The sequence below is a fragment of the Ranitomeya variabilis genome, chromosome 4, assembly GCF_051348905.1.
Source record: "Ranitomeya variabilis isolate aRanVar5 chromosome 4, aRanVar5.hap1, whole genome shotgun sequence".
NCBI classification, from domain to species: domain Eukaryota; kingdom Metazoa; phylum Chordata; class Amphibia; order Anura; family Dendrobatidae; genus Ranitomeya; species Ranitomeya variabilis.
The window spans coordinates 27,402,920-27,465,497 of NC_135235.1; the positions used below are offsets into that span (position 1 = coordinate 27,402,920).

Below are 62,578 nucleotides of genomic sequence, written 5' to 3' on the forward strand. Positions count from 1 at the left end.
CAGTCCCTATGCGGTGGAAGGGAACTGGACTTGGGCTCATTGAATACATCCTGGAAATCTGACAAAAACTCAGGAATTTCAGAAGAGGGGGAGGAGGCAATTGACATCAAAGGAACGTCACCATGAACATCCTGACTACCCCAACTAGTCACAGACAAAGATTTCCAATCTAATACCGGATTATGCACCTGTAACCATGGGAAACCCAGCACAATAGCATTATGCAAATTATGCAACACCCGAAAACGACAATCTTCCTGATGGGCTGGCGCCATGCACATGGTCAGCTGTGTCCAAAACTGAGGTTTATTTTTAGCCAACGGTGTAGCATCAATGCCCCTCAAAGAAATAGGACTCTGCAAAGGCTGCAAGGGGAAACCACAACGTCTGGCAAATTCTAAGTCCATTAAGTTTAGAGCGGCGCCTGAATCCACAAATGCCATGACAGAAAATGACGATAATGAGCAGATCAGGGTCACAGATAACAGAAATTTAGGTTGTACAGTACTGATGGTAACAGAACTAGCGATTCTCTTGGTACGCTTAGGGTATGTTTCCACGTTCAGTTTTGCTTCAGGCTTTGGTCAGGATTTTATGCAGGTAAAATCCTGACCAAAACTGCACCTGAGGTCACTGGCAGGTCACCTGTGGTGTACCTGCGTGTTTTGCTCATAGTAGCAACATGCTGCGTTTTGAAAAAACGCACCACGCATGCGTTTTCACGGCAAAAACGCATGCGTTTTTTAACGCATAGTGGAGTCTGGATTTCATAAAATCCCCTCCACTATGCTGTAACATCTGGATGCTGCGTTTTTGACGCTGCGGAAAAACGCAGCGTCAAAAACGCAGCGTTTCCTGAACGTGGAAACATACCCTTAGGGCAATCAGAAATAACATGAGCAGAATCGCCGCAGTAAAAACACAACCTATTCTGACATCTGAATCCTTGTCGTTCAGCTCTAGACACAATCCTATCACACTGCATAGGCTCAGGACTCCGCTCGGAAGACAATGCCATAGTGTGCGCAACTCTGCGCTCGCACAAGCGCCGATCAATCTGAATGGCCAGAGACATAGAATCACTCAGACCAGCAGGCGTGGGGAACCCCACCATAACATCTTTAACGGATTCAGAAAGACCCTTTCTGAAGATTGCCGCCAAGGCATCCTCATTCCATTTAGTCAGTACAGACCATTTTCTAAACTTCTGGCAATATGATTCTGCCGCTTCTTGACCCTGAGACAGGGTCAACAAGGTCTTCTCAGCATGATCCACTGAATTAGGTTCGTCATACAATAACCCAAGCGCCTGAAAAAAGGTGTCTACATTAAGCAACGCCGGATTCCCAGGTTCCAGGGCAAATGCCCAATCCCGGGGGTCACCACGCAGCAGAGATATAACAATTTTAACCTGCTGGATGGGATCACCAGAGGAACGGGGTTTCAGAGCAAAAAACAGTTTACAGTTATTTTTAAAGCTCAGAAATTTGGACCTATCCCCAAAAAACAAATCAGGAGTTGGAATTCTAGGCTCTAAAACCGGAGTCTGAACGATATAGTCTGAAATACCCTGTACTCTAGCAGGAAGTTGATCCACACGAGAAGCCAATCCCTGAACATCCATACCAGCGCCGAACTCCTGAGCCACCCAGAGGTAAAGAGGGAAGAAAAAAAAAAACACAACAGACTACAGAAAAAAAATGGCTCAGCACTTTCCTTCCCTTCTTCTGAGATGCGGTTAACTCATTGTTGGCCAGTTGTACTGTTATAATCTGGTGGCCTAAGAGCAGCATGAGACATACTCTGGAGAAGGTGGTACCTGTACTGACCGCAGACCCTGAACTTAACACCGCAACTAGAAGTAGCCTTGGAATGTACCTAGCACTCCGTGGACATCTCGACACAGCCGGAGGACTAATTACCCCTAGAGATAGAAAAGGGAAAACTATCTTACCTCAGAGAAAATTCCCAAAGGATAGGCAGCCCCCCACAAATATTGACTGTGAGAGGAGAGGGAAAAAACATACACAGACTGAAATCAGAATTTAGCAAAGGAGGCCACTTCTAGCTAAATAGAAAGGATAGGACAGAGTACTATGATAGGACAGAGTACTATGCGGTCAGTATTAAAACACTAGAAAATATCCACCACAGAAAATACAAAAACTCCACAGCTAACTAAAGATATGGAGGGTATATCTGCATCTCCAGAGATACGAGCTTGGCTAAACAAATCCTTATACAGACCAAGCTGGACAGGACAAAACATGGAAAAGAACTAAACAATAAGGCCACAGCATGTGGACAGCAAAAAATCAAGGCCAGAACTTATCTTTGTTGAAAAGAACTGCAAAGCAGGAGAGACCAGGCAGAGATGTGAATCCTCCAGGAACAATGGACAACTGGCACTGACCAAAGGGTGAAGCAAGACTAAATAGCCCAGTCAGATTTGCAAAAAGTGAACACACCTGATAAATGCTGCGATTCAGAGACAGCAGCGCTACCACTTACAACCAACGGAGGGAGCCCAAGAGCAGAATTCACAACAGGTTAGGGCTAGGGTTTGGATTAGGGTTTCAGTTATAATTGGGGGGTTTCCACTGTTTAGGCACATCAGGGGCTCGCCAAACGTGACATGGCGTCCGATCTTAATTCGAGCCAATTCTGCGTTGAAAAAGTAAAACAGTGCTCCTTCCCTTCCTTGCTCTCCTGTATGCCCAAACAGGGGTTTACCTCAACATATGGGGTTTCAGATTACTCAGGACACATTGGACAACTTTTGGGGTCCAATTTCTCCTGTTACCTTTGGGAAAAAACAAAGCTGGGGGCTAAAAAATAATTTTTGTGGAAAAAAAAAGTTTTATTTTCACGGCTCTGCGTTATAAACTGTAGTGAAACACCTGGGGGTTCAAAGTTCTCACAACACATCTAGATAAGTTCCTTGGGGGGTCTAGTTTCCAATATGTGGTCACTTGTGGGGGTTTCTACTGTTTAGTTACATCAGGGGCTCTGCAAATGCAATGTGACGCCTGCAGACCAATCCATCTAAGTCTGCATTCCAAATGGCGCTCCTTCCCTTCCGAGCTCTGCCATGCACCCAAACGGTGGTTCCCCCCACATATTGGGTATCAGCGTACTCAGGACAAATTGGACAACAACGTTTGGGGTTCAATTTCAACTGTTACCCTTGGAAAAATACAAAACTGGGGGCTAAAAAATAATTTTTGTGGAAAAAAATATTTTTTATTTTCACGGCTCTGCGTTATAAACTGTAGTGAAACACTTGGGGGTTCAGAGTTCTCACAATACATCTAGATAAGTTCCTTGGGGGGTCTAGTTTCCAATATGGGGTCACTTGTGGGGGGTTTCTACTGTTTAGGTACATTAGGGGCTCTGCAAATGCAATGTGATGCCTGCAGACCATTCCATCTAAGTCTGCATTCCAAATGGCTCTCCTTCCCTTCCAAGCTCTCCCATGTGCCCAAACGGTGGTTCCCCCCACATATGGGGTATCAGCGTACTCAGGAAAAATTGTACAACGACTTTTGGGGTCCAATTTCTTCTCTTACCCTTGGGAAAATAAAAAGTTGGGGGCGAAAAGATAATTTTTGTGAAAAAATATGATTTTTTATTTTTACGGCACTGCATTATAAACTTCTGTGAATCACTTAATGGGTCAAAGTGCTCACCACACATCTAGATAAGTTCCTTAGGGGGTCTACTTTCCAAAGTGGTGTCAGTTGTGGGGGGTTTCAATGTTTAGGCACATCAGTGGCTCTCCAAACACAACATGGCGTCCAATCACAATTCCTGTCAATTTTGCATTGAAAAGTCAAACGGCGCTCCTTTCCTTCTGAGCTCTCCCTTGCGCCCAAACAGTGGTTTACCCCCACATATGGGGTATCAGCGTACTCAGGACAAATTGTACAAATACTTCTGTGGTCCAATTTCTTCTCTTACCCTTGGGAAAATAAAAAATTGGGGGCGAAAAGATCATTTTTGTGAAAAAATATGATTTTTTATTTTTACGGCTCTGCATTATAAACTTCTGTGAAGCACTTGGTTGGTCAAAGTGCTCACCACACATCTAGATTTGTTCCTTAGGGGGTCTACTTGGGGGGGGGGGTTTCAATGTTTAGGCACATCATGGGCTCTCCAAACGCAACATGGCGTTCCATCTCAATTCCAGTCAATTTTGCATTGAAAAGTCAAATGGCGCTCCTTCCCATCCGAGCTCTGCCATGCGCCCAAACAGTGGTTTACCCCACATTTGGGGTATCGTCGTACTCAGGACAAATTGTACAACAACTTTTGGGGTCTATTTTCTCCTGTTACCCTTGGTAAAATAAAACAAATTGGAGCTGAATAAATTTTTGGTGAAAAGTTAAATGTTCATTTTTTTTTAAACATTCCAAAAATACCTGTGAAACACCTGAAGGGTTAATAAACTTCTTGAATGCGGTTTTGAGCACCTTGATGGGTGCAGTTTTTAGAATGGTGTCACACTTGGTTATTTTTTATCATATAGACCCCTCAAAATGACTTCAAATGTGATGTGGTCCCTAAAAAAATGGTGTTGTAAATTGCTTGTCAACTTTTAACCCTTATAACTCCCTAACAAAAAAAAATTGGTTCCAGAATTGTGCTGATGTAAAGTAGACATGTGGGAAATGTTATTTATTAAGTATTTTGTGTGACAGATCTCTGTGATTTAAGGGCATAAAAATTCATATTTGGAAAATTGCAAAATTTTCTAAATTTTTGCCAAGTTTCCATTTTTTTCACAAATAAACGCAGGAAATATCAAATTTTTTTTACCACTATCATGAAGCCCAATATGTCTCGAGAAAACAGTCAGAATCACCGGGATCCGTTGAAGCATTACAGAGTTATAACCTCATAAAGGGACAGTGGTCAGAATTTTAAAAATTGGCCCGGGCATTAACGTGCAAACCACCCTTGGGGGTAAAGGTGTTAACCCCCTGAATGTGATCACAGCATTGCGGGAGCCGACAGAAGGATGACAGCCCCTCTGCCTTTGGATTTGTGACCCGATGTCATCATGACGACATCCAGGTCACCAGAGCTAGAAAGGTTGCTTGGTTATGCGCAGTGCATGATCAGCAACTTTCTCTGTCAGTGTAGAGCTGACAGTGTGCATGATATGGGGATGCTCAAACCATCACTGATTGTGGAAACTTCACAGTAGACCTCAAGTAGCTTGGATTGTCTGTCTCTCCATTCTTCCTCCCGACTCTGGGACCTTGATTTCCAAGGTCTAGTGTGAAGTATCCACAATAAATTATGGTTTGGGGAGCCATGTCATCTGCTGGTGTAGGTCAACTGTGTTTTATCAAGACAAAAGTCATAGCTGCCATCTACCAGGAAATTTTAGAGCACTTCATGATTCTCTCTGCCGACAAGCTTTTTGGAGATGGAAATTTCAATCTCCAGCAGGACTTGGCACCTGTCCACACTTCCAAAAGTACCAATACCTTTTTTAAAAGCAACAGTATCTCTTGGCTTGATTGGCAACAAACTCGCCTGACCTTAACCCTATAGACAATCTATGGGGTATTGTAAAGAAGAAGATGTGAGACACCAGACCCAACAATGCAGATGAGCTGAAGGCTGCTATCAAAGCAACCTGGGCTTCCATAACCCCTCAGCAGCGCCACAGGCTGATCGTCTCCATGCTACACCGCATTGATGGAAAAGGAGCCCTGACCAAGTATTGAGTGCATTTACTGAACATACATTTCAGTAGGCCAACATTTCGGATTTTAATCTCATTTTTCAAGCTAGTGTTATAAAGTATTCTAATTTACTGAGATAATGACTTTTGGGTTTTCATTGGCTGTAAGCCATAATCATCAACATTAACAGAAATAAACACTTGAAATACATTACATACATTTGTAATGACTCTAAAGTGTAAAAAATAAACTGTAAAAATGGAAAATCACAAGGTGGTGAAGGGGTTAAGGTCGTACAGAGGCATAGCATTACAATTGTATGTGTGAAAGGAAAAACCTCAGGAAAGCCATGGGCAGAGTGCCCCATGACTTGGTTTGTAGGGCAAGCAGGGGTTAAAATGAATATCGTTAGAAGAGCAGGCTCAGAGGGGTCAAATTTTATAGTTGGACAGTAATGGGGAGATGTTTACAGTTGACCATGGTTTATCTATCTCAGAAGGGCTAGCAATCGGCACAAGGTACCAAGAGCAAAGGTCCCGCCCTACCGCCCTTTAATTTAGTGGTTCAAGTAAGGTAAAAATGTCAAAGAATGTTGGACGATGTTATCATTGGGTCATTTCGGCGAGCGGTGGTGAGGGGATTCTTGGAGTTGGTGGCAAAATTGTGGTGGGAGGTTGTACATCAGGAGGATGGTAACCTCCCCTTTATGTTTGGATTTGGGTTAATTGCCTGGCAGATTTTGGGGCTCTATAGGCTGGGGTCCATGAGAGTCGGTGTTATGGAAAATGTTTTCCAGAAACAAAGGTGCCCCCGAGCCTGTCGTCGCGGCTGGGGGTAATGCTGGATGGTTAATTATTATTTACTGGTTTCCGCCAGGTTTTGGAACTCCAAGAACCTTCTTACAAAAAAGTTATTTCTTTGAATATTTGTTAATAAAAGGCCAATTTGGCCAATTTATCCAAAGAAATAAGGTGTACCAGTGTTCATTTGGGGGGAAGAGATTTTCCGTGGGAGCTGGGTGGTTAAAGCGTGGGGTTGATACAGAAGGGAGTTAGTTGGAAGGAAGCATCTACAATACCACAGTCATGTTCTAGCACAAAAATACAAAGTGTAACATGAGAATATGTACCATTGACCACACACCATCTACTCCAGAGTTCTGCTAACCACGAAAATAGCATCTGATCCATTTATTCAGTGACACCTTCACCAAATAGAGTTTCATTATGTTTATATTTATGCAGAGATGACGAAGTTCTGTTAAAAGTGTCACAGGAAAAAAAACACATTTTTAGCCGTGTTATCTTTAGGTGACAACTGAGACATTTCTTCCACTTTATACTTCCTTTCTCTCTAAGTCCTCAGCGATCAATGTTCTGACCCACTATAAATATTACCTTAAAGGGAACCTGTCAGCAGTTTTGGCCATATAAGATGCGGCCACTCCCTTTCAGGGCTTATCTACAGCAATCCGACCTGCAAGAGAAGAAAAATTTAGTGCTGTATATTAATACTTTCATGTTTTCTATATACAGATATATCTTGAAAAAGGCCATGATGCGCCGAAACGTCAATTGATTCATATCTGAATTCATTTGGGTCTGATAACTAAGTTTTGCTTTATCACTAATAAATTTCTATTTTTGAGTGCTGAAGTTTCCTACTCATTTAGAACAATTCACTTCAGAGCACCAATAACACGGTGAGCACTCCATTGCCTATTTTTTAGACTGAAAATTAACCAAGCAAGACAACAATGAAAAGAAAAATAGGTTGAAGGGGACCTTTGGACCTTTCGTGGAGTAGAAAGTTAAGTAGGGTGAAGAGGGATGAAAAGGTGGAGTAGGAGGAAAGAGGCGAAGGAAGGAAACAAAAATAAATTGACAGTAAGACAAAAAAGGAAGGACTAAAGCAATAGTAATAAATTGCAAGTAGAGTAGACATAAAGGGGTGATACAAAACTAACATTTATTTTAACACTAAAAGTTTGTCTTTTTAATTTTGTAGTTTAATATATTTTTAATATACTTTAATTAAAAGTTCCCTACCTTTCCCTCTCTATGCTACCTAACGGCTTTATTTTCTTACCTACTTCCTATCCTATTTGATGACACTATGTTTGAGAACCGCCCGTGCATGCTGGGATACTCAAATGAGTTGTCATCAGGGGCAGAGGCTGCGGTCACTACTGGGAGCAAAGTTAGGAACATGTCGGAGGTGTATATCAGCACTCTTCCTAACTCTTGCTGCAGCTGTAGCTAAATTGTCTTGCAAACCAGTCCAGATGTTATGGATGTCCTTAGAGATGTCGTTTCTAGCAGGAAATAGGATTTAGATGGAATAGACAGGGGAAGTCGATGCAGTCAGAGTTCAAACATGTGTCTGTAGTACACAGTTGCCTTAAAAGGTCTATGAAGATCATGTCATGGAGACACCCTTGGCCTCTTGTAAAACCCATTGTGGAGCACAGCAAAGTGCAGCAGCTATAGGGGGAGGAGGCGGAACCCGATTAAGTCAAGACTGGAGCGTAACAGCTAGTTTGTGATTCAACAACTCTCAGCATATCCTTAACTATAGTATTGTTACCTTTGGACACTTTGGGATCATCAGATTCACATAGTACAATATTTTATATCATGTTTTAATGTAAACAATGGGTTTATTAGGGTAAAAATAATTTTGTGTTACACTGCAGACAGTTCCACAAGCGAAGTAGGAAACCTGTTATTAATATGGTTGAAGCCATGCATAGTGACGTGTAGTGATGATTTTTCTATAACGCAATATAGAATTGTTTTATGGTCATTTCTAGTTTCAGGCTTTCATATTTGAAGTTAAGAGATTATGTTTCATTTCTTCAGAAAAAGAGAAGCTGTTGCGGCTGGAAACATTTGTGGTATTCAGGATGTTTACTTTTATGCTTACACTGACCACCACAATTCTGTGGAGATTAGCTTCATGTCAGACACTGCAGTAATAGGAAAAAACACTGCTACCATGAGTGACCTTAATAATCTAACCTTGAATTGATATCAACAAGGAAAAAACACCATTTGAATAAATGTTGCAATTATACATTATAAACAGTAAATATTAATCACGAAGAGGAAGTACAAAAGTACTCCCATGGCTGTGATCCAAATTATATTACAAAGTCCTCAATGTTCTAATGGAAACTGCCAACAAGCTGCTGTTGACTGAGAACTGGCTTTTATTGACTTTTTCACCTTTAGGCTCGCTCACACTTGCATATAGAAAATCTGATTGCACTTGGACCTTAATGAGGCAATGTTCATCTGCAAATTTTTCCTCAGCTGCAATCGGGATGAGGAAAAAAAATCGCAATGCTGTGTATGGCCATGCATATGTCACTATGTGATGGCTTGAAGTAAGGGAGAGGGGTATGAAAGTGTCCCTAGAACTGGAACCCTAACTATCCCTGTCCCAGGGGTACTCTTGATGGTAGAGAAACCTCGGTCTCCAACCTTCATGCCCCTATTAAACCCTAATCTGTACCCTTCCCCACCCCATGAGGCATGGAATAGAAATGTAAGGAAAACCAGACACAAAGACAGACATGGATAACTGAAGCCACTATCACCCAAAGACAGTCACCAAAAATATGGAGGTTAGGGAAAGGCAGGAAAAACAAACCAAATAGGAATAAGGAGAAGGCGATAAACACCCAAGCTGCTACTGCACACAGATCATTACTACTACTCCAAACTACACAGATCAACTCTTTCTTGGAAGAAGATTCTTTCAGCCGCAGGAAAAAACTCCCAGAGCCAGTATATACAGTTGTGTGAAAAAGTATTTGCCCTTGTCTTGATTTCCTATTCTTTTGCATGTTTATCTCACTTAAATGTTTCAGATCACCAAACAAATTAAAATATTAGACAAAGAGAACTCAAGTAAACACAAAATGCAGTTTTTAAATGGAGGTCTTTTTATTAAGGGACAAAAGAAATCCAAACCTACAGGGCACTGTGTAAAAAATTGATTGCCCCATAAACCTAATAACTGGTTGGGCAACCTTAACAGCAACAACTGGCAGTGGGTCTTTTACAATGCTCTGAAGGAATTTTGGCCCACTCATCTTTGCAGAATTGTTGAAATTCAGCCACATTGGAAGGAGTCCGAGCATGAACTGCTTTTTAAGGTTATGTCACAGCATCTCAATCGGATTAAGGTCAGTTCTTTGACTAGGTAACTCTAAAGTCTTAATTTTGTTTTTCTTAAGTCAGTCAGAGGTGGACTTGATGGTGTGTTTTGCATCATTGGCCTGCTGCACAATCACAAGTGCGCTTCAGCTTGTGGTCACGAAAAAATGGATGGACATTCTCCTTTAGGATTTCTTGGTAGACAGCAGAATTATTGGTTCCATTTACTACTGTAAATCTTCCAGGTCCTAAAGCATCAAAGCAGCCACAGACCATCACACTACCACAACCATATTTTACTGTTGGCTTGATGTTTCTTTTCTAAAATGCTCTGTTACTTCTACATCAGATGTAATGGGGCATACAGTGGTTATGGAAAGTATTCATACCCCTTTATATTTTTCACTTTTTGCTTCATTGCAGCCATTTGGTAAATTCAAAAAAGGTTGGATGGTGAACGTTGGTCAGCCATTTTCAGGTCTCTCCAGAGATGCTCAATTGGGTTTAGGTCAGGGCTCTGGCTGGGCTAGTCAAGAATGGTCACAGAGTTGTTCTGAAGCCATCACATTTCTGTTGTCAAGAGTCTGTTATGATCTTCAATACCTTAAGTGAGCTTAGCTAAGAGCTTAAAAGAGTTACAGGAGGAAATTAATATTTTACCAGTGATTTGCTATATTAAAAAATAATAACTGAAGATATATTCACCCATGGGCACTTACTGGGATACAGCGCAGGCTGCTCTGTTGCCTTCATTTACACTGGAAGGAAATCCACAACGTTCAAAGTGGCATCAGGACCCATGGCACCTTTGTTTGGCCACCATGGTCATCTGTCTTCAGCAGCATTTTCTCGCTGATGATGTGATGATATGCTATTGAAGTCACTTCACCATGACCGGTTGCAGTGGTCCTGCTCTAACTTTGAATGGTGATGACTTCCTTCCATTGTAAACAGAGATCACGAAGCAGCCTGTGCTGGATCCCAATATGTAACATAGTAACATAGTTAGCAAGGCCAAAAAAAGACATTTGTCCATCCAGTTCAGCCTATATTCCATCAGAATAAATCCCTAGATCTATGTCCTTCTAAAGAACCTAATAACTGTAAGATATAACATTGTTACGCTCCAGGAATTCATCCAGGCCTCTTGAACCTCCTCCTCAGGCAAGGAATTCCAGATTCTCACTGCCCTAACAGTAAAGAATCCTCTTCTATGTTGGTGGAAAAACCTTCTCTCCTCCAGACGAAGAGAATGCCCCCTTGTCACCGTCACCTTCCTTGGTATAAACAGATCCTCTGAGAGATGTTTGTATTGTCCCCTTATATACTTATACATGGTTATTAGAGGAGGAGGGGTTTGTCTTTAAGAACTGTAAATGTGGACTAATAAGCATCAAGATACAATACAGATGTGAAGTTTGGTTATAGAATTACTTTGTTCACTCAACTGGCCAGGAAACATGATGTTCACTCAACTGGCCAGGAAACATGATGAAACCTCACAATTGGGGTTTAGTTAAATGCATCTTCAATGCCATAATATGATGTGTTCTAACCAAGCTAGCAACGGTGAGATTCAAGACAAATCCTGTGGACATGTCATAAATGTCGAAGATGATAACAACCTTTTACAAATTCATTCACAAAGGTTTCTGAGGGGTTACTTTGAGAGGTTGATGCCACTTTGCACTAGCTTAGGTCAATCTTTGCAGCCTTCTTTAGACATATTGTTCCGTATTTTCTATTGCAGTCATCCTGATAATAACCGGATTTAGTCATTAATGTGCAGCGTTCTGGTGACTGCACCTTGAACTTGAACCTGAATAGAAAGAAAATACATGAATAAAAATTAAAGTTGTCCATCGCCTCTCACGAGTTTATTAGATAAGGAAACAGGAGGGCACCGCACATCAATTCAAACAGGAGAGTTCACCATGGGCTTGAAAAAGGACATAACAATACCAAGAAAAGATCATGCCCATACAAATGGGACCACCTCACAGTATATAAAAAATTCAATGCTTTATTGGTAGAAAATAACACACAGCACAAAGAACATTTAAAAACATTAAAATTGCAAAGAAGATACGAAGATACCTATACAGAAACCATGCCCTATTATAGGGGCAATGATAGCTTACACCAATAGGTAGTAGCCACCTTTTGCTTTGATGATGGCTTTGCACACTCTTGGCATTCTCTTGATGAGCTTTAAGAGGTAGTCACCGGAAATAGTCTTCCAACAATCTTGAAGGAGTTCCTAGAGATGTTGAGCACGTGTTGGCCCTTTTGCCTTCACTCTGCGGTCCAGCTCACCCCAAACCATCTCAATTGGGTTCAGGTCTGGTGACTGTGGAGGCTAGGTCATCTGGTGTAGCACCCCATCACTCTCCTTCTTGGTCAAATAGCCCTTACACAGCCAGGAGGTGTGTTTGAGGTCATTGTCCTGTTGAAAAATAAATGATGGTCCAACTAAACGCAAACCGGATGGAATAGCATGCCTCTGCAAGATGCTGTGGTAGCCATGCTAGTTCAGTATGCCTTCAGTTTTGAATAACTCCCCAACACTGTCACCAGCAAAGCACCCCCACACCATCACACCTCCTCCTCCATGCTTCACGGTAGGAACCAGGCATGTAGCGTCCATCCATTCACCTTTTTTGAGTCACACAAAGACACGGTGGCTGGAAACAAAGATCTCAAATTTGGATTCATCAGACCAAAACACAGATTTCCACTGGTCTAATGTCCATTCCTTGTGTTCTTTAGCCCAAACAAGTCTCTTCTGCTTGTTGCCTGTCCTTAGCAGTGGTTTCCTAGCAGCTATTTTACCATGAAGGCCTGCTGCACAAAGTCTCCTCTTAACAGTTGTTGTAGAGATGTGTCTGCTGCTAGAACTCTGTGTGGCATTGACCTGGTCTCTAATCTGAGCTGCTGTTAATCTGCAATTTCTGAGGCTGGTGACTCAGATAAACTTATCCTCAGAAGCAGAGGTGACTCTTGGTCTTCCTTTCCTGGGGCGGTCCTCATGTGAGCCAGTTTCTTTGTAGCGCTTGAGGGTTTTTTCAACTGCACTTGGGGACACTTTCAAAGTTTTCCCAATTTTTCAGACTGACTGACCTTCATTTCTTAAAGTAATGATGGCCACTCATTTTTCTTTACTTAGCTGCTTTTTTCTTGCCATAATACAAATTCTAACAGTCTATTCAGTAGGACAGCTGTGTATCCACCAGACTTCTGCTCAACACAACTGATGGTCCCAAACACATTTATAAGGCAAGAAATCCCACTTATTAAACCTGACAGGGCCCACCTGTGAAGTGAAGACCATTCCCGGTGACTACCTCTTGAAGCTCATCAAGAGAATGCCAAGAGTGTGCAGTCATCAAAGCAAAAAGTGACTACTTTGAAGAATCTAGAATATAAGACATAATTTCAGTTGTTTCACACTTTTTTGTTAAGTATATAATTCCACATGTGTTAATTCATAGTTTTGATGCCTTCAGTGTGAATTTACAATTTTCATAATCATGAAAATACAGAAAAATCTTTAAATGAAAAGGTGTGTCCAAACTTTTGGTCTGTACTGTATATTTTGAGGATAGTTTGCACTTTTATAAATTAAGCTTTTACTTTCTTACTTCCGTACAGACCTTGGAGCAATGATCCCTTGATTGTTCACAATATGCTTTAAGATACACAGTATTGCAATCCAACTGCCTTCCATAGAATTTTCAAGTTTTATTTAATAAAACTAAATAAAATTAATTAAACCCACCAGTTTTAGCATGTTAAACTAGCCATAACATGGAATAGTGGCTGCGAAGCTGAATAATACTTAAAAAAATCCTCATCTCTTTTTCAAAGATATTAGCTTGTAAAATGGGTTATAATTTAGTATAAGAGATTCTTCTCTCGGGGCATGTATTGTGACCAATCATAAGCAGGTGTCATGCAGGGGAAAGAGGAACATGCTCCCACTAGGTCAGAAGATCATGTTTCTTCCTGTGAGATGTGACTCGCAACCCTGATCACAGTCCTGATTTGTGTATTTACTTTGGAGTATAGAGCAGAGTTGAGTGCCATTACACCTTGTGTGGGATACAGCTGAGCTGACAGTGCTGTGAGAGGAGAGCTGAAGCTGCAGATGTAATTATAATTACATTCAGCTCATCTGTTCTCAAACTCCCCCCACCCTGACTGCCATGTGATGAATCACACTCAGTTCTGCTGTGTACCTCTCCCCCACACTGACTGTGTTGAGAGGAAAGCTGAAGGTATAATCCCATTCAGTTCTGTGGTGTACCTCCCTGCACACTGACTGCAATGACGTAAAAACTGAAAGTGTTTGTAATCACACTGAGCTATGCACTATACTACAGAGTAACTGTAGAGATAAGGGCTATCTGTCATTACATGTTTCACAGGAGAAGGCATGTTCTTTTGATCTTCTAGAAGTGCGTTCTTCTTTCTTCTGCATGATGCCTTCTGCTTGTCATTAATTTCATGGAGGAAAAAATTGGGAAAATGTACACGTTACCAGAGACAGATCTTTGGTAATGCCCATTGGGCTTATCATAAATTATAACCAAAACTCTACAAGTTAATATCTCCACAATTGAAAGCATCCTATTATATAATCGCAAGTTGGGACTTCCGGCTGATGTCCCCGAATCTCATAAGGCACCGCAGCAGTGTCACTTGCGCCTGAGCAAGTGACATTCACGTCATCGCCATTCCTGCGCATGCACAGTAACAGCCACAACTGCGTGCTCTACCTGCGCATGTGCAGTAACGATGCATGCGATAGCATCGGGCCTATTTCTAGTAAATTAGATAATAAAAACTATATTTTATTCAGCTCTGCAGCCACTATTCCATGATGAGGCCAGACTGGTGAAAGATCCTCTTTAATCCACTGACGCTCAATGACCACATTGCCAAGTATCTATGTGTTGTCAGGGAGAGCCACCCCTGTCAAACAATGTAGGTGCTGCAATTGGTATTGATAGTGGCATCTATGAGTTGGGTTAAGAGGTTTCTTTGGCGTCATTGGGGTACATGAAGTTATTATATGAAGTTTCCAAGAGTGTGTTTTGTGACTTATGTATGTTATATTGAGAGAGACACTTACAAGCTGCTGTTATAATATTCTTCATCTACCCATCTCCATACATCTCCATCGCGGTGAAGTCCTATCCAATATGTGTCATTTACTTGCTGTTGCAGCGTTCTCTCTATGAACCCCTGTAACAAATATAGAACATTCTTTATAGTGTACACATGCATTACACAGCGCACACCTATAAATATATACGGTATACACCACACACATACACAGAAATACAGACACATCTTAATACTGTATATGCTTCCCTTGTAATGTCTAAACTGAAACCAGAAACTAAGACTAGCAAAACCAGAGGTCCCAGTGCTGCACAAATTACACACACAGAAGACAAAGCAAAGCACCTAGCCAGAACTCAAGCAGATTAACCTGTTGTCCAGCAAGGACTGGGAGGCAGGTGCTGGTTAATAAAGAGCGATACAAACACCTGACCAAAAACAACCCAGCACCAGGGAAAAAGACCAGCAGCCAGAACACCACAAGAAAATGGCAGATAGTCAGAAACTAAACAGATTCTAACAGTACTTCCCCTTTAACGAGGATCCCCCGCATCCTCTAGGCCGGGCCTTATCTGGAATTCTTCTGTGAAAAGCCCTAATTAACCTTGAGGCTGAGACATCCACAGCTTTCACCCAGGAATTGTCCTCGGGACCGAAACCCTTCCAGGACACAAGATACTGTAACCCTCCTCTGTGCAACCTGGAATCAAGAATGCGTGAAATCAGGGCCGGCTCCAGGTTTTTGAGGGCCCCGGGCGACAGAGTCTCAGTGGGCCCCCCCCCCCTTTAACACATACCATGATTTATGATGCACAGATACGACAGAGAAATATAGGTATAGTACAATGCCAGATTTCACTTCTTACATGAGTGATAGCTATTGTAAATTCTGCAGTGTATATATACAGGAGGAGTGGTACTGTGCAGTGTATATATACAGGAGGAGTGGTACTGTGCAGTGTATATATACAGGAGGAGTGGTACTGTGCGGTGTATATATACAGGGGAGAGGTACTGTGCAGTGTATATATGCGGCGCGCCCCCACACCGCCGCAGGGCCGAGGGGTACCCGGAGCCGGGCCTCTGGGTCTCAGTCTCGGGGTTGTCACGGTGGCTAGACCCGGTCCGTGGCCCTGTCTGTCAGTGGGGGACGTCCGGTGCAATAAGTGGTGTTGTAGCGGTGCAGGTCGCGGTAAATAATGAGGACACCAGTTTGCAGTCTCTTTACCTCTTTACTGAAGATGTTGGAGACCTCAGTCCAGAGCGCTGTTAACTGGGTTTTCAGAGACCGGCCGGTCCAACGACACATCAGGAGTTCTCCTCACAGGTGGGAATCAGTATCTACCTTCTAGCGCTGGGTGTTGTAGTTCTTCCCTGCTGAGCTCCCGGGATAGTCCTCACAACTGTTTCTTTCTGTCTCTACTGTTCTTTCTCCGTCCTCCAGGTGATATGGTAGGACGCACCCGTATGACGGGGTAGGCCTGGAGTTCTTCCGGGACTCTAGAGTCGCCCCTCTCCCACAGCTGCCTCCGTTGTCTGCTTAGGTGTTAAGTGAGACAGCCAACCTGTAATTAGCTGTCCTGCCGTGGTTTGCAATGTACTTAAAGTCTCTTACTTGCTCGGCGTTCCGGCCACCGATTGTTTGCGCCTCAGAAGGATGTTGCCTCGGTCTAACAGCAAGACCCCTTCTGGTATTTCTCCTTTTTCTGTATTCCCGTTGTTTACTGGTTAGTTCTGCTCTGAGGAGTCTGCCAGGATCCCATCCCTGACAGGTCCTCTCACTAGCTCTTCCCAGCTACTTCTCTCTGTCTTCCTGTCCAACCCCCAGTTTTACCAGAGTTGTGAGGAGTGGCCTACTAGATAGGACCACCCCCCCTGGTGGCCGGAGTGTGAAGTGTGGTGTGAGTGTACCTGATCAGAGAAACTCCCTAGTGCAATCAGACGCACCATAGCTCCCCGTAGTGGCGGAGCCACAGCACTGCAACAACCAGGACTCTGGGGTGCTGCACTCCCCCCCGGTTAAATCCAGTACTCCGGGACTGGGAAAACAAGAACAATAATACATGTTAACAGAAAACACACAAATTTTTGAAATAGCATAACAATTGAACATAACAGAGCTTCCCTTTACGGGAGGTGAGGATTCTTGAACGTTGCAAAAGTTTGGTCATGCACAGTTTATGACTCTCAGTTCAGTGGTTGAAACAGCGGGGACCCCGGGTAAACAAAGGGGCCCCCCTTGTGGAAGTTTTTGAGCAATTCACCGTCCATTACTCTAGTGTCCATTTAAAAACCTGTAACAAAAGGATATGCATACAAACATTTTCAATTACATAGCAGCCCTTATCAATACCTCCAAGGTTTGAAGCGGAGAGGAGTTTGATTTTGAGTGCTGCGTGTGGACCTTCGCAGCGCAGGGGTTGCTATTGGCCTAACAGGGCCCGCTATGCTTGCTACCGTTGGTGTAGTGCGCTGTCTTCTAACTACACTTCTAGTGAGTCTGGGTAGCACTGGCAGGTTAGGGCTCTCAGAGCTGCAATTATCAACAGTGGGTACAGCAGATTCACTGATAGCAGAGGGAGGATTTGCCGGTTCAATGGTTGGCATGGCATCTTCAGGCAAGGCTTGTTGAGGTAGTGGAGCCAGATGATCTGGTACCACCATTGTTTCTGGCGGGTCCGGCTGTTCAAACATTACAACAGGTACCGCAACGGCTTGGTTTATCAGCGTCCAGGACTGGGGAAAGTCGCCAAGGACAGTATGGAACATTTTCTCCTTTTCCACCGGCGGGGAGATCTCTGGGGCCGTGCCCCTCTCTTTCAATTTATCGGGGCAGACCTTAAGGTGATCCCTGGATACCGCTGTCGAGGTCTCCCCTTTGTCCTTGCTGATGAGACAGACCTTAGTGTTGTCGAAGTCGGATGGCAAGATGGTATACGGTTCCGCTTCCCATTGGTCATCGAGCTTGTGTAACCTCCTCTTCCGTTTAAGCACTTGCTCACCAGGTGACAGGGGAATCGCAGGAGCGCGTTGGTTGTAGTCCCTTTCTTGCTTCTGCCTAGCCTGGGCGAGACTTCTCTCCACACACTCTTGCACTTCGCGGTACCTTCGCTGCCTTTCTGCATCCCAATCCGCATCCGGCGAGGTATCTTCAGGTACTAGGACCCCCATGTCCAGATCAACGGGTAAGCGACTAGACCTTCCTCGCATCAGGTACGCTGGAGTACAGTTGGTGGAACTTACTGGGATGTGGTTGTACATATCCACCAAGTCAGGCAACTTTGTCGGCCACAGATTCCGTTCTTCCACAGGCAAGGTCTTCAATAAATCGATTACTACCTGGTTCATCTTCTCGCACATCCCGTTGGTTTGAGGGTGGTACGGTGTAGTTCTGATCTTCTTACACCCGTACAACTGGCAGAATTCTTGGAATACTTCTGCTTCAAAGGCAGGCCCCTGGTCGGTCAGTACCTTCTCTGGGTAGCCATGGGGTCTACAAAAGTGCTGCTGGAAGGCCCTGGCGGCAGTCCTGGCCGTTAGATCTTTAACAGGCACAACCACCAGAAACCTGGAGTAGTGGTCCACGATGGTAAGGGCGTAGATATAGCCCGACCGGCTAGGTGTCAGCTTCACATGATCCAGCGCGACCAGTTCAAGCGGCCGTTTGGTGATGATAGGCCGCAGGGGGGCCCGTTGGCTGTCACGGTCCTTTCTGCGCAGACTACATGGACCACACTCCCGACACCACTTCTCAATGGTTCTCTTCATGCCAATCCAATAGAACCTCCCTCGGAGTAGCTTCTCTAGCTTCTTCCATCCGAAGTGTCCGGCTCCATCATGGTAGGCTCCCAGAACCATGGGCGCATCTCGCCTTGGCACCACTATCTGCCACACCAATTCATGAGTACGTGGGTCGATGCTCCTCCTGCACAGCTTGCCATCATGGATAAACAGCTTGCTTCTCCCCTTCCACAGCTGTTGGGTTTCTTGTGGATCATCTGGGCCAGGGTGCAACCCAGCCTGCGTCAAGAGCTCCTTCACCTGACGGACCGCGGGGTCACTATCCTGGGTTTCTGCCCATCCGTGGTGGGGCAGGGGATTCAGCGTGGCATCCGGTTGGTTCTTGTGCCTGTTCTTCACATGGTGAGAGCTCTGAGTGGCTTTGGGGCGATGGAAGGCAGGCAGCTCTACCTCTTCAAGTGCCTCCGGGTCTTCTCCCACTTCTGGTAAATTGGGCATTCGGGACAGAGCATCGGCATTGGCATTCTGGTGCCCTGCCCGATATTTGATGGTGAAATCATAGTTGGACAGCCGGGCCATCCACCGCTGTTCCAAGGCCCCGAGTTTGGCAGTATCCAGATGCGTTAGCGGATTGTTGTCCGTGAAGACGGTGAATTTCGCGGAGGCCAGGTAGTGCTTAAACCTCTCCGTCACTGCCCAGACAAGGGCAAGGAATTCCAGTTTGAAGGAACTGTAGTTGTCAGGGTTCCTTTCCGTGGGACGGAGTTTCCTGCTGGCGTAAGCGATCACTCTTTCCTTGCCGTTCTGGACTTGAGACAGCACGGCTCCCAGTCCCACATTACTGGCATCTGTGTACAGCACAAACGGTTGGTCGTATTCGGGGTAAGCCAGTACCTCTTCTCCCGTCAGCGCCGACTTCAAGCAGGTGAAGGATTCCTCCAGCTCTTCGTTCCAATCGAAGGGGGTTTTCCTCCCCTTGGTCTTCTTTGGTTGGCCCACCAGCAGATTTTGCAAGGGTGCGGCCTTCTTAGTGAAATCCTTAATGAATCTCCGGTAGTAACCTACCAACCCGAGGAACTGCCGGACTTCGTGGAGGTCACTAGGCTTTGGCCAGTCCTGGATCACTGTGACCTTGTCGGGGTCTGGGGCCACTCCTTCAGCGCTCACCACATGGCCCAGGTACTGCACTTTAGGTTTCAGCAGATGACACTTGGACGGTTTCACTTTTAGGCCGAATTTGGACAAGGCTTCAAACACCTCGGCCAGGTGCTTCAGATGGTCTTCGTAGGTTTTAGAGAAGACTATGACGTCATCCAGATATAGCAGCACGGTTTCAAAGTTCAGGTGTCCCAGGCAGCTCTCCATCATCCTCTGGAACGTTCCGGGAGCATTGCACAATCCGAAGGGCATGTAGTTGAACTCACAGAGGCCCATTGGCGTCGTGAAGGCCGTCTTCTCTTTGTCCGCCTCCGCGACAGGAACCTGCCAGTACCCACTGGTGAGATCTAAGGTAGAGAAATAGTTAGCAGATTTTAAAGCAGCCAGAGACTCCTCTATCCTGGGCAGTGGGTATGCGTCCTTATGTGTAATGCGATTCAACTGTCTGTAATCAACACACATCCTCATTGTACCATCTTTCTTTTTAACAAGGACTAACGGAGCCGCCCAGGGGCTACAGCTGTCTCTCACCACCCCAGCCTCCTTCATTTCCCGCAACATGTCCTTGGCACACTGGTAATGAGCTGGGGGTACAGGGCGATATCTCTCTTTTATGGGTCGATGATCTCCCGTGGGGATGTGATGTTGGATCCCTTTCACCTGCCCAAAATCTGAGGGGTGTTTGCTGAATACCTGCTCGTACTCGTGCACCACCCTGTAAGCCCCCTGTATTTGATGAGATGGGGTAGAGTCAGTGCCCACATGCAATTCCCGACACCAATCTTTCGAGTGCTCAGCAGAACCTTTGTTCTCCGCCGCGTTTGACGGGACCAAGGGTTCAGGTGTCTGTATTACACTATTATTGACAGTGAACAGTTTGGCGAGCGTGGTATACTTGGTTAGGTGGACCTCTTCCTCCCCACAATTGAGGACACGTACGGGCACTCTCCCCTGTCGGACGTCTACCACCCCCCGGGCTGTCAGAACAGTAGGCCTATTGTCTGAATATACAGGTTCTACCAAGGCCTGGTAGTCCTTACCCCTGAGGCCTATGGCTGCTCGACACCATATTAACATTTCACTCTTGGGAGGTATCGCGATGGGGTTTGAATCACTTACAGTGACACGACCAATCTCACCACCAGTCAGCTCTACCTGCTGTCTTTGCATCAGAGCTCTGATTTCCTTCTGCAGGGCACGTTGCTCACTGTGGCCAGCGTTTTCTGCCACCTGTTGCAACAAAACAATCACTTCTGCAAGACAATTTTCTATAACATTAGTACCAAGAGTCATCATGGGATTACATTCTCGACGATCAATATCTACAATCACAATCCCTTGGGCTTTCAATTCCACCCGCCCCACTTTGATGGTGACCTCCTTATACCCCACTTGTGGCAACGGCTGACCATTACTGGCGATTATGGTGAAATCATCATCAGGGCCACGAGTAATATCAGCGTCCTCCCAATACCGTTTGTAGAGCACGTAAGGTATAGTCGTCACCTGAGAACCGGTGTCCAGCAAAGCATTCAAGGGGATTCCATCAATCACTACAGGGAGAACTGGTCGTCCTCCAATATACTTGGTTCTCCAATGCTGCGGGCCTGACCGTCCTACTCCTGGGGGTTGGCCCTTTGCCCCAGGGGTTGCTCGTTTAAAGAACAGTACCTTGCAAGATGGCCCACCTGGTGACAGCGGCGGCAGATGGGTCGTCCATCCTGGTGGAAGCGATCGTCGGGCCGGCTCCTGGTCGGCGGAGTCCTCCTCTGTCGCATCCAAGGGACATCCTCCGGGCTGGAAGCCAACTGGATCTTCTCTTTGGGGGCCTCCTGTAGGGACTGCACCGTCCGGGCCAGGGCAGCAACGCTCTTGGTTAGTTCTTGCATCTGGAGACGAAGTCCTGCAGGGGAGTCGTCCTCGAAGCTCTGGGCGTCGGCCTCCGCGGCAACTGGGGTATCCGATGCCACCTCCTGGTGGTAGGTGAGAGCGGGGCGCCTGGGTGGTACTGCGCGGCTGGGCTGTCACTCCTGCAATGCCTGGATAGCTTTATCTTTAAACTGCGCAAAAGTCAAGTCTGGATTTTGCATGGCCAGGAAGTGCAATTGGCCCCGCTGGTGACTGCACAGGAGCCCCTCAATGAACCGCTCCTTCAGGATTTTATCTTCATCCTGCATGCTGCCGGGGTCACTCTGCTTAATGGCCCGCATCGCTTCCTGGAGATTAAGGGCATAGTCCCGCAAGCTATCCTGTGACTTTTGTTTGCATCCATAGAAAGTCAGTTTAATCTCTGTAGCAGTGCGAGTATCAAAGGTGGCTTTAAGCTTGGCAAAAATCTGTTGTGCAGTTCCTTTATCCTCAGCGGGCCAGGATTTCAATTCTCTCAGAGCCGCCCCAAATAGTTGGCCGGTTATCATATGGACCTTCTGGGGCTCGGTTAGGGGATAGAACTCGAGCAGGCTGCAGAGCCCTTCTTTAAAGTCAGTGAACGTATGTGCCTCCCCAGAGTATCGTGGGAGCCAGGCCGCTCCGGGCAGGTAGGGCATGGAGAAGGGCATTATGGCTTTTGCATTAGCGGCAGTGTCCGACTGGCTGATGGGGGCAACGGGTTCTGCGGCAGCCAGTGGTGGTATTAGGGCCGCGGCTTCGCCCGCTGCGGGGACCGGAGCTGCCCCTGCGTCCGCGGCTGCGACCGCCACCTCCTCTCCTCCCGACTCGGACATGGCCGTCCCTTCCTCCCACTAACCTGCTGGAGGTCGGAGTTCCTCTTCCGGGATTGGCGCCTCACCGCGCTTTACGTTCCGCGCTTCTTTTGGCTGATCCCGCCCACGTAGCTGAGGCTCCTCCCTCCGCGCGCGGCAATGGCGAATTTTGGCGGCAAATGGCACAGCACAGTCTTTTCAATAAAGTACAGTCCAAGCACAATAATCACAGTTCCAAGGCACACATGACCTGATTCTTCAGGCTTAAGTAGATCCTGTTCGTGACGCCAAGTCTGCAGCGCGCCCCCACACCGCCGCAGGGCCGAGGGGTACCCGGAGCCGGGCCTCTGGGTCTCAGTCTCGGGGTTGTCACGGTGGCTAGACCCGGTCCGTGGCCCTGTCTGTCAGTGGGGGACGTCCGGTGCAATAAGTGGTGTTGTAGCGGTGCAGGTCGCGGTAAATAATGAGGACACCAGTTTGCAGTCTCTTTACCTCTTTACTGAAGATGTTGGAGACCTCAGTCCAGAGCGCTGTTAACTGGGTTTTCAGAGACCGGCCGGTCCAACGACACATCAGGAGTTCTCCTCACAGGTGGGAATCAGTATCTACCTTCTAGCGCTGGGTGTTGTAGTTCTTCCCTGCTGAGCTCCCGGGATAGTCCTCACAACTGTTTCTTTCTGTCTCTACTGTTCTTTCTCCGTCCTCCAGGTGATATGGTAGGACGCACCCGTATGACGGGGTAGGCCTGGAGTTCTTCCGGGACTCTAGAGTCGCCCCTCTCCCACAGCTGCCTCCGTTGTCTGCTTAGGTGTTAAGTGAGACAGCCAACCTGTAATTAGCTGTCCTGCCGTGGTTTGCAATGTACTTAAAGTCTCTTACTTGCTCGGCGTTCCGGCCACCGATTGTTTGCGCCTCAGAAGGATGTTGCCTCGGTCTAACAGCAAGACCCCTTCTGGTATTTCTCCTTTTTCTGTATTCCCGTTGTTTACTGGTTAGTTCTGCTCTGAGGAGTCTGCCAGGATCCCATCCCTGACAGGTCCTCTCACTAGCTCTTCCCAGCTACTTCTCTCTGTCTTCCTGTCCAACCCCCAGTTTTACCAGAGTTGTGAGGAGTGGCCTACTAGATAGGACCACCCCCCCTGGTGGCCGGAGTGTGAAGTGTGGTGTGAGTGTACCTGATCAGAGAAACTCCCTAGTGCAATCAGACGCACCATAGCTCCCCGTAGTGGCGGAGCCACAGCACTGCAACAACCAGGACTCTGGGGTGCTGCATATATACAGGAGGAGTGGTACTGTGCAGTGTATATATACAGGAGGAGAGGTACTGTGCAGTGTATATATACAGGAGGAGTGGTACTGTGCAGTGTATATATACAGGAGGAGTGGTACTGTGCAGTGTATATATACAGGAGGAGTGGTACTGTGCAGTGTATATATACAGGAGGAGTGGTACTGTGCGGTGTATATATACAGGGGAGAGGTACTGTGCAGTGTATATATACAGGAGGAGTGGTACTGTGCAGTGTATATATACAGGAGGAGAGGTACTGTGCAGTGTATATATACAGGAGGAGTGGTACTGTGCAGTGTATATATACAGGGGGAGTGGTACTGTGCAGTGTGTATACTTCAGCATCTCAGCTGCAACCTGCAGCCACCCAGCTCACCCAGAACCCCAGAATACAGGGATATCATTGCACTCACTCAGGCGCCGGTAGGAGCTCCTCCAGAATCTGCAGTTTAGCAGTGCATCCAGGGGCCAAGAGCAGAGCAGGAGAACGTGCTCTCCGCCCACAAACAGTCACGCTGGCTGCTTTCTTAACCCCTATGGGCCTGCATGGCTGCACTGACCGAGTGAGAAGATGCTTGTGCTGTATCTATGACAGCGTGAGTGGGCCCCCCATCTCGCCAGGGCTCCGGCAATTGCCCGGGTGCGCCGGGTGCTGACGCTGGCCCTGCGTGAAATCTCAAACTTGCAGTCCTCATCAAATGGAGGAGCAGACGGCATAGCCACCTTATCTGGGGTGTCAACTTTCTTTAGCATAGATACATGAAAAACTGAATTAATTTTCCAGGACGAAGGAATGTCTAATCTCACGGCTGCCGAGCTGACAATCTGAAGCACTTTTAAGGGTCCTACAAATTTAGGCCTCAACTTTTTAGATGGGATCTTCAAATGCAGATTCCTAGAGGCCAACCAAACCATATCTCCAACAACAAACCTCGCCTCCCTTCTTCTCTTGTCAAAATATTCCTTAGACCTCCTATTAGCCTGTTTCAGATTATGGCGCACACTGGTCCAAACCCTTTCCAAATTTCCAGAAAAACTCTCCTCAGGCACCGCCGCCCCAATCCTAGCCGAAGAAGACGTATGATTATTGAGAGCAAACTCAGCTAATGGTAGATATTCCGACCACATCTCCTGATTGTCTGCTACAAAACATCTCAAAAACTGCTCAACGTCCTGGTTCTTCCTCACGGTCTGTCCACTGGACTCCGGATGATAACCCGACGAAAATGACAATTAAATTTTAAGTCTGTCACAAAAGGCACGCCAAAAGCGAGCCACAAACTGTGGTCCCCTATCGGAGATAATGTCCATAGGAACACCATGGAGTCTGACAATCTCTCTCACAAAGGCCCTGGCAAGTGTCTTAGCGCAGGGTAATTTATTGAACGGGACCAGATGACACATCTTATTAAATCGGTCCACAGCAACCCAGATAACAGAAAAACCCTCAGAGACCGGCAGGTCAGTGATAAAATCCATTGCAAGATGCGTCCATGGAGAACTAGGAACCTCTAATGGGCAAAGCAACCCTGCTGCTGGAGCATGAGAAGCCTCAGACCTAGCGCACACGGTACATTGACGCACCCACTTGACAATTTCTATTAGCCACCCCGGCCACCAGAAACTCCGACTGATTGACTTTCTTGTTTCGGCAATCCCTGGATGACCCTCCAAACGATACTCATGACATTCTGTAAACAAAGCTCTCCTCAGGGCTTTAGGCACAAATAATTTCCCATACGGAGTGTTAGTGCCGCATCCTGGGCTTTAAGAATACTATTTTCCAACTGAGAAACTAATGCTGCCACCACCACCCCTCTCTGCAGAATAGATTCCTCCTTTTCAGTATTAACCGTTGGGGAGAAACTTCGAGACAAAGCATCAGCTTTAACATTCTTTGTCCCAAGGATATATGTCACAGAGAAATGGAACCGGGCAAAAAACAATGCCAACCTAGCTTGACGGGCATTCAAACGTTTAGCAGCATCCAGATAGATCAGATTCTTATGATCAGTAAAGACTTGTATAGGATGTCTAGAGCCCTCCAAAAAATGTCGCCAATGCTCAAACGCAAGCTTAATAGCCAGCAATTCTCGGTTCCCAACATCGTAGTTGAGCTCTGCCTCCGAAAATTTCTTAGAAAAGAATGCACAGGAATGCACCCCATCCTCTCATTCCTGTGACAGAACAGCCCCCACCCCTACTGATGAGGCATCCACCTCTACCAGAAAGGGCTTAGTCTCATCTGTCTGGATCAAAACAGGAGCGGAGCCAAACCTCTCCTTGAGATGCTCAAAAGCCTTTTCAGCCTCAGGGGACCATTGGACAGTATTGGAACCCTTCTTAGTAAGATCAGTAAGGCCGGCGTCACACTCGGCGTAAGACAATACGGTCCATATTTTACGGCCGTAATTCGGCCGTAATACGGAGAAATGTTCCCAAAATAGTGATCCAGTAGGGTGTGTCAGCGTATTTTGCGCATGGCATCCTCCGTATGTAATCCGTATGGCATCCGTACTGCGATATTTTCTCGCAGGCTTGCAAAACCGACATCTAATGGATTTATGTGCTCAAATGTTCGGGAAAACATATATGCAGTATATATATATATATATATATATATATATATATATATATATATATATATATATATATATATATATATATATATATATATATATATATATATACTAGACTGTGGCCCGATTCTAACGCATCGGGTATTCTAGAATATGCATGTCCCCGTAGTATATGGACAATGATGATTCCAGAATTCGCGACAGACTGTGCCCGTCGCTGATTTGTCGAGGCAACCTTTAGGACATCATCGTCGCCATGGCAACCATTATGACATCTACGTCGATACTGTGCCCCTCGCTGATTGGTCGAGGCCTGGCGGGGATGTGGGATGTGGGATTTCCAGGACAGACAGACAGACAGACAGAAAGACAGACAGAAAGACGGAAAAACCCTTAGACAATTATATATATAGATGATGTCATTGAGACACATATATATATATATTCTGTATTTATATTTACTACAGCGCGATATCTGTGAAAAGCCGGTAATTCAATTGCCGGCTTTTCATTTCTCCTTCCCAAACCCGACAGGATATGAGACATGGTTTACATACAGTAAACCATCTGATATCCCCATTTTTTTTGCATATTCCACACTACTAATGTTAGTAGTGTGTGTATGCAAAATTTGGGCGCTGTAGCTGCTAAAATAAAGGGTTAAATGGCGGAAAAAATTGGCGTGGGCTCCCGCGCAATTTTCTCCGCCAGAGTGGTAAAGCCAGTGACTGAGGGCAGATATTAATAGCCAGGAGAGGGTCCATGGTTATTGGCCCCCCCCCGTGTTTTTATTGTTTTGCCAAGAGAGGGTCTGCAAATGGATTGAGAGAGCAATAAAATATTAAAACAACCGCTGTGTTTATTTCATTAAAATACTTTTAAATCATGTGTGTGTGTGTTTAACCCTTTCAAACAATTGGATTAATAATGGATAGGTGACATAATTGACGCCTCTCCATTATTAATCTGGCTTAATGTCACCTTACAATAGCAAGGTGGCATTAACCCTTCATTACCCCATATCCCACCGCTACACGGGAATGGGAAGAGAGTGGCCAAGTGCCAGAATAGGCGCATCTTCCAGATGTGCCTTTTCTGGGGTGGCTGGGGGCAGATGTTTTTAGCCACGGGGGGCCAATAACCATGGACCCTCTCCTGGCTATTAATATCTGCCCTCAGTCACTGGCTTTACTACTCTGGCGGAGAAAATTGCGCGGGAGCCCACGCCAATTCTTTCCGCCATTTAACCCTTTATTTTAGCAGCTACAGCGCTGAAATTTTGCACATACACACTACTAACATTAGTAGTGTGGAATATGCCAAAAAAAAAGGGGATATGAGATGGTTTACTGTATGTAAACCATGTCTCATATCCTGTCGGGTTTAGGCAGGAGAAATGAAAAGCCGGCAATTGAATTATCGACTTTTCACTAACACCGCTGCGTATTTCTCGCAAATCACACTGCTGGTCCATGTGGAATCCGTATTTTTCTCGCCCCCATAGGCTTTCATTGGCGATTTTTTTGCGCAATACGCTGACAAACGCAGCATGCTGCGATTTTGTACGGCCGTAGAACGCCGTATATTACGGATCCGTAATATACGGCTGATAGGTCGAGACCCATTGAGAAGCATTGTGCCGTATGTTATGCGAGTTTTACGCACGTAGTTTCTGCGCTCTTACGTCCGTAAAACTCGCATGTGTGACGGCGGCCTAAGGGGTTTTGCAATAACAGAAAAATTATTTTTTAATTTTCTATAATAATTAGCAAACCCCAAGAATCTCTGAATCGACTTCAAGCATTCAGGTCTAGGCCACTCCAATAGCACCTGAAACTTCACCGGGTCCATCTAAAACCATCACTGGAAACAAAGTACCCCAAAAACCGAATTTTCTGTACCGCAAACTTGCATTTCTCCAGTTTAGCAAAGAGTGTGTTTTCCCTCAGAATCTGCAGAACCTCACAGACTCTCTGCCAATGCGACTCCAGATTGGGCTAGTAGATCAAAATATCATCCAAATAAACAATAACACTCCTACCGATCAGATCAACGGCCTCAGAATGTCGTTAATGAAATTTTGAAAGAACGCCGGAGCATTTGTAAGGCCGAAAGGCATTACTAGACATTCAAAATGACCTTCTGGGGTATTATAGGCTCTCTTCCACTCATCGCCTTCTTTCACCCGCAGCAAATTATATACCCCACGGAGATCGACCATTTGGCCCCAACTAATTGCGCACAGTGATCGTATTAATCTCCCTGAAATCCAGACACGGCCTAAGACCCCCATCTCTTTTTTTTTTTTTTACAAAAAAGAATCCCACAGCCACAGGGGACTTAGAGGGTCTTATATGACCTGCAGCAAGGCTAGTCTGCAGGTATTCCTTTAAGGCCTCCCTCTTGGGAATCGTCAGATTAAATAAACGACTCTTAGGGACAGTAGCACCTGGGACGAACTCAATAGCGCAATCGTAATCTCTATGAGGTGGTAGAGCTTGAGATTCCACTTCTGAAAATACTTTCCAGAATTCCTGAATAGCTTCAGGTAGCTCACTTTTCACAACAGCAACAATGTGTACATCACAACATTTCCCATAACACTCCTCCTGACCTCAGGATCCTATTGTACTTGACGACCAGTCGAGTACAGGATTATGCATTTTTAACCAGGGTAACCCCAGGACAACTGGAAAAGGCAATTTATCAAGTACAAACAAATCTAAAGATTCCTGGTGTTCCATATTCACAGTAAGTGGAAACCCGGCGGTGACCTTTCGAGAAACGCACCCATGCTCAAGAGTGTTATCAAACGCCACTACAGGAAAAGGGCATGTTAAAGGTACAGAATCAATCTTATATTTGTCTAGAAATTTTTGATGAATCAAATTAAGTGCAGAACCACAATCCACCATCACTTGAAAATCAATTGATTGACCACAACAGGTAGAACTACCAGAAAAAGAAACTCTTGCGGACCATAAAAATGCAATGCTAATGAGAGGGTTACTCTGATTGACCTTTTTTTTTTTTTGCTTATGCGTCCTTTACATTGCTTAATAAAATGGTCAGCCTTACCACAAGAAAGGCATAGCCCCTCAGAGAACCTTCTTTCCCTTTCCTGGACATTGCCCCAAGTTGCATCGATACCCCACAGTCAACGGGGCTCTCCTGAGAGACTGGATCCAGCAAAATTGAAACCTTCTCCTCATCCTGTCTTTCTCTCAATCTTCTATTCACACGGATAGCTAACTGCATAGCAGCCTCAAGCGTAGCAGGTGCAGGATATGCAATGAGTAAAGCTTTAACCCTGTCATTCAAACCTGTTATAAACTGACTCTTTAGTGCTGGATCATTCCAGCTGACTTCTGCAGACCATCGTCTGAACTGGGTACAATATCTCTCAGAGTTCTGCCTCGGCTGTAGTGACCCGATCAGGATCATCATATAATACCTCCATAGCAGAAAAAATGCTTCTACTGACATCAAACAAGGTTCATCCGGACACAATGAAAATGCCCAAACTTGCGGCTCACCTCGCAATAACGACATAATCCCCACACGCTGTTAGGCTACTTTCACATTAGCGTTTGAATCTGCAGCGTTTAATCCGCAAACGCAAGGACACGAAAAAAGCATGAAAACGCGTGTAAACGCAGCGTTTTTAAAACGCTTACGGTTACCGCATGCGTCATTAAAACGCAGCGTTTACATGCTTTTGCTTGCGTTTTCTATGCGTTTGCGTTTTTTGTGCGCATGGCGCAAAATTTCACCAGAGAAAAATTCTAGATGCAAGAACCAGCCAATGGGACTACAGAGGGCGTGTATTATGTGAAATCTATATATAGACCCTAGGACAGCTGAAATCTTCAGATTTTGCTCCTGTGTCCTGTGAGAAGATGGATCTTCACATGGATAGCTATTACTTTAAACTGGATCTGAGCATCAAGATTTTTCTGGCATGTGCGTTTGCTTGGGAGCAACACCGAAACCGGGAAAGACAGAGAAGGACAAGGCGTAGGCGGTTTTGGCAACACCCCATTGTAGAACTGCGGGAGAGCCGTGGTACATATCACACCCTGTATGGCGAGCTCAATGAGAACCCAGAAAAATTCCCAGAATATACCAGGATGTCACAAGACTCTTTCCGGGATTTGCTTGATCGTGTCCAAGGAGCCATCCGGAGACAGGACACACAGCTCCGTAGAGCCATTCCACCAGCGGAACGTCTCCTGGTTACCTTAAGGTACGTAATAATTCTAAACAAAAGCTAACCAAAATTTTTTGCAGGTCTGATGTTTTTTTGCCTATTTTGTAAATTATTTATTCTTACTACAGATTTCTTGCAACTGGAGAGAGCTTGTCATCCCTTCATTTCCAGTACCGCCTTGGGATTTCCACGCTGTCCGGAATTGTTTTTGAAACCTGCCGGGCTTTATGGACCATTCTCCGTGAGGAATTTATACCCATACCCACGGAGGACATGTGGAAAGAAATTGCTGACAAATTTTGGACTGATTGTGATTTTCCCAACTGTTTGGGTGCGGTGGATGGGAAGCACATCCGGATTACCAAACCAGCCAGAACGGGATCACAGTTCTTCAACTACAAAAAATATTTTTCTGTAGTTCTTATGGCAATAGCCGATGCGGACTGTCGCTTCATTGCTGTGGACATTGGTGCTTTTGGCCGTGGCAACGATTCACAGACTTTTAAAACCTCTGATATGGGCCGACGTGTTTATGGCAAAAATTTTAATTTCCCACAGCCACGACCACTCCCCTACACTCAAGGCCCACCGCTGCCATTTGTAATGGTTGGGGATGAGGCCTTTCAGATGAGTGAAAATCTCCTGAAGCCCTATTCAAGTCGGGACTTGAACCGCACAAAACGGATCTACAACTACAGACTAACCAGGGCACGCAGAACAGTAGAGTGTGCCTTTGGGATTATGGTGTCCAAATGGCGCATTCTAGCAACTGCAATAAATCTAAAAATGGAGACAGTGGATGAGGTAGTTAAAGCCTGTGTGGTTCTCCACAATTTCATTCTGGCTAAGGAGCGACCCACCATAGAACTTGATGAACCTGTTGCCAACCCTTTGCCTGATTACCGTCATCATCCGCTGCGGTCAACAGTTGAAGTAGGCCACATGCGGGACCAATTTGCAGCGTTTTTTGATTCTGACATTGGACGTGTGCCATGGCAGGACAATATGGTGTAAAATGTACTGCTGGTTTCGGGTCTGCAAATTTATGTTTGGAATGTTAATGTTTTTTCAAATAAAATAATTGTGTTTTACTTTCTTCACCATGTCTCCTATCTATTTCCTTAACAAACCACTTTGGGTTTTTGGGCTTAGGTTGTTGACGTGAGTCCTGTCTTGGTTCACCATTAGCTTTTTGCCGCAGACTGTATAGACGATGTCCGTTATTGTCGCAGTATTTGTCCAGTACTTAACATCAGTATTTGTAAGCCTAAACCAGGAGCGGTAGTTAAATGCTTTTAGTGGTGCATATCTGTTTAATGTACTTTTCCTCACATAGTTCCACTCCAGGTTTTGGCTTACAAATAGTGCTGTAAAATACAGAGCGAATACTGACAGTGTGATGGCAGCCTACACCAGAGATCTATAGTCATCAAGTCACGTGTCTGAACTAATGAATTCATGATGCGATTTGCTCTTGAATTCATTTTTCCTGACACTTGTCCGGGTGAGTATAGATATGCCATGTACATTGTTCCTTCACTTTGTGTGAAATATATGTATATGTACCAATAAGATAAAATGGAGGTAATACAATGCATTTCTAAAATCAGCAGGTCAGGGGTCATAAATAATGTTTCGGATAAGAAAGGACCTGTTGAGTATAGTTGTGCTGTGTATTACCACCATTTTGTCTTCTGTGTGCGACCAAAAGTCACGGAGTAAACAGAAAGAACTGTTTTTGGAGAAAATACAAGTGTTATTTTTGGGGGCAACCTCATATCTCTCAACCAAACACACCAAGCTTCAGTGTTCTGCTAAGTAGGTACTGGAGGTTGGAGGTGGCCCCCAAAAATGTGTTTGACGCATAATTTGTTATTGGCGCAGGCTGTGTGGTGACGGTGGTGAAATACACAATTAACCAAACCTTATTGGGGCAAAAAACACAGGTTTATTAAACACACACAAACCAAAAAATTAACTGCGCCTGCTTGGGGTTGAGTGCCGATATTGTGGGGTGTTGAGTAGTGAGGTCTGGCTTATTACTGTAGCCGACATAGGGGTGGCAGGAGAAGGCGCTATGAAACTACTGGGGTCAGGATATTCAGGGATAGGGCTAGACACATGAGAGGGTTGAGACACACTGGAAGGGTGAGACAAACCAGACATTACAGACACATTGGGAGGTGAGGGGGGAGGGATAGCTATGGTTTTTTGTTTTTTTTTGCCTTTCCCCTTTCTTGTTTTGCGCGGGCACGTTGTCATGGTGGCAGGGAACGCCAGGGCAGGGTCCGTCAACGGCAGTCTGGTGGTGGTGGTGCCAGGAAACGCCAGGGCAGGGTCCGTCAACGGCAGTCTGGTGGTGGTGGTGCCAGGAAACGCCAGGGCAGGGTCCGGCAATGGCAGTCTGGTAGTGGTGCTGCCAGAGAACGCCAGGGCAGTGTCCGGCAATGGCAGTCTGGTAGTGGTGGTGCCAGAGAACGCCAGGGCAGGGTCCGGCAACGGCAGTCTGGTAGTGGTGGTGCCAGAGAACGCCAGGGCAGTGTCCGGCAATGGCAGTCTGGTAGTGGTGGTGCCAGAGAACGCCAGGGCAGGGTCCAGCAACGGCAGTCTGGTAGTGGTGGTGCCAGAGAACGCCAGGGCAGGGTCCGGCGGCGGCAGTCTGGTAGTGGTGGTGCCAGGAAACACCAGGGCAGGGTCCGGCGGCGGCAGTCTGGTAGTGGTGGTGCCAGGAAACACCAGGGCAGGGTCCGGCGGCGGCAGCATGCTGGTGGCAGTGGAGGAGGCCCAAGCAGGAGCAGCAGTTGTCATGGTGGTGGCGGTGGGCTGACCCACTGCACTGGGCATGGTGGTGGTGCTATAATACGGTCCGGAAGTGTTTGGAATGGAGGTGGCCGTGCAGTGGTATGCAGCAGATGTCGGCATTGATGTAAAGCGTGACAGTGTGGGCACTGTTGGAAATGCCCCCACTGTCTGCTGAAAATACCGACTCTGCTGCATAGCCTGCACGTAAGCAGCATTGCAGGCCTGCATAATAGTAATCTGGAGCTCAGGACTAAGGTGTTCCGACATGCCCTGTTCTATCTGATTAAAAAAATGATGTGCTGGCCTCTGGAGGTCGGCTTTCACTTGGGCAAGGGCTGTGGTTACCTCCTGGATACATGTGCTCATATGACGAATGGCAGTATCCAGTCGGTCACCCATCGCCTTGAGTCCCTCATGGAAGACCGAGCTCAAGTGCAAAAACTCGGGCATGAGTGACCTGTCCGCGGCCCTCTGCCGCTGCCGGGAGGAGCCCATAAAAAATTGGCTAGAGGCAGAGGACTGGGGAAGGGGAACATCTGATGGACCAGCTTCCTGGTCTCCAGGTTGTGTGGCAGGCCCACTTGCTGCAGCGCTGGAGGATGGCTGGGACGGGTCCGTGGCTGACTGATGAAGGACCGCTCCAGAACCTGGGCCAACAGTGGAGCTCCAAGTGCTGCGGAAAAAAAAAAAAAATATTACAAAACATTTACAAAAAGATAACTGAACAGTTAGATACACATTCAGATAGGGAAAGGTCACACTACTATTTGTAGTGAATTTTACATCAGAATTTTCAAGCCAGGAGTTCAACAGTAGGAATAAAAGTTTCATAAAACAACATGCTATACTTCTGCATGCATCGACCAGTCCTTGGGGATTACAAAAACTGATGTAAACTATGAAGAGACGATGGAGGCAATACAAGCCATATCTCTATACAAGGTATTGGTAAGCCAAAACCTGGAGAGGAACTATGTGAGGGAAAGTATTCAAAGAACACGTACCCCACTGCTGCATCTATCAATCAATCAAGGTTTCGGATTACAAATACTGATGGGAAATACGAATTGACGACAGAGGACATACAAGCCACCTGTATACTCACCAGGACAAGTGTCAGGAAAAATGAATTGATGAGCCATTGGCATCCTGAATTCATTATTTCTGACACCTAACTTGCTGAGTATAGATCTGTTGTGCAGGCTGCCATCACACTCTCAGTATTTGATCAGTATTTCAAATCAGTATTGGTATGCCAAAACCTGGAGAGGAACTATGTGAGGGAAAGTATTCAAAGAACACGTACCCCACTGCTGCATCTATCAATCAATCAAGGTTTCGGATTACAAATACTGATGGGAAATACGAATTGACGACAGAGGACATACAAGCCACCTGTATACTCACCAGGACAAGTGTCAGGAAAAATGAATTGATGAGCCATTGGCATCCTGAATTCATTATTTCTGACACCTAACTTGCTGAGTATAGATCTGTTGTGCAGGCTGCCATCACACTCTCAGTATTTGATCAGTATTTCAAATCAGTATTGGTATGCCAAAACCTGGAGAGGAACTATGTGAGGGAAAGTATTCAAAGAACACGTACCCCACTGCTGCATCTATCAATCAATCAAGGTTTCGGATTACAAATACTGATGGGAAATAATGACCAACAACAAATTGCATTATACACCATTTTTTTTTCTTTTTTAACCAATATACTTACGTTCTTCGTGCAAGGACTGGTCTCAAAAACGCAAGGATGCGGTGGTACTTGTATTTGCGTATCCTTGCTGCAGAACCACTTGGAAGCCGGCTCTCTTGGCGCAGGTCCTTGTTGAAGCGGTCCTTCATCGATCTCCAACGTGTTTTCACTTTTGACACTGTTGGCAAAACAAAACATAATAGTTAGGACAATGGTCTTTTGACCATGGTCACACAACTGTATGTGCTGTGAAAAAGTAATGACTTTCTGACATCATACACAGTTGTGTGAGCATGGCCAAGGTATTGACTACATCACACTGCATTGCGATACTTACCAAATGCAGAACGGACCCGAGCCGGGGCATTGGCCCAGCCATCCCACAACGCTGCGGCCACCTCATTCCAAAGCCTCCGGATCGTCACATTGTTGGCGTGCAGTGGATCCCTGGTGTCCCACAATGCGACTCGCTCGTGAACCAGGGAGATGAGGTGTTCATTCTCAATTAGGTCCTCATCCTCCTCTGGAACCTAACAACAAAAAGGACATTAATATTGGAGGCATTCACATACGGAAGACAGAAAACAGAATCAGAGGAATGGCATGAATATTGAAATAAAAAAAAACACTGGTGCTGAAGCCAAAGGGAAAGAAAGAGAGAAGTAGAAAGAAATGAAGATTCCAGAATTATAAAGTGAGGATACAATACACATTCAGCCAGCTATACTTACACGATGCCGCCGTGTTGCCCGGCCGTGACTACGCTGCTCCTGCCCAGTCTCCTGCTCAGTGTCTTCCGCTGTAGAAGAAGTGGTCTGAAAAAGGGAAAATATACATTGTCATATGTGTAGATGTGACAGTGAATACTTACCAATCTGAGGAGGTGAATACTCACTTCGCTGACATGTTCCCCTTGTGCAGGCCCAGGCGTTTCCTCATCAGAAGCAGAAGACATTCTGATGTGTGCAGAAAGAAAGGAATGACAGAAATTAGGGCACATAGACACAGATTATAGAAAAGAAATGCTTTGGATAGGATATACTCACATAGTTCTGAGGCTTGTTTGCTGATCCAAGGGGCTGTGGGGCGTCTCGTCTGCAAGGCAGTCTGCTGACTAGTGACCTGCAAATGTCCACTTCCTCCCTTTATCACCTTGTATGTGGGGGGTGGCTTATCAGTGTCTAGACATGTTTTTCTCAATTGAGACGCATGCGTCGGCAAACGCAAGCAAACGCATGTACTGGAAAACGCATGCGTTTACATAGACTACAATGCGTTTTTTGGGCGCAAACCTTGCGCAATCAGCCGCATGCGTTTCCAGGCGGCAAATTGACGCCTCTAAAAATTACTACATGTTGCATTTCCGCGCCAAGACGCAGACGGCTAGACGACGCATGCGTCGTCAAACGCGGCAAAACGCGAACATAGAAAAACGCATGCGTCCATAATGTTAAAGATAGGAATAAATTCAAATCATAAAGAAAACAGTATATAAAGTAAGGGAATAATCTAGACTGTGCGAACATGTAAACCCTTTAAAATGTTTTTTATTATTTAATTAAATATTAAAACAGCAAAAAATCCCAGTGAAAAAAGAAAAACAGGATCAAAAAGAAGAAATGCACCTAACCTACTGCTGTCCCTATACTTCGCTGCTCTCCCTACCTGGCAGTGGAGGTTGGCACCCTGATAGAACGATTTTGGCGCCCCCACTCAACGGCGGCTGTCCACTGCTACCCCTGTTGACTTTCTTGATGGCTACAGGTGGGAAAACAATGAGCTATGGAAAGAGATGAAATAAAGTACAAAGAACAGCAAATGATAATAAAGTGTGCATAAAAAAATCCCCAATAGTTGTCCAATTTTGAAAAAAATTTCTTTTACAAGACAATAATAAAAATGGGGAATATAATTGCGTCAATCCACATACATGGTTCAAGAAAGAAGTGTAATTATTAACACCAGAATTCAAACGGTCTCTAATGGCCACAAAGAAGACTCCGCTTCATAGAGCAATTAGTGCCCCCTCTTTGTATCAAAGCATATAATTAAGGGCCACAACAAGACCAACATAAAATCATTGATATAAGTCTGGTGATATATGCAATACTATTATGGGTAGCTTAGCCAGGGTTGATGGCCCCAGAATTTATGATACTTAGCTTCCCAACAGTGATTCAAGTCGCCTCGACGCGTTTCCCCGAACTACGGTTCATCAGGAGGCAATTCAAGACAGGAACCATAACGCCAAGAATACAGGTGCCATAATGCAAGGCAGACCAGTCTGCCTTGCATTATGGCACCTGCATTCTTGGCGTTATGGTTCCTGTCTTGAATTGCCTCCTGATGAACCGTAGTTCGGGGAAACGCGTCGAGGCGACTTGAATCACTGTTGGGAAGCTAAGTATCATAAATTCTGGGGCCATCAACCCTGGCTAAGCTACCCATAATAGTATTGCATATATCACCAGACTTATATCAATGATTTTATGTTGGTCTTGTTGTGGCCCTTAATTATATGCTTTGATACAAAGAGGGGGCACTAATTGCTCTATGAAGCGGAGTCTTCTTTGTGGCCATTAGAGACCGTTTGAATTCTGGTGTTAATAATTATACTTCTTTCTTGAACCATGTATGTGGATTGACGCAATTATATTCCCCATTTTTATTATTGTCTTGTAAAAGAAATTTTTTTCAAAATTGGACAACTATTGGGGATTTTTTTATGCACACTTTATTATCATTTGCTGTTCTTTGTACTTTATTTCATCTCTTTCCATAGCTCATTGTTTTCCCACCTGTAGCCATCAAGAAAGTCAACAGGGGTAGCAGTGGACAGCCGCCGTTGAGTGGGGGCGCCAAAATCGTTCTATCAGGGTGCCAACCTCCACTGCCAGGTAGGGAGAGCAGCGAAGTATAGGGACAGCAGTAGGTTAGGTGCATTTCTTCTTTTTGATCCTGTTTTTCTTTTTTCACTGGGATTTTTTGCTGTTTTAATATTTAATTAAATAATAAAAAACATTTTAAAGGGTTTACATGTTCGCACATTAAAGATAGGAATACACAACGCATGCAGATATTTGCGGAAGAAACGCTGCAGACACAACCGCAAATGTGAAAGCGGCCTAATTGAGCCCCTGAAGACCTGGGTCTAAGCCGAAAATAAAGTAAACATGCATTTTTAACTGAAGAAAATTCCTGCCGTTTACCAGAAAAACATTCAGGCAAACCCACCTTAGGTTCTTCAGAGCGGATTCCAGGGCAATTACTCACGTGCTGTTGTAAGGTGGCAACTTCCAAAGTTAACCCTTGCATGCGTTGAGCAAGATCTTGAACGCTGTTCATATTGCAGAAATCCGGGAGGAATTTTTTTTTTATACTTTTTTCAGGCTGGGCAAACTGTTATGGAACTGCAACACAGAACTAGGGTAGAAGGGTGAAAACTGACCCTGCACTATGACTAGGCTGATACCCTACGATGGAGTGGGCAACCCATTCCTTGCGAATAGACCCACCGACGATCCTAGGTTAATCTCAAGCGAAGACCTATAGATAGGGGGAAGGGGGTCCCTAAAAGATCTAAGGACTGGGTACAAAAATGGGTCACCTCCTAATAGAAAACACAGAAAAGGCTGCAGAAACCAACTGAAAACAGAAACTAAGACTAGCAGAACCAGAGGTCCCAGTACTGCTCAAATTACACACACAGTAGACAAAGCAAAGCACCTAGCCAGAACTCAAGCAGATTAACACTGTTGTCCAGCAAGGAATGGGAGGCAGGTGCTGGTTAATAAAGAGTGATACAAACACCTGACCCAAGACAAACCCAGCACCAGGGAAAAAGACCAGCAGCCAGAACACCACAGGAAAATGGTGGATAGTCACAAAATAAACAGATTCTAACACAAAAGACAATACTGACATTACAGCAGGGGATCACAGAGGATTGCTTTTGTCAGGTAAAATATTTCACTGACTATTTTTAAACAATATTTTACCTCACAAAATGTATCCTCTGCGATCTCCTGCTGTAATGTCAGTATTGTGTTTGAGGGGAGAACACAGGAGAGGAAGAAGGGAGGGGAGAAGTGTTTGAGGGGAGAAGTCAGCACAGGAAGGAGAGAGACAGGGGGATAGTACATGGGGTAGACAGGTCAAAGAAGAGAGCACAGACGGGAGAAGTCAGCACATGGAGAAAGAGAGAGTGGATAGGTGGGTGAGCACACGGGGGAAGAGATTCTCAATGCTGCAAAGCCTGCCCACATCGCGACATTACCGCCCTCCCGATGCGTTAGCATCGGGCCTCCATCTAGTCAGTATATAACAGGCACAAACACACACATATCAGTATATAGCACACACCAGCCACGCACACGTACACAACGTACATACCACACACAACACACACACATACTGCATAATACAGCAAACTGCGGCTGGTTTTCTAGCTTTACAGTACCTTTATACATAGATATAGACATCTTACCTTTTCTTCCTGGTTCTTAATGACCAGTAAATCAGCTCCCATCATCTTACAATCATCCCGGCTCTGGTTCCATGTTCTGTTTGTTTCAATTGAATAGTAATAACAGTGATCTCCATGTGGCAGCCAATTATAAGGACATAGCTGACATCCTGAAAATTTTTGATTATAAATATTTTTTAATTATCTTTCTTAAATTTTTCTAAAAAAAGCTGTCAGACTGCTAAAATAATTAAGAGTTAAGAGATGCTACAAAAAAGATGGAAATATAAATAATAAAAAAGTTACCAAAAGGTTGAAAGACTAAATCTAATATATAAAGCTGAATGTGTGTATGTGTGTATGTCCGGGATTGGCATCTGCACCGTCGCAGCTACAGCCACAAAATTTTGCACAGTCACACGTCTGGACCCAGAGAGTGTCATAGGCTATGTTGTGAGGCGAAATTTTAACCCCGCGCGTTCCAATTCACCAAACAATTTTGCCCCTATCTACATAATGGGGAAAAAAGTGAAAGGAAAAGTCTTGGAGGTGAATTGAAAGCTGCCAGATGTGAACAAGGGGGACTTAAAGAATGAGAGTGATGGCGCCAAAGAGTATATACTGTACAGTTGCTAATGTGGGGCCCCGACATGGGATAATCGCCACACACGGGGATATGAACACAAACACAAAATGCGCCACACACTACCATGTGCTTGAACACATATCACCCTCAGCACACATTTCACCACACATACACCAACCTCGCCACATAAAAGTCGAAACACAAAAGTCACCGCTCAAAACTCGCCACGCGCAAAATTCGCCACATGCAAAACTCGCTACACGTGCAAAACTAGGCTCACGCAAAACCCACCACACATGCAAAACTCACCTCATGGAAAACTCGCCACAGGCAAAACGTGCACACGCTGAAAATTTGCCACATGCACAAACGTTTCAACACATGCAAAAGTTGCCTCACACAAAACTTGCAGATACTCAAAACGTACCACAAATGTACCATATAGGAAATACGGCAGCTGTCAGTCACAGGACCTGTCTATTATGTGTATGTGTGAGCTATTATATACTGCCAGGGGGGAGGGTTCCTTTTGGCTGGGGATTTATCAGGCTGCCAATTTAGCTTACAAATACTGAGGTAAAAATACTGACCAAATAACGTGTGAACGAGGTCTAATACAGGAGGAGATGACACACAGATATATACTATATACAGGAGGAGATGACACACAGGTATATACTATATACAGGAGGAGATGACACACAGGTACATACTATATCCAGGAGGAGATGACACACAGATATATACTATATACAGGAGGAGATGACACACAGATATATACTATATACAGGGTAGATGACATACAGGTATATACTATATAGAGGAGCAGATGACACACAGGTATATACTACATACAGGAGAAGATGACACAGGTATATACTATATACAGGAGGAGATGACATACAGGTATAAACTATATACAGAAGAGATGACACAAGTATATACTATACACAGGAGGAGATGACACATAGGTAAATACAATATACAGGGGAGATGACATACTGGTATATACCATATACAGGAGATGACATACAGGTGTATACAGTACTATATATAAGGGAGATGACAAACATGTATATACTGAGGGGAAAATGAGAGGTGTGAGGTGAAAATGAGAGGTGTGAGGTGAAAATGAGAGGAGTGAGGGAAAATAGTGGAGTGATCGGAAAATGACCGATGTGAGGTCAAAATGACAAGTGTTAGGGGGAATGAGAGGAGTCAGGGGGAAAATGAGAGGTGTGAGGGAGAAAATGAGAGATGTGATGGGGAAAATGAAAGATGTGAGGGGGAAAATGAGAGGCGTGATGGGAAAATGAGAGAAGTGAGGTGCTAAATGAGTGGCCTGAAGGGAAAATAAGAGAAGTGAGGTGTTATAACTAACCGCAGATATTTACTATGCCCAGGCAATGCCGGGCTCTTCAGCTAGTTTAAAAATAAGAAAGGTATTTGTGGATGGCACTTTTTATCCATCCAGGCAATATACCTTCAGAGTTGACACATGTATACTATCGGACTTTTCCTATTTTTTGAAGATTTTGCAGCTGTACAACTCGGCTTAATCTGAAGTATAGCATAATAATTCAAATGTAAATGCACTCCTTTATTCACACGCCTCATATCTCACTATGAATAGCAAGATCTTTTGAGTATCATGGGGGAGTTGTGGATATCTGATGTTGGCAACCCTGGCCTGTGCTGACTCCAGAGGTACATAATAGGTCCACTTTACAATTTATCATTAGTTATATTTAGATTATAATATGTTTTATGGGGTCTCTTTATCAATTAAAAAGTGGCCTTCTCCTGCTGGCAGATCCTGTTTAACCTCATCCCGACTCATACAAGTGTCATAACTTTTTTATTTTTCAGTCGGCAAAGCTGTATGAGTTCTTGTAATTTGTGAGATAAGTTGTAAATGTGAAAGACAAAATTAACTTTACCATTTAATGTACTGAAAAATAAGGAAACAAATTCCAAATGAGATGAAATAGTGAAAAAATTGTAATTCTGCCACTGTCTTTTTGTGTTTCACTTTTTTACGGAGTTCATTTTGCTGTAAATTTAACAGTTAACACAAGAGAACTACCGAAAACCGGGAGGAGCACAGTAGCGGACCAAGAATAAGAATATGTTATAATACTCCCTTTAGTCCATTTACGGTATGTTGGATCTTTAAAAAATAAACATTTAGTAAAAGGTAGAAGGATTGGTGTTCTCAGTTTCCAAGGAACACTCATCATAAAACTGTCCCTGGTTTTTGTTTTTTTACTTGGACCAGCACTCCTCCCATATTGCACAGGTGCTTTAATCAGCACAAGACAACAAGGGGGCTCTGCCTATTTTTGCTCTCAGTTCACAGTCTTATCTGGTTGGCTAAAGAGAAACCAGATGAGTTAGCGTCTGTCACGGGTTAACCACGATAGAGAGGGGCCAGAAGATCGCGCTGTCTGATAACTCCCACTCCTGCTCTGACTAGAAGCGCTTTATCTTCATATTAAGCGGTGCAGGTTTCTTATAGCAGTGCAGAGGTTAATCTGCTTAGTTGAGAGCTCCTGGAAGCTTACCTGCATTAAGGCTCTCAGCTGTTCACTGTTGGCCACTCCCCTCTCCTATATATACTGGACTCTGGCAAGCAGGCATTGCCACAACTAGCTTCATTGCTGCATGATTCAGAAGTTGGTGGAGTGTTGTTGTTTGAGAAGGTGTTTGGTGAATTTTTCTAAGACTGTTTAGTTTTTTAGTTTTGGTTGTGTGCAAATCCTCTCCTTCTACTTTGTTTTTTTCTCATCCTCCAGTGTTTTTCTCAGTTGTTTGTGAGTGCATATTTGTATGATTGGTATTTTCCTTTATCCCTGTTCGTATTACCTTGTTAGTCTGGTTGGTGTATTGCCATACGCTACTACTTCCCTCTTCCCTGTGTGGGGGGAGGTAATAGACTGAGGGCGGATTTAGGAGTTCAGCAAGGTACGTGACCCTGGCGTCTTCACCATTAGAAGTAATCCAAGGAACAGGATAGCAAGGGTGCCCCTAGCGTTAGGGACAGTCTTGACAGCGATGCTGGAAGATCATATCATCTAACTCATCTTTAATAAACTCGACCAGTCCTTTTCACAAGGTAGCCGCTAACACTTCATTATTTCACTTGAATTCAGTAGCTAAGGTAAGAAATTGGATGGTATTAGAGGTACTCCAATGTAATCAAAGCAGAGATAGCAGGAAGCTTCATAAGAGAGAAGAGCAGGTTCATAAAAGAGTTTCTTGAAGGGTGGCAGAAAATGTTTCATACTAAATCAACATATGAGCTAATAAAATAATTTATCTTTGATTGCAGCAGTACCATCTTACTATGTCAAAATCCTAAGATGCTAGAGATACTACTGACTGCAACATCTTAGGGGTGAAAAGAAAGATGCCAGAATGCGTACATCACTGAATTGACTCATAATGAGTTCACGGGACTGGAGACAATGCAGAGACACTTGCTCCTTTGATAAAACAGGCTAAGGAATGTGTTACCTCACTCGGAAAAGCAGCTGAAAATCCCTCTCATGTTATCAGTATATGCATTTATGCACTTATGCTTCCTCCTATGACCAAAAGCTCTAGTGACACGCGTATTTCTATGCAGCCTTCACACTCGCAGAGAGCCGCCGGCCAATCTGAGCATTCCAGAGCAACAAGTTACATGACAAGGGAGATACAGGAAAGATATACAGTACACACCTTCTCATTTAAAGATTTTTCTGCATTTTCATGAATATGAAAATTGTAAATTCACACTGAAGGCATCAAAACTATGAATTAACACATGTGGAATTATATACTTAACAAAAAAGTGTGAAACAACTGAAAATATGTCTTATATTCTAGGTTCTTCAAAGTGGTCACCTTTTGCTTTGATGACTGCATTGCACACTCTTGGCATTCTCTTGATGAGCTTCAAGAGGTAGTCATCGGAAATTGTTTTCACTTCACAGGTGTGCCCTGCCAGGTTTAATGAGTGGGATTTCTTGCCATATAAATGGGTTTGGGACCATTAGTTGTGTTGAGCAGAAGTCTGGTGGATACACAGCTGACAGTCCTACTGAATAGACTGTTAGAATTAGCATTATGGCAAGAAAAAACAGCTAAGTAAAGAAAAATGAGTGGCCATCATTACTTTAAGAAATGAAGGTCAGTCAGTCAAAAAAATTGGGAACATTTTGAAAGTGTCCCCAAGTGCAGTTGCAAAAACCATCAAGCGCTACAAAGAAACTGGCTCACATGAGGACCGCCCCAGGAAAGGAAGACCAAGAGTCACCTCTGCTTCTGAGGATAAGTTTATCCGAGTCACCAGCCTCAGAAACCGCAGGTTACCAGCAGCTCAGATTAGAGACCAGGTCAATGCAACACAGAGTTCTAGCAGCAGACACATCTCTACAACAACTGTTAAGAGGAGACTTTGTGCAGCAGGCCTTCATGGTAAAATAGCTGCTAGGAAACCACTGCTAAGGACAGGCAACAAGCAGAAGAGAGACTTGTTTGGGCTATAGAACACAAGGAATGGACATTAGACCAGGGGAAATCTGTGCTTTTGTCTGATGAGTCAAATTTGAGATCTTTGGTTCAAACCACCGTGTCTTTGTGCGACGCAGAAAAGGTGAACAGATGGATTCCACATGCCTGGTTCCCACCGTGAAGCATGGAGGAGGTGTGATGGTGTGGGAGTGCTTTGCTGGTGACACTGTTGGGGATTTATTCAAAATTGAAGGCATACTGAACCAGCATGGCTACCACAGCATCTTTCAGCGGCATGCTACTCCAACCGGCTTGCGTTAGGTTGGACCATCATTTATTTTTCAAAAGGACAATGACCCCAAGCACACCTCCAGGCTGTGCAAGGGCTATTTGACCAAGAAGGAGAGTGATGGCCTGGCCTGCACAGTCACCAGACCTGAACCCAATCGAGATGGTTTGGGGTGAGCTGAACAGCAGAGTGAAGGCAAAAGGGTCAACAAGTGCTAAGCATCCCTGGGAACTCCTTCAAGATTGTTGGAAGACCATTCCCGGTGACTACCTCTTGAAGCTCATCAAGAGAATGCCAAGAGTGTGCAAAGCCGTCATCAAAGCAAAAGGTGGCTACTTTGAAGAACCTAGAATATAAGACATATTTTCAGTTGTTTCACACTTTTTTGTTAAGTATATAATTCCACATGTGTTAATTCATAGTTTTGATGCCTTCAGTGTGAATGTACAATTTTCATAGTCATGGAAATACAGAAAAATCTTTAAATGAGAAGGTGTGTCCAAACTTTTGGTCTGTACTGTATATCTTGGTAATTTACCATCTATTTGTTACCATCTTTTCAGTTAGCCACTAAAAGGTATCAACCACTGAGGACTCTCAATTCTAAATATTTTTCATGACAAGGGAGAGAATTTTGTTCACAGAATTCGTAATAGGTAACAAGGAAACAATCCATCTTGACAATATAAATATATATATATATAAATGAAGTAAATGCAGAAGGAATTGGGGATGGAATCCTCATGTACTCCAGTTAATACTGACAGAATTTCGCCGTACTAGTAAAAGACATATTGGCCATGGATAAGGCACAACCTGACAAAGCATTGTCATGGCCCAAAATGTATTTTATTTAACTTTTATTCCATCATGGTTAAAATAAGGTATGTTTTACGGGAACATCTCCGCATTGTTTTACTTTTTTATATGTTTGGATGTAAAAGATGTTTGGAATGTTCCCAGATTAGAAGAAAGCCTGTTATTTTTAAACATAGGACAGCTAACAGCTAAAGGACTCACTGTAAAATTCCATGGCAAAAAGTGTGCTATTCTGGATAAAAGCTTATCATAGCCTATCAACCTAATACAATAATGGAACAGATGAGACTCTGAACAAATGGACAGAATGACTGTATCCCCATTTCTCATAAACGTCTGGGTCACAAGCATCTAAAAATCATTAAGAAACTACAAAAGTTTAATTTAAAGTGTAACTTCTCGATCTGGATGTTTGCCCCAGTGAAAATAAGAACACTTATACTCACCTCCCGTGTCGGCACCGTTCCAGCACTGTCATTACTCGCGTTCCTGGAGCTCACGTGCAGTCTGAGCTCTCCACCCAGTCATCATTGGCTTTGCTGTCCCCACCTTCGGATGTATTAGTAATCAAGAGGAAGTGAGCGGCCAGCTTCATTGCGTACATGCCCAAAGGTGAGGACAGTGACACCAGCGTTGATTGGAAGTAGGGCTCACGTGTCAAAACAGTCACACGTGAGCCCCGGGAACGCGAGTGCCGACACCGCTGGAACAGCGCCAGCAAAGGAGGTGAGTATGTGTTTTTATTTTCTTGGGGCAAGGGGTTGTCCTAGTAATGGACAACCTCTTTAACAATGCATATAAAAGATACTGTGATAACATCACTGGATATGAGAATAGAAGGGAAAATAAAAGTGATTAAACTATTTATAAATCAATCGCTGAAGTCAGTTCAAACGCAAACACCACAAGTGAAAAGATACAACCAAAGTCAGATACAGAACCAAGGACTTCAACAAGAGGAAACAAAGGTAAACCACATGTACACTTCTCATACAAACTAAGCACGCTCAACATATTTCAGCTCTGAGAAGCCAATATTATGGATGTGGGTTTTTGAGTTTCGCAGGTTTATATTGACACCTTGTGGCCTTTATTGTTAGATCAAGGGCAGCTTATTCTCTTTTCAGTTTTTTTTCAGATCCTGCTAAGCTTGTTTCCTTCTACATTGGATATACATAAATAACCATGGGTGTACACCCAGTAAATACAGTATAGTGAGAAAAGGAGGCGTGAATTGGATGGCCAAGAAAGTAAAACTTGCTGACATCTTTCTTCCCCTCTCTATGAGTTACATTTATTACACTGATGATAAAATGAAATCTTTCGGCTTTCTGTGTAAATCATGGCCATGCCAGGATTGCTGTAACAGCTGCTCTTTGTGGTGGTTTTTACTTTCCTTACTAACATGAGTTAACCCTCCTGCCCATTAATTGATATAACTTATTGTATTAACTTATATAACTTTTTATTCGTCCTTTTACCTGCAGGGCTGCTGTTGGAATTCACACAGAACTGTTTCATTCTGTCACACCACAAGATCTTGTCACAGTTGGAAAGTTCCCTAAGATAAACTAGAGGAGACAGAACCATATTAAGACTCCAAAATTAAAAGAAAAAAAATCACTAGGCCGCTTACTTGTATTCAACGTTTGTCGAGACATTCTGCAGTCATTGTAATGTGTGTGTGGGGAGCATCATTCTGTGAGGGCATTGTACTGTGTGGGGGACATTGTGGGGGTATCATAGTGTGTAAGAGAGGCACTGTTGAGGCATCTTACTACATGGAACACTGTGGGGGCATTATACTGTGAGGCACTGTGAGAGGTATCAATGTGTGGGACACTATGGGGGCATTATACTGTGTGAGGCACTACGAGGGGCATCATAATGTGTGGGATATTCAATGTGAAGGCTGTGTGGGGGATGAACACAGAGGAGGCATTATACTGTGTGGGAAGGTCCCTGTGGGGGCATCATAATGTGCGGCAGGTGCACTGTTGGAGTTGTGGAGGCATCATAATGTCAGGACTAAGCAGGTGTCATTTCTTCCAGAACACTGTCACTAAGCTTTTGCCATACTGCTTCTTCAAGGAAACAAAATTCTTTGAGGTATTGTTTATCCATTATCCTTGACAGGAAATGAGGCAATGTTGGCCAGAAAAATATGTTGTGACTATTAGTCTACAAATCTTGTTCTCTTATCTAAAGCTGGATTTTTTTTTTTTTAAATACTGCTTATTTTGGCTTGCATTGAATACCATTACTACAAATAGGCAGCCACTAGAGATGAGCGAATATATTCTATATTCGAGAGGAATTCTTCTAATTCTGGAGTTCTACTTCTCCCTGAGTATTTCAAAAATCCCCACTCGCCAAAATGTGGATTATTTGTAATTTGCTTCTACAGGAATTCAGCAAAATGGTGACTACTTGCCACAAACGTACTAATCATCAAAGGGCCATCAAAAGGAAATGAAAAAATATATATTTCTACTCCCCTCACTACTCACCTCTCTGGCCTCTCCTCTCCTCACCGCCACCCGTCTGATCCTCATCTCATAACTTTGTGATCTTTCGTGCGTCTAAAGTCGTGACATCATGATGAAGTCATGATTTTACGCACACTTGTGCCAAACCATCCTGAACATCATTAGAGTCAAAGGTCCCAGCCCAGTGTGAAAAAACCTAGTGAATCAGTGCTAGCAGCGATGATAAGGAGGTGCGATGAGGACCAGACGGGTGATGGTGAGGAGCAGTGGGGCCGGTGAGGTGAATATATTTTTTTTATTTTTTCTATCTTATGTTTATCATGCCCTGGGATCTGGGGAGCATAATAAGAGACATTCAATACATGGATCATAACATCTCTGCAAATTAAATTTCCAAGAAAAATTCGAGTGATAGGCAAATTTTTACTTTATCTGGTTCATCTCTAGTAACCATTTTTGTTAATCTATGAGCTGTACAATGTCATTTTAGATCTGCAGGTGATGCACTGTACATCCAGAAGACAGCTTTCTATAGACAGGAGGGGTAATAAGAATATGTAATGTTCACTGTCTGCAATTGGCTGCAGCCACATGTCATCGCTATCTTATCAAAGGAATACAAATGGAGGCTCCATAATGAAACACTGGACGAGATACTAGGCATTACACTTACTTTTATTATTTTAGAACAACAACAGATGGATAAAAAAATATCATAAACTGAGTTACCACTTTCTTAATGAGGTGTTATTGCACCAGGATTGGCAGAAAGTAACTGCTACCACCAACAAGCAGGGAAGCATGGAGGGAGTCTGGTACAATCATTCATATGCAGTTATAGGAGATATATACAGCATAGTACCATAATAGACTTTGCTGTTGTGTCCAGAGCATGCAACATACTTCTAGCTCTTGGCCCATTTATTTATTTTTTTATTTTCTTGGTTTGAAATATTGGAAAATCTCTTTAAATCCACTTTTTTTTTAAGCAGAATACGTTAAAAGTTAATCAACTTTCTGGGTGCATTAGTCCCCCATATGCTGAATGCTTTTAACCTTCTTAAGCTCTACTCTGTCTTTCTTATATAATGATAATATTTTTTGTCCTATAGCAGCATAATATTCCGCAGCACATTACATTTTAGAGGGGACTTGTACAGACAATAAAGACATTAGAGAATAACACATAACTTAACAGATACCAAAAGAAGTGAGGGCCCTGCTCCAAGCTTAAAATCTATGAAGAAATGGGAGGGCAAGAAAGGTAAATGGTAAAAAGCGCGTATTGTACGGTCCAGTCATCAATATGATAAATAGTGTGTACATATAATGCTACATGAACCGGTCACCAGCCAGTATGTGTATAGCACGGGTACAGAGGGGTATTAAATGCATGGACGGTGTGAACAGATGTTGCAAGGGTCCTGATTTTGAAGAAAATGTTGTAGACGCAAAACAGAGATAGCTATATAAGTGAGATGAGGCGGTAGGCCAGTCTAAAGAAGTGTGTTTGTAGGCCACACTTAAAACTATGGGTGTTGGGAATTAATTGAATTGTCCTAGATAATGCATTCCAGAGAATTGCTGCAGCTAGTGAGAAGTCTTGGAGATAGGAGTGGGACGTTTGGATTATTGAGGATGTTAGTTTTAGATTAGTTGCAGAATGGAGGGCACGGGTAGGGTGGTAGACAGAGATTGGGAGAGGTAGGGTGGTGCTTAAGCAAGGAGCTCTTTATGGGTGAGATTGATACGTTTATATTAAACTCTGTATCGGATAGGCAACCAGTGTAATGACTGGCACAGTGTAGAGGCATCGGTGTAGCGGTTGGTGATGAATATGATCCTGGCTGCTGCATTTAGGACGGATTGGAGAGGGGAGAGTTTAGTAAGAGGGAGGCCAATTAGTAGAGAGTTGAAAAAGTCCAAGCGAGAATGGATAGGAGAAACAGTGAGAGTTTTTGCCGAGTCAAAGGTAAAAAAGGTTGAATTCTAGAAATGTTTTTGAGGTGTAGGTGACATGAGTGCAGCGCCCCAGAGTCCTGGTCGTTGCAGTACTGTGGCTCCGCCGCTAAGGGGGGCTATGGTACGTCTGATGGCACTGAAGGAGTTCATCTGACCAGGTACCACAGACACCAATACATTTCACAGTCTGGCCTCCAGGGGGAGCTAAGGGTTCTATTTATTAGGCCACTCCTCACAGTCTGGTAAAACTGGGGGTTAGGCAGGAAGTTAGACAGAAAGCTGACTGGGTTGGAACCAGGCAACACCTTGTGGCAGAGGGTGTTGTAGGGGAAGATTCAGAGGGGTCCCTGTCAGGGGTGGGATCCTGACAGAGGCCTAGCGAACAGAGAGAACGTTACGGGACCGCGCCTGCACGATATAGCGGCGGTACCCCAAGAAAGGATAAGAAGCAAGATTTATTGTGCTGAGTGAGAAACGAGATCAATGCAACAAGGAGAATACCAGTAGGAGTCGTGCTGTAAGACGAGGCAACATCCTATTGAGGCGCATAACCGGTGGCCGGAACGCCGAGGAAGTATAGTGCTCTGTTGTGGATTCTGTTTGCGGGCTCCCTCTGGTGGTTACTGCTGGTACTGGGTGACTTTGGTGGGTTGCGGCCTTTGGTTTCCATCTGTCCATCAGAGGCTGGGTGTTTCCTATTTTACCTGGTCTCTCTGTCATTTCCCTTGCCGGCTATCAATGTGTTCAGATGTGCTCTGTTTGGTTCCTGCCTACCTGCTCCCAGATCTTTCAGGATAAGCTAAGTGCTGATTTTCAGTTGTTTGGTTTTTTGTCCAGCTTGCTTAGAATGTCTCTTTGTTAGCTGGTTGCTCTAGTGGACTGAGGTTCTCCCCATGTGCCATGAGTTGGCACATGGGTTCTTGTAATCTCAGGATGGTTTTTTTGATTAGGGTTTTTTGCTGACCGCTCAGTCCCCTTTTGTGTCATTCTGCTTTCTAGTTTTCAGCGGGCCTCTATTTGCTAAAGCTATATACATCATCTCTATGTATGTGCCTTCCTCTCATTTCACCGTCAATACATGTGGGGGGCAACTATATCTTTGGGGTTAATTCCTCTGGAGGCAAGTGAGGTCTTTGTTTTCTCTGCAGTACTAATTAGCTCTTAGGCTGGTGCGTGGCGTCTAGAACCAACGTAGGCACGCTCCCTGGCTATCTCTAGTTGCGTTTGTCAGGCGTAGGGCAGCGGTCAGCCCACGTTCCATCACCCTAGAGCTCGTCCGATATTTATTATACTTTGCTTATCCTGTGCTATCCCTAGCCATTGGGGATTCATGACAGTGCTCCAAGCCAAACTTCAAACCCACGGCAGGACAGTCAGTTACAGGCGGGCTGTCTCACCCAGACCCAGGAAGACACAGGGGGGTAACAACAGGAGAGGGGCGACGCAAGAGTCCCGGAAGAGCTCCGAGCCTCCCATCATACGGGCACGTCCTAACCGTAAGATCAGGGGGACATAGAGGGAGAACATCAGAATCGAGTTGTGAGGGAACACGAGAAACAGACACAACAGTTGTGGGGTACTATCCCGTAAGCACAGCAGGGGAGGACCACAACACAAGCGCAGGAAGGTAGGCACAGATTTCCACCTGCAAAGGGAACTCTGGAGGTCCCATCGGACCGGCCGGACTTGCGCAGCCCTGTTAACCGTATTCCGGATTGAGGACTCAGAAACCTTCAGTAAAGAGGTAAAGAGACTGCAACCTGGTGTCTTCGTTATTTACTGCACCGCACCTCCACCACCATCCACATCTATTATTGTACGCCCCTCAGCAGGGTCACGGACCGGGTCTAGCCACCGTTACAACCCAAGAGCAGAGACTCAGAGGCCCGGTACCGGGTACCCCTCGGCCCTGCGGCAGTGGGGGCGCTACAACTTGGCGTCACGAACAGGATCTACTTAAGCCTGAAGAATCAGGTCATGTGTGCCTTGGAACTGTGATTTATTATACTTGGACTGTGATTTATTGCAAAGACTGTGCCGCGCCACTTGCCGCCAAAATCCGCCATTACAGCGCTGAGGAGAGCGCAGGAGAAGAAGAGAGGCGTGGAGTGGGCGTAAACAAGCTGGAGAGCGCGAAAGACAATGGCCGCCCAGTCTAAATATTTCTGCACTGTGAAGACGTGTCCGTCAGCAGCCGAGATCCGCCTCCTAATCCTCAATGGAGGGCGGAGACAACGAAAACGAAACCGCCCACGAAGGAGAGAGCGGGAAAAGGATCAGGAAGTGACCCACGTGGAGGACGCCATGGCCAGCAGCTCGGAACCCGAACGCGGGGTGGAAGCAGAAGACTCCCCCAACTACCCGGACGAGCACCGCAGCCAATTCTCCACGGACAGCGCTGATTTCTTGCAGGCTGAGATGGGAGACTTGATCCACCAGCTCCTTCAGCTGAATGTGAAGGCCCAGGCTCCGCACCGGGTAGCGCCGGAAGAAAGCTCTCTGGCATCGGATCCTGTACCGCTACCGGAGTCGCTACTGAGACCCTCGCCGACACAGCCAGCGGAACCCGCCGCAGAAGAGGAGCCTGCATCGGCTGGTAAGTCCGCCGACCCCGTCCCGCTGGCAGAGGGCTTGTTGGTGGGCCCTGTTGCAGCACCCCCTCTCCCTGGGACCCATAGATGCCAGCGCCTGTTACCATGGGAGGAGACAACGGGAATGGAGCACCTCCTGAAGGCCCCGATTCTGCCAACCACCCTGCTGTGTGAAGCCCATGCAGGGCGCACAGTATGCCGTTGGGTGAACCCAGGATCCAACCTTATGGGGTTCCCCGGGGTGAAGACACAGGAAGGGGAGATGGTGCAGGCCCTGAGCTGGGAGGAATACCAGGCCCAGCTGGAACAGCAGTGGGAGGAGAAGGAAGAGGCGTACCAGGCCGGGCTGGAGGCCCACCATCAAAAAGACCTGGCGGTCAAGGACTGGGCCCGCAAGGACCCCGCCGCTCACCAGGCCCCGCGCAGGCAGGGCACCATCACCACCTTCAAGCTCCGCGGAGGCTGGGGCTTCATTAAAGAGCCGGGCCTGTATGCGGAGGTGTTTGTCAACCGGAGGGACGTGGAGCCGCATCTCAGAGAGGGCCACCCAGACCGGGATCTCTACCCGGGGGATGAAGTCTCGTACACTAGGCACTTTGGGGAAAAGGGGTGGTTTGCCCTGAATGTCCGCAAGAGGCAGAACCCTGTGATACCCCCGATTAAGGTGCCAGTGAAGCTGACCCCTGTAGCAAAAGTGCCCCCTTGTGGTCAGCCCATGGTCATTACCAGGACCACCGAGGTCACCCCCACGTGCACTATGGTCAAGACCACGACATGCAGCATTGTCACCTCCACCACCCTCGTGGCCCAGGAGGCACCTCTTCAGGTGGGTGGTGCCCGTGCTGCTCCAGAACTGAAGACAGTGGGTATGCAGACCCCCATATGGGACAACACGTCCCCTTATGCAGTACCAGGCGGTGCGCAATACCCTAGGGGGTTGCCTCCGCCAGTGCTACCTCCTGAGTGGTTCAAGTAACTATACTCATACACTACAGAATGCTTTATTGATTGTACATAGTTAATTGTTTTCACTGTTTTGCTGCTAAAACCCGTCCAGGGTTAACTCTTAAAGGGATCCCTTTGTTGACCCGGGATCCCTATTGCTTTTTGTTTGTTTTCTATATTTGCTCCGTTATCAAAGGACTGCCGAATCATGGACGGTGAATGATTCAAAAACTGATCTTGTAAATAGTTTGCACCTTCTTAAAGGTGCTCTCTACTGGTTTTATAAGCGAAAGGACTCTTTGCGAAGACACTGGTCGCAGAACCAGCATCGGAGTCCTTACTGCAAACAGACTTGCAGCTTGAGAAGTTGCACTACCTCGTAGAGACTTGGTCCCCTCTTAAAGGGGATGTTCATCAAAAGCACTTAAAGAATGATGATGTTTTGAAAGAAAGTACTGATAATGCTGATATGTAAAAGTTATATGTAGCTAACTGGTTGATTGTAAGAAATGTTTAATAATGTTAATAGAAGAATGAGGACAAGAAGTGAACCCGTAGGGGTTATTGGCGAGTCCTCTTAGGAGCCATATAGAGATGGCTCAGTGATCTTGAACTGAAAGAAAAATGATATGTTCTATACTGTGTATAGTAGTGGAAGGACAGTAGGCCTGGGCGGAAAGGGGCGGTCCTGTATAGAAAGGAGAGGCAGTAGGTCTGGAGCAGTTAGGACAGGCGGTCCTGCAGATGTAAAGAAGGAGAATGCATAAAAGTTAATTAGCCTTATATGTGATATAAGAAGGTCTTTAGTGGATTTAGCGAGTACGTCCTTAAAGGCAATGTTAAATTATTGTTCAAAGATTTTGCATTTAATAGAATACCCGGTTGGGTAAGAAAAGTTATTTAAAGTATTTAACTATGTTTGTAACGTTCAAGTGTCCTCACCTCCCATAAAGGGAAGCTCTGTTAAAAGTTTACTTGTACTTGCATTTTCAAAATTGTATGTCTTTTTGCTGACATGTATTGTTGTTTTCTTCCCAGTCCAGGAGTACTGGATTTAACCAGGGGGGAGTGCAGCGCCCCAGAGTCCTGGTCGTTGCAGTACTGTGGCTCCGCCGCTAATGGGGGCTATGGTACGTCTGATGGCACTGAAGGAGTTCATCTGACCAGGTATCACAGACACCAATACATTTCACAGTCTGGCCTCCAGGGGGAGCTAAGGGTTCTATTTATTAGGCCACTCCTCACAGTCTGGTAAAACTGGGGGTTAGGCAGGAAGTTAGACAGAAAGCTAACTGGGTTGGAACCAGGCAACACCTTGTGGCAGAGGGTGTTGTAGGGGAAGATTCAGAGGGGTCCCTGTCAGGGGTGGGATCCTGACAGAGGCCTAGCGAACAGAGAGAACGTTACGGGACCGCGCCTGCACGATATAGCGGCGGTACCCCAAGAAAGGATAAGAAGTGAGATTTATTGTGCTGAGTGAGAAACGAGATCAACGCAACAAGGAGAATACCAGTAGGAGTCGTGCTGTAAGACGAGGCAACATCCTATTGAGGCGCATAACCGGTGGCCGGAACGCCGAGGAAGTATAGTGCTCCAAGCCAAACTTCAAACCCATGGCAGGACAGTCAGTTACAGGCGGGCTGTCTCACCCAGACCCAGGAAGACACAGGGGGGTAACAACAGGAGTGGGGCGACGCAAGAGTCCCGGAAGAGCTCCGAGCCTCCCGTCATACGGGCGCGTCCTAACCGTAAGATCAGGGGGACGTAGAGGGAGAACATCAGAATCGAGTTGTGAGGGAACACGAGAAACAGACACAACAGTTGTGGGGTACTATCCCGTAAGCACAGCAGGGGAGGACCACAACACAAGCGCAGGAAGGTAGGCACAGATTTCCACCTGCAAAGGGAACTCTGGAGGTGCCATCGGACCGGCCGGACTTGCGCAGCCCTGTTAACCGTATTCCGGATTGAGGACTCAGAAACCTTCAGTAAAGAGGTAAAGAGACTGCAACCTGGTGTCTTCGTTATTTACTGCACCGCACCTCCACCACCATCCACATCTATTATTGTACGCCCCTCAGCAGGGTCACGGACCGGGTCTAGCGACCATGACAACCCCAGAGCAGAGACTCAGAGGCCCGGTACCGGGTACCCCTCGGCCCTGCGGCAGTGGGGGCGCTACATGAGCGAGCGATCAGATACGGGGAGTGAAGAAAAGATCTGAGTCAAATATGACCCCAAGACAGCGAGCATGCTGCTGTGGAGTAATGGTGGAACCACACACGGAAATGGCAACGTCAGGCAAAGGTAGGATAGTGGAAGGAGATTTCTTGTAGACTGATGCGCAAATCTATAGTCCATGTGCGGCTTAACTAGTGATTTGGAAAGTGGAGCGTTGTTCTCATCATGTGCATTAGATGGTCTTGTTTGCCTCGGAATCAGCTCCACTGTCTGTTGTAAAAATCATTTCCCAATCAATTCCGCATTCCAGAGAATCCCCATTATCTTAACAATTAGCTAATCACAGTCCACAGTCCTTGGGTACAAGCATAAAGGTACCTTCACACTAAACGATTTACCAACGATCACGACCAGCGATACGACCTGGCCGTGATCGTTGGTAAGTCGTTGTGTGGTCGCTGGGGAGCTGTCACACAGACCGCTCTCCAGCGACCAATGATGCCGAGGTCCCCGGGTAACCAGGGTAAACATCGGGTTACTAAGCGCAGGGCCGTGCTTAGTAACCCGATATTTACCCTGGTTACCATTGTAAAAGTAAAAAAAACAAACAGTACATACTCACATTCCGGTGTCTGTCACACGTCCCTCGCCGTCTGCTTCCCGCACTGACTGTGAGTGCCGGCCGTAAAGCACAGCACAGCGGTGACGTCACCGCTGTGCTCTGCTTTTACTTTACGGCCGGCACTCACAGTCAGTGCGGGAAGCAGACGGCGAGGGACGTGTGACAGACAGCAGAAGGTGAGTATGTACTGTTTGTTTTTTTTACTTTTACAATGGTAACCAGGGTAAATATCGGGTTACTAAGCGCAGTCCTGCGCTTAGTAACCCGATATTTACCCTGGTTACCATTGTAAAACATTGCTGGCATCGTTGCTTTTGCTGTCAAACAGAACGATACACGCCGATCTGACGACCAAATAAAGTTCTGAACTTTCAGCAACGACCAGCGATATCACAGCAGGATCCAGATCGCTGCTGCGTGTCAAACACAACGATATCGCTATCCAGGACGCTGCAACGTCACGGATCGCTATCGTTATCGTTGCAAAGTCATTTAGTGTGAAGGTAACTTTAGACAGAAAGCAATTTAGTCATTGTAAAATCAAAAGAGTATTTGATAAATAGAAAAAATATCAGAGAATCTGTCTCCTACCCATGTATCCAAGAAGACAGCAAAGCAGCACAATGATGACGATGAGAACTCTGTTGACTATTTTGCCACTGAACAGCCTTACATTTGTTTTCTGAACTTCTGCACAAAAATAATAAAAAAGTCGTTAAAACAGTTTTCAAAACCATAAGGTAGTAGTGTTTTTTCTCCTAAAGGGTAAGAAAATCTGTTAAAGTAGATAATGAAAAATAAATTATTCTAAATACTTGCCCAAAAATAACAGAACCAATGCCTGTTCCACTAAGTCGCTTGGTAACACCTACAGGGCACCAAATCCCCTAATTAGCATATGTGAATAATCTTCACATTCTGCAGAATGGAGGCAGTTATTTGAACAGTAAAGATGCCACTTTTATGGGTCATATATTCCATACTAGGCTAAGTTTTACATCCCTCCTAATAATCTGACTCTACAGAGAGGTACTGAGCGGGGACCCTTCTGTCACATCTATTAGCCCCAAATGGGCAAATGCATAGAAGTTGTAAAAAAGCAGAATTTATTAAAAATATAACATCCATTTAGAATAAATTAAACTTCTATTATTAATAACTTAGGATGTTGTTAATAATGTTAATATATTTCTACAGGAAATGAACGATCAGTGCTGATGTGGCATAATTGGTAAAAAGATGAACATTATCCAGTGTAAATAATAATGGCATTTCTTTTTTCATTTTCACTTTAATGAAATAGAAAAGGAAAAATTGTATTTGTATAAGAATTACTAAGTTACAGAGTTTGGAGCGCCCCCACACCGCCGCAGGGCCGAGGGGTACCCGGAGCCGGGCCTCTGGGTCTCAGTCCTGGGGTTGTCACGGTGGCTAGACCCGGTCCGTGGCCCTGTCTGTCAGTGGGGGACGTCCGGTGCAATAAGTGGTGTTGTAACGGTGCAGTTGTGGGGTGCAGGTCGCGGTAAATAACGAGGACACCAGGTTGCAGTCTCTTTACCTCTTTACTGGAGATCTCTGAGTCCTCAGTCCAGAATACGGTTCACCAGGCTGCGCAAGTCCGGCCGGTCCAATGGCACCTCCAGAGTTCACTTCACAGGTGGAAATCGGTGCCTTCCTTCTTAGCGCTATGTGTTGTAGTCCTCCCCTGCTGTGCTTACGGAAAGTACCCCACAACCGTTGTGTCTGTTTCTTAAGTTCCCTCACAACTCGATTAAATGATGTTCTTCTAATCTTCCGTCCCTTCCTGATGTTACAGTTAGAACGGCACCCGTTTGTCGGATAGGCCTGGAGTTCTTCCGGGACCCTAGAGACGCCCCTCTCCGGAATTGCCTCCCAAGACTTCATAGGTGATATGTGTTAGACAGCCCGCCTTAAACTGACTGTCCTGCCGCTGTTTAGAGTATTGCTTGAAGCTGAATGTTATAATACTCCCTCGGCGTTCCGGCCACCGGTAGTGCGCCTCAGTAGGGTGTTGCTCCGGTCTTACAGCACGACCCCTACTGGAATTCTCCTATTGCTTGATCTCGTTTCTCACTCAGCACAATCTATCTCGCTTCTAGTCCTTTCTTGGGTCCCGCCGCTTCCCGGAGCTGGCGCGGACCCGTTACGTTCTTTTCAATGCCAAGCCTCTGTCAGGATCCCACCCCTGACAGAGACCCTACTGTCTCTTCCTCCACAACACCCTCTGCCACTAGGTGTTGCTTCGTCCAATCCAGTCAGCTTTCTGATCTAACTTCCTGCCTGACCCCCAGTTTACCCACTATGGTGGGGAGTGGCCTAATGAATAGAACCCTTAGCTCCCCCCGGAGGCCCGGCTGTGAAATGTATTGGTGTCTGTGATACCTGATCAGATGAACTCCTTCAGTGCCATCGGATGCACCATAGCTCCCCATAGTGGCGGAGCCACAGTACTGCAACGACCAGGACTCTGGGGCGCTGCACTCCCCCCTGGTTAAACACAGTACTCCGGGACTGGGAAGAAAACAACAATACAAGATTAGCAAAAAGACATACAATTTTTGTTGAGTGCAAATAACAATATGTATACTTGAACAAGCTTCCCTTTATGGGAGGTGAGGACACTTGAACGTTACAAACATGGCAAAAATGTCATAGCAACATGCTATAATTAACTTTTCTTACCCAACCGGGTATCCTACTAAGTGCAAACATTATTGAACAATAATTTAACTTTGCCTTTAAGGACACACACTCTTTATCCACTAAAGACCTTCCTATAATCACATTATAAGGCATTTTAACTTTCTCATTCTCCTACTTTGGATCTGCAGGACCGCCTGTCCTATTGGCACCAGACCTTCTGCCTCTCCTTTCTGTTACAGGACCGTCCCGTTCAGCCAGGACCTACTGCCTTTTCAACTGTTATACATAGTATAGGACATAACATACTTTCAGTTTTAGAAGCTTTGAGCCATCTACGTATGGCTCTTAGGAGGACTCACTACCTAACCCCTACGGGTTCACTTTCTGTCCTCTGTAACACATTACTAACTCTTTCTTAACTTTCTATGGAGGACTCAGGGTTTACCTTCTATCCCCATTTTCTTATCAACATTATCAACTTTCTTCTTAGATCATCAACCTTCATTAATACTTTCTTACTTCCGACTATGCAGGACATTCTGTCTACCCCTAGGGGCCTACTGCACCTTCCTTCTGTCTCTCAATCTTTCTTCTAAGGAACATTATCAGCATTTCTTTACAGTTAACCAGTTGGATACATATAACTTTTACATGTAAGTATCATCATTTTCTCTTATCAAACATCATTGCTATCTATCAGTCTTAAAGCAATACCATTTCTTTAAGTGCAACACGTGAACATCCCCTTTAAGAGGGGACCAAGTCTTTAGGAGGTAGCATTTGTTCTCTAGCTACCAGTCCTTTCTCAGCAAAAGCTCCGGTATGGTATCTTCACAAAGAGTCTTTAAGTAAAACCAGTAGGAAACACCCTTAAGAAGGTGTAAACTATTTACAAAGATGAGTTTGTATCATGCACGGTCCATGATTACTGCAGTTCTTTCAACTTGAGGAAAAATAAACAAACAAGAAGGATCCCGGGTCAGCAGAGGGATCCATAAGAATTACCCTGGACGGGTTTAGCAGCAAACAATCAGGAAACAACCAGTTAACGAAGAACTATTTACATTTCCATTTTTCCGAGGTTTGTTCTTATTCAGGTGGCCTTGGCCCCTGGCCCCCGACTACTGTGGCACCCGTACTGGTAGTTGGTCTCTCAGATGCCATCAGATCAGCCGGTGCCTGGATTTGAAGGCTAATCCTGCTTGCGAGTTCGGTAGCCGCTACAAGACGTACCGTGGTGATGGGAACGAGGTCCGGCAAATCGGGATCAGTCATGATCGGGACAACAGGGGGCGCTCTCTCGGGCTCACACCGTCGAACGTCCCGGGCACACCATCCTTGTGCACTCCGATGGCGGGTGTAAGTCACCTGATCCCCTCTTTGTAACGGGTCACCATTTCGACTGCAGCAGGGGGTCTTCACATTATAGCTAGTGACAAAGACATCAGTTGGTAGCCCCGGTTCCTGTATGGAGCCCCATCCCCTCTTCGGGTGGTAGGCCAGTACAGTTCCCCGCTTTACCACGTCTTTCCTGCCGGGAGCAGACTTCTTACGTGGCGTGTCAGGTGGTTCGATCTCGTCCCGATCCTTCCAGTGTTGGATCAGACATTGCTTATACTGCTCCCAGGTAAGTACCGCAAGGGTGAGGCCATCCTCCCGGGCCCCATCCGGCCCTGTCCAGGGGGTATCCCACCGAAGGATCACCCCGTCTAAGCCCACACCTATGGGTTCTCCCATCTTGGTTGGTAGCGGAGGCACTAGCTTCCCCATCGCGTTGGAGGTGAGGATAACCCGCTCTACCAAGAAGGAACGATCATTGCCGGGGTGGGGAGCGGTCACGGGAGTGGGATCGATCGTGGAGGCAGGGGTGTCTGCCGTACCTGCGCCTGATGTGGTTCCACCGATGTCGATCCGGTCCGCTGACAAGAACGCTGGAGTCGGCTGCTGCCCGGACCGCGGCTCCTCCAATACGGTCCCCGAACACGGCTCCGCCCGCTGCGGTTCCTCCTCCGCTGGCCTCGAGGTCGGGATTGGTGGACTCGGCTCCACTATCTGTTCCAGGGGCTTCAGATTCTCCGGCTGCAGGGAGCACGGGTCCACCTCCGGTGAACAAGGGCAAGCTGGGATTACTCCTTCTTCATTCCGGTACTCGCTGTTCCTCATCATGATCTGCTGATCGGTGGCAATGCATACATCGGACTCCGCCATTTCTCCAGGGCCTGGCTTCTCCATCTCCTGCTTCCCGCCGTTGCAAATCAGGGGGTCGTCCTCTGCTTGAAGGCAGGTCCTCACATTGCAGCCAGAAGCGCAGGGGGCGGTAGCCATTTCTCGCGCCACCCTGGTAGTCTCCTCCCATGGCACGCCCTCCTTCTTCTCTGGCGTAGCAATGGCGGCGGCTTTTGGCGCGAACTTTTGGCGGCAAGTGACAATCCACAGTCTTTGCAATAAAGTACAGTCCAAGCACAATAAATCACAGTTCCAAGGCACACATGACCTGACTCTTCAGGCTTAAGTAGATCCTGTTCGTGACGCCAAGTTTGGAGCGCCCCCACACCGCCGCAGGGCCGAGGGGTACCCGGAGCCGGGCCTCTGGGTCTCAGTCCTGGGGTTGTCACGGTGGCTAGACCCGGTCCGTGGCCCTGTCTGTCAGTGGGGGACGTCCGGTGCAATAAGTGGTGTTGTAACGGTGCAGTTGTGGGGTGCAGGTCGCGGTAAATAACGAGGACACCAGGTTGCAGTCTCTTTACCTCTTTACTGGAGATCTCTGAGTCCTCAGTCCAGAATACGGTTCACCAGGCTGCGCAAGTCCGGCCGGTCCAATGGCACCTCCAGAGTTCACTTCACAGGTGGAAATCGGTGCCTTCCTTCTTAGCGCTATGTGTTGTAGTCCTCCCCTGCTGTGCTTACGGAAAGTACCCCACAACCGTTGTGTCTGTTTCTTAAGTTCCCTCACAACTCGATTAAATGATGTTCTTCTAATCTTCCGTCCCTTCCTGATGTTACAGTTAGAACGGCACCCGTTTGTCGGATAGGCCTGGAGTTCTTCCGGGACCCTAGAGACGCCCCTCTCCCGCAATTGCCTCCCAAGACTTCATAGGTGATATGTGTTAGACAGCCTGCCTTAAACTGACTGTCCTGCCGCTGTTTAGAGTATTGCTTGAAGCTGAATGTTATAATACTCCCTCGGCGTTCCGGCCACCGGTAGTGCGCCTCAGTAGGGTGTTGCTCCGGTCTTACAGCACGACCCCTACTGGAATTCTCCTATTGCTTGATCTCGTTTCTCACTCAGCAC

General features: G+C 45.6%; 2 protein-coding genes across 3 annotated transcripts; both read right to left on the bottom strand.

Annotated features, from left to right (window-relative positions):
• Positions 1-11,017: 11,017 nt before the first annotated feature.
• LOC143768349 (killer cell lectin-like receptor subfamily F member 2) lies at positions 11,018-29,634 on the bottom strand. Its single transcript, XM_077257034.1, has 3 exons — positions 29,536-29,634; positions 14,994-15,106; positions 11,018-11,678 (listed from the first exon to the last, which is right to left on the bottom strand). The coding sequence occupies exons 1-3, from the start codon at positions 29,599-29,601 to the stop codon at positions 11,549-11,551; spliced, it is 309 nt and encodes a 102-aa protein (XP_077113149.1). The 5' UTR covers positions 29,602-29,634; the 3' UTR covers positions 11,018-11,548.
• Positions 29,635-34,982: 5,348 nt separating this feature from the next.
• LOC143768348 (uncharacterized) lies at positions 34,983-36,581 on the bottom strand. 2 transcript variants are annotated; one of them, XM_077257032.1, is made up of 4 exons: positions 36,223-36,581; positions 36,072-36,132; positions 35,908-35,991; positions 34,983-35,706 (listed from the first exon to the last, which is right to left on the bottom strand). In XM_077257032.1, exons 2-4 carry the CDS (start codon positions 36,129-36,131, stop codon positions 35,491-35,493), a joined length of 360 nt encoding a protein of 119 aa, XP_077113147.1. In that variant the 5' UTR covers position 36,132; positions 36,223-36,581; the 3' UTR covers positions 34,983-35,490. The 2 variants fall into 2 exon arrangements, with proteins under 2 accessions (XP_077113147.1, XP_077113146.1); XM_077257031.1 differs by having other exon boundaries at positions 36,072-36,581.
• Between the last annotated feature and the right edge of the window lie 25,997 nt (positions 36,582-62,578).

What these genes read in the sequence shown, in the direction of transcription:
- LOC143768349 (XM_077257034.1), bottom strand. Translation starts at nt 29,601, where the DNA reads ATGCAACTTGGGGCAATGTCCAGGAAAGGGAAAGAAGGTTCTCTGAGG. An exon ending in GGGGCTATGCCTTTCTTGTG is followed by an intron (nt 15,107 to 29,535) that starts GTAAGGCTGACC and finishes TATTTGTTACAG; the next exon opens with GGGTTCATAGAGAGAACGCT. An exon ending in GAATATTATAACAGCAGCTT is followed by an intron (nt 11,679 to 14,993) that starts GTAAGTGTCTCT and finishes CTTTCTATTCAG; the next exon opens with GTTCAAGTTCAAGGTGCAGT.
- LOC143768348 (XM_077257031.1), bottom strand. Translation starts at nt 36,176, where the DNA reads ATGTGCCCTAATTTCTGTCATTCCTTTCTTTCTGCACACATCAGAATG. An exon ending in AAGGGGAACATGTCAGCGAA is followed by an intron (nt 35,992 to 36,071) that starts GTGAGTATTCAC and finishes TCCCTTTTTCAG; the next exon opens with ACCACTTCTTCTACAGCGGA. An exon ending in GGGCAACACGGCGGCATCGT is followed by an intron (nt 35,707 to 35,907) that starts GTAAGTATAGCT and finishes TTTTGTTGTTAG; the next exon opens with GTTCCAGAGGAGGATGAGGA.